The 72089-nt window shown below is 35.4% G+C and overlaps 3 protein-coding genes and 1 pseudogene across 5 annotated transcripts in view; 2 read left to right on the plus strand and 2 right to left on the minus strand.

Moving 5' to 3' along the window:
- Positions 1 to 4703, plus strand: part of LOC120080543 (lycopene epsilon cyclase, chloroplastic) — a 5482-nt gene extending 779 nt beyond the window's left edge. The window contains exons 2-11 of the mRNA XM_039035238.1: positions 477 to 648; positions 1198 to 1333; positions 1415 to 1525; positions 1636 to 1738; positions 2185 to 2328; positions 2416 to 2523; positions 3297 to 3393; positions 3480 to 3608; positions 3714 to 3846; positions 4306 to 4703. Of these exons, the coding sequence (XP_038891166.1) occupies positions 477 to 648; positions 1198 to 1333; positions 1415 to 1525; positions 1636 to 1738; positions 2185 to 2328; positions 2416 to 2523; positions 3297 to 3393; positions 3480 to 3608; positions 3714 to 3846; positions 4306 to 4474 (1302 nt within the window). The 3' untranslated portion in view covers positions 4475 to 4703. The remainder of the gene's footprint in view (positions 1 to 476; positions 649 to 1197; positions 1334 to 1414; positions 1526 to 1635; positions 1739 to 2184; positions 2329 to 2415; positions 2524 to 3296; positions 3394 to 3479; positions 3609 to 3713; positions 3847 to 4305) is intronic.
- Positions 4704 to 22767: 18064 nt separating this feature from the next.
- Positions 22768 to 29625, plus strand: LOC120079835 (diacylglycerol O-acyltransferase 1A). Of its 2 annotated transcripts, XM_039034261.1 has the most exons (17): positions 22771 to 23023; positions 23113 to 23570; positions 23938 to 24018; positions 24206 to 24279; positions 24396 to 24471; positions 24615 to 24682; positions 25346 to 25469; positions 25857 to 25955; positions 26133 to 26234; positions 26339 to 26475; positions 26559 to 26640; positions 26769 to 26789; positions 27087 to 27149; positions 28009 to 28056; positions 28588 to 28650; positions 28776 to 28829; positions 29267 to 29625. In XM_039034261.1, the coding sequence occupies exons 2-17, from the start codon at positions 23163 to 23165 to the stop codon at positions 29366 to 29368; spliced, it is 1602 nt and encodes a 533-aa protein (XP_038890189.1). In that variant the 5' UTR covers positions 22771 to 23023; positions 23113 to 23162; the 3' UTR covers positions 29369 to 29625. The 2 variants fall into 2 exon arrangements, with proteins under 2 accessions (XP_038890190.1, XP_038890189.1); XM_039034262.1 differs by lacking the exons at positions 28009 to 28056; positions 28588 to 28650; positions 28776 to 28829; positions 29267 to 29625 and adding an exon at positions 27439 to 27986 and having other exon boundaries at positions 22768 to 23023.
- A 156-nt stretch (positions 29626 to 29781) lies between these two features.
- LOC120079836 lies at positions 29782 to 34601 on the minus strand (annotated as a pseudogene).
- A 20592-nt stretch (positions 34602 to 55193) lies between these two features.
- On the minus strand, positions 55194 to 57644 carry LOC120080066 (heat stress transcription factor A-9-like). 2 transcript variants are annotated; one of them, XM_039034621.1, is made up of 3 exons: positions 57156 to 57644; positions 55670 to 56423; positions 55194 to 55343 (listed from the first exon to the last, which is right to left on the minus strand). In XM_039034621.1, exons 1-3 carry the CDS (start codon positions 57534 to 57536, stop codon positions 55321 to 55323), a joined length of 1158 nt encoding a protein of 385 aa, XP_038890549.1. In that variant the 5' UTR covers positions 57537 to 57644; the 3' UTR covers positions 55194 to 55320. The 2 variants fall into 2 exon arrangements, with proteins under 2 accessions (XP_038890549.1, XP_038890548.1); XM_039034620.1 differs by having other exon boundaries at positions 55232 to 56423; positions 57156 to 57642.
- Between the last annotated feature and the right edge of the window lie 14445 nt (positions 57645 to 72089).

Raw genomic sequence — 72089 nt, forward strand, 5'->3', positions numbered from 1 at the left:
ATCTGAGGTGGTTGGTTCAATGGAATTATTGTCTCTATGGCGCATGGTAATACGCCTTGACACTCTCCATTTTTCTGCTTCGGCCTATTACTCGTGGCTAATGTTTAAGTTTTTGTTTTTCTTTCTTCTTTATTTTCTTTAATCTCCGGTATAAATTTGAGGACTGAACTGATGATATTAATGGATTTGATTGAGGTCATTTCAACCTTCTCTAAAAAGAAGTATAGAATCAATAATTTTTTTGATCATGCAATTATTGTTTTGAAAAATAAGTTTCAGGAGTTTCTTGTCAGTTCTAAATGAATTGCTGGATTTCTGGAAGCACATCACATGTTTCCCCATTAACTACAAATAGACACTTTATTGAATTGCTGGATTTCCAGTATCTTTGTTGTGATCGTGTTTCTAGTAATCAGTATCATTCTACAGGCGTTTCAATTGTAAGTGTGTGATATCCCCTTCTATTATTGTTGCAGCTTCCGCCAATATCGATTGGAAATGACGTATTGGACTTGGTGGTTATTGGTTGTGGTCCTGCTGGTCTTGCTCTGGCTGCGGAATCCGCTGCTTTGGGATTAAAAGTTGGACTCATTGGTCCAGATCTGCCATTTACAAATAACTATGGCGTGTGGGAAGATGAATTTAAAGGTACGTTGATGCTTGCTATTCATTCCCTTAGAAACGTTCCAGACTGCCCTGGACTTAGTTCAGTCTTGAACTATGCTCATAATCGGTTAATAACTAAGGAGGAATTGCATCCAAAATCCATCCTGTTATGTTGGAATATATTTATCCTTTTCCTTCTAATATATATCATTAAATCCATTCCAAACGTTTTAAGTTGTTATCCTCTCACCTGTGTCACAAGGTCCAACACGTGAGCTACTAATATTAAAGGGGAACAAAAATGACTTTGCAATTTGAACTCAAGACCTCTTAATATAGTATTAAATCAAGCTTAAAAGCTTAAGCTGAGAAGCTCATTAGATTTATATAGTCTTATTTAAAACTAGTATTCTAAGAAGGAAATGACATAGTATACTATTGTTCCTTCAAGTATTAATTTTACGCCATCTGTTGCATCCAGTTAAGGCCAGTTTTAATGCCTGGAAGCTTTCACGTGAAGCGACAAGATACATTACCATGGTTGAACTCCAACCTCCACTTTCATCTAAACTCAAATTTTCAACTTTACAGATCTTGGGCTTGAAGGGTGTATAGAGCATGTGTGGCCGGATACAGTCATATATCTTGATGACAAGGATCCTGTTCTTATTGGCCGTGCATATGGACGTGTTAGTAGGCATTTGCTTCACGAGGAGCTGCTTAAAAAGTAAGAGTTAAGACAGTATGATTTTTGGTACGATGACTAATTTATACATTTGGAATTTATATAATGTATTAATTCCCGTAGGTGTATCAAGTCAGGTGTTTCATATCTCAACTCCAGAGTGGACAGCATTATTGAAAGTACCACTGGCCATAGCCTTGTAGCCTGTGAACATGATATTTTTGTCCCGTGCAGGTAAAATGGCATAATCTTTTTTTTTCCTGCTATTGACCTCAGTATGAATTATTTTAGTCGCTTATATTAACTTTTTGTTCTTTCTTCAACTATTAAAATTTTCATTGTAGACTGGCAACAGTTGCATCAGGAGCAGCTTCAGGTAAATTGCTGCAGTATGAGGTTGGTGGGCCAAAGGTGTCTGTCCAAACAGCTTATGGTGTGGAGGTTGAGGTAGGAAGGAGAATTCCTCTGTTTATTCTTCTTTCTTTTCCTCCTACGTACAGCTACAGACGACTTATACAATCTCTAAAAAGTTATTAAAATTAATTGTTATATTATGTGATAATCAACTGCTGAGTTTGCAAATCATTATTGGAATACTGTATGGAAGGAAACTCTTTGATAGTCTGTTACTCAGAGACACCTTATTAGTATAAACTAAAGTTTTATTTTTTTTTTTTTTTCTAACACCAATTTAAGGGTACTATATATTTCATGCAGTCTGTTATCTGGGGGGAAACGTAAAATGTAGAATTAGACTTGAGTTTTATCGAACCATTGTTTGTAATTCTTGATGTTGCTCTCTCGTGTTATTTCCTAAACAAAATAATGTTCGGTTCTTATATGGAATTTTCTTGTGTTGATAACCAACCTGTACATCTGTATGACCATTTCAGGTGGAAAACAATCCTTATGATCCAAGTCTTATGGTTTTTATGGACTACAGGGACTACGCAAAGCAAGAAAAATCATCTTTAGAAGCACAATATCCTACATTTCTTTACGCCATGCCCATGTCTCCGACAAAAGTATTCTTTGAGGTCTGCACCATTGTTATTAGTTTATCTTTGTATTTTACTTTTCTCAGAATCGTGTATGAATTACACTTGGAAATTTAAAATTTGCAGGAAACTTGTTTAGCTTCAAAAGAAGCTATGCCATTTGATCTGTTAAAGAAAAAACTCATGTCAAGATTAAAGACTATGGGGATCCGAATTGTGAAAACATATGAGGAGGTACGTTTCGTGAATGATGTTCAGTGCCTTTATAGCATGTTACTACTTACTATTTGTTCGATATCTCCTTACATCTCACATCTTTTTAAGAACAGTACGTTAGATGAGTGTTCGTGTCAGTGTATGTTTTTCCCCCTCCTTTCTTTCTTCCTTCCAATTAGTAGCGAGTCAACTAGGAGAATGAAGCATACATGAAACAAATCTCGTTCCAAATAAGATGGTGGACGCAGATGAATTGAGCTTTCATTATCAACCTTGCTACTCAGTACTTCCTCAGCTGAAAGTTTTGGATTTCACCCTTTTCATGTGGCTTTTATGTATCTTATTCTTATTGGTGCATGTTCACGTATAATTAACATGAAAAGGTGTCTAAACATAAGAAGTGTTACCATCTGTCATTATACTGTAAATGATGCTTTTGCATTACTTGAGATCTATGACTGACATCAAATCGGTGTAATATTAGTTACACTCAAATATTTGCTTTCCTGCTTTTCAGTGGACCAACTAGAACTGGGTAAACTTCCACACCTATTGGTGGATGGGGTAGAAGATCATTACTTATGACAAAATCGGTTGTTTAAAAATTTGATTTCCTCAGAATTATGCATGCCATGAAACTCTCCTCCATTAAATCCCAATACTTTGTTTACTGATCGCATATGCTATCAGTTCTCTTGCATTTCAAATTATCAAATTTTGCACCCTTGTTATTCATGACAGTTCTTATATAAACCAGTAAAAGAATGAAAAGGACATAATCTTCCATGTAGGAATGGTCTTATATTCCAGTTGGTGGATCCTTGCCAAACACAGAGCAGAAAAACCTCGCATTTGGTGCAGCTGCCAGCATGGTGCATCCAGCCACCGGTATTAAAAAAAAACGAGCTCAACATCTAACTTATAGAATTATCAATCGAGAAATCTTATATACTTCATCATTATTCCTCAAGCAGGTTATTCAGTTGTTAGATCTCTGTCTGAAGCTCCAAAATATGCTTCTGTTATTGCCAAAGTTCTGAAGCAAGGACAACTAAAAGATGGTCTTGCTAGCGGAAGAAGCTATGGGAACATCTCAATGCAGGGTTAGCCAGTTTTTGTGTTTAAATCTATTTCAAGGACACCATTTTATTCTGTACATGTATCTTTCAAGTGTTTTTCAATGTTTATTAATTTATCTTCTGTTCCAGCTTGGAACACTCTTTGGCCACAAGAAAGGAAGCGCCAGAGAGCATTTTTTCTCTTTGGGCTTGCACTGATTGTTCAACTGGACATTGAGGGCATTCGAACATTTTTCCGGACATTCTTCCAATTGCCAGATTGGTACGATCAATTTCCTCTTAAGATGATGACATCAAAATTCGCTTATGTAGTCTGATAATCTGGTGCTTTGATTTGTAATAACCTGGTACTTCAGCTTGTTGGATTCCATAAATAAATAAATCGATGTAGAGCCAAATTAAGAAAGTAGTAGTTACTCAACATTGAGGTTGCCATCTAAATTGGTATTCTATTGTAGACTTAACCTAATTCTAATTTTAATCATATCTAAAAAGGCTATTCTAAAGCTTTCATACTAATAGAGAAATTGCTTTTATATACCCAAGATCCATTGACTTGAACCCTGCCCACAACAAAAGCCTTACGATGTAATTGCTAGAGATTAGATATATCATATATGGAAGATTTTGCTGGATTCTTAATAAATGTAACAAAAAAAAACAATCTCCATCGATAAACTGAACGTTAGCTTGTATACTAATTATTGTTCTTAAGTTGCAGGATGTGGCAGGGATTTCTTGGGTCTAGTTTATCTTCAGCGGACCTTGCACTTTTTGCCTTGTACATGTTCGTCCTTGCTCCAAATGACCTGAGAATGTGCCTCGTTAAACATCTCCTTTCTGATCCTACTGGAGCAACCATGATAAGAACATATCTCACAGTAGCCTGAATTTTACCCCTTCCAAGATCTTGTTCCTGTAATGTAACAACTATGTTTAGATTACACGAGGAGCCTGAGAGGTATTTTTCCTCCATTTTCTCTGTATGTTTCTTGCTGGAGATTGTTATATGTAGTGTACATATTCACTAATCTCCTCCATCTTTTTCCTTTTTATATCTTCGCCCACCACTGTACTAAATCTTATTTTCATATAACTTGAGCTAAAACTTCGATTGTAGGATTAATGGTATATAACCAATAACACAGTAATTTAATATAATATCAGAATAAAAGATCAATGTTCAGTGAGCTTAGTTATAAGTTTAACTGGCATATAGTATGTAACAAGAAAAGGTTAATGCCAATTGAATATATTTAATTGACATGTACTATTTTGCTTTGATTATGGAAAAATACATTTTTGGTTTTTAGGTTTTGGATCTAGTTTCTATTTCGTTCATAGATTTTAAAATGTTACATTTTTAATTCTTAAATTTTGAGTTTGATTTCAATTTATTCCAAGGATTCAAAATGTTCCAATTTCATCATTGAGATTTGATCAAGTTTTGTTTTAGTTTAGTTCCTAGATTTCAAAATTGATATTTTTAACATCGATTTTTTATTAAATACTCAATCTCTGTCTTTAATGATAATGTCTATTAGTTAATTTAAAAGAATTGTAATTAATTAAAGAGAAATTTTCACATATAGAAAAAGTATCAAACTATTTACATAAATAGCATATAAAACATTGATAGACTTCTATCAGCATCTATCTCATAGTATTAATGATAGATTTCTATCCGATCATTGATGGATACTCGTAGACTTCTATCAGCATCAATCAAAGAAAATTAAATTTTATTATTTTGTGTAAATAATTTCTCTTATATGATAGAAATCTATCGTAGTATCAATGATAGATTTCTATCAGATCACTGATGGATATTCATAGACTTCTATCAGTATCAATCAAAGAAAATTAAATTTTGTTATTTTGTGTAAATAGTTTCTCCTATTTTTCTAACTTTGGAAACCCCCTTAATTAAATTTCACTTCATGGTAATTTTGAAATAATTAATTGGCATTTAAACACCAAAGATTGAAAGTGAGTAGTGCCAACAAGATCTTAGTTCAATTGGCATCTGCAATTAGTGAGGATCGTAGTTCAAATTCTCCCACCCCCAATTTGTACTAAAAAAAAGTGAGTATTTAGTAAACAAATGAAATTAGAAGTGTAAATCTTGAAATTTATGGATCAAATTAAAACAAATCTCAAGTATAATATTTTAAAACCTATGGACTAAAAGTGTAATGATAATCTATATTTTATCCAACTAGTCAAACATCTACTAGTGCAACATCTAAACCGTAATATTTTATTGGTAGCACCTCCACATCATATTAAATTATTCAATGCCTCTTATTTTATTAGTCATTTGTTGTATTCTAAATAATTTTGTAACATACATATAACTAAAAACTATAGGTGGGAAAGATATAGATATATTGCTAACATGAATATAACTCAATTGATAAATATTGTATTATCAGTCAGAAATTACATATATATAACATAAAATAATTCCTTTTTTATTAATAAATGTAGAATAAACTAAAATCATATCATTTGTAAAGTAAACACAACTCGACTGCATATGAGAATATTATTGACCACTTGATCTGTGATTTAAATCTCCTAAATCCTATTGTACAAAAAAAAAAATGGGTCTTTTTAAATATAAAAATAATATTTAAAAATATTTACTAGTAAAAAATTCTAAAAATACAATATTTTTAGAATTTTTTGCTATAAGGTGTAAATATTGTTGGATTTTCCTATTTATAAGAATTTCCTAGAAAAAAAAATTATAATTTATTTTGTATCAACGTAGCGAAGAGTGGAAATTATTGTCAAATTTAGTACATTCAATAACTAAGATATCTATACTTATTTTAAAAAGTCATTTATAACCCAATATTCTTTAGGAAAAAAAACAAACACAAAAATAAAACAAGAAATAAAGTGTGGAATTTTCTTTTCACAGTAAAACCTGCCAATCTACTGTCAAAAACAGGTCATAAGGAGAGATTTGATTTCCTCTTTTACCTTTTTTAGTTGATGGTTATTAAGATATCTTATGTAATTTTATATTTAAATTATTAAAAGAATTTATTTTATCACTAAAGAAAAATAAATTTTAAAAATTCATATTTTATCCTCTAATCTATTATTCACGATTTTTTTTTAAATCACATTTTATCTCTAATATTTAAAGAAATTAAGGTAAAAAAGAATTAAAAATACATCACATTTTATTCTCTAATCTCTTATTCATGATTTTTGAAAAAAAAATACATTTTATCATTAATAATCTCTATTTCACAATAAATAAAGGAATTTAAAAAAAAAATCAAATCAAATGATGATTTCACAACTAAATTTTCTGCTAATTTCGACCTCTCATTTTCTTATTAGTTATCTTCTCTCTCTTCTTTTTTTTTTTCTCTTTTTAATTTTGCTAATCCACTTTCTAACTTTTTTTTTTTCTTTTTTTCTTTTTTTTGTAACATCTTTTTTTCGTTCTTTAAGAAGTTAACTTTTTTTTTCATCATGTATTTTTTTTAGAAAATTACATTTTAAGTCCTTGAGTTTTTATGTGTATTTGGTTTTTGAGTTTTCAAAATATATCTTTTTAGTCTCCATAGTTTTTTAGAATAGATTCATTTGGTCCTTAAGTTTTCAAAATATATCTTTCAAGTCCCCGAATTTTTAAAAATAGGTTTAAAAAGTAATGGAATAATTTTGTTTATTATTATTTTAAAGTAAAAATTATTTTTTCAAAGAATACTTCTTCTCTCTAAAATTATTTTTAAACATATTTTTTAATTTAAAATTCCATATAATTATATAAAGTAAAAATAAAAAATAGTTCAAAGACCTTTTAAACATATTCTAAAAAACTTAGGGACTAAAAAGAAACATTTTGAAAACTCATTGACTAGATACACCTATTCTAAAAGATCAAGGACTAAAAAAGTACGTTTTCAAAACTCAGGAACAAAACACACCTATTATTCACAACTCGTGGACTAAAAAGTTACTTTACCTTTTTTTTACTATTTTTTTTTTTGTAGCAACATCTTTTCCAATATTTTTTTTCATTATTTAAGAAGTTTAATTTTTCTATTAACATATATCTTCTTTTTTTATTTTATTTTGTTCACTTTTCAACTTTGTAAAAACATATAGAGTGATTGAATATAATTTTTTTTTACGCTTCTATATTTTTTTTTCTATATTCACTTGTTGATCTTCACATATTGAAGAGGCTAGAGAAAAGACTTTGCTTTTGAAGTTCGAGAAAATTTTTCAAAGTTCAAATAATTTAGACATCAACAAAGTGATAGAGTAAAGAGTGACTATTTTAATGGTTTGGTAGTTTTTTTTTTTTTTTTCACTTTTTACTTTTTATAAATGCACACCAAGCAAGTTATTGAGTTTATAAGAATAATAACTATTTTTTTTCATGCTTCCGTTTTTTTTTTCACTTTTCATATTTGTCGCAAGTATATATCAATTCATAAAAAAATTGAAATAAAATTTATAAATCAAGAGGAAGATTCATACAAATCAAAAGAGATTAAGTTTTTAGGGTTTTTGTTTGCATAAACAAAATTATATTTTTATTGAAATTAAAATTTGAAAAGAAAATTGAAATCAGAGGATAATCAAATATATTTTTTCAACTAAGAAATGATCAGTATGAAATTCTCTAAAAAAAAGTATTTTATTTTAATTAAAGTTTGAAATAAAAAGAACAATCATATCATTCAAATTAATTAAAAAATTAATATAGGCAAGATTACAATGAAAATAATAATAATAATTTAAATTAAATTAAAATTTAAAATTAAGAGAATAAAAGAATTATCACGATATTTTTCTATGATAATTTTTCGGAAAAAAAAAGGTTTAAATCCAAGTTTGGAATTAACATAATGAACAAATCATAAAAAAAAACTAATTAAGAGATTACTATCACATAATTTAAAATTATTGTTATTATTATTATTATTTTAGATTAATTTAAAGTATAAAAGTAGGAGATTAATCAAATCATCAAATATAAAAAGATTTAAAACAATAAGAAATAACTATCACAATTTTTTTTTTAAAAAAAATCTTGAATTAAATTAAAGTTTGAAACTAGGAAGATAATCACATCTTCAAAATGATTTTTTTATAAAAAAATCACATTTGATCTCTAACTAATATCTACTTCACGTTGAATAATATTTTTTTTTATAAAAAAAATCACATTTTATCTTGGGGGATTTTCAAAGATAGAAAAATAAGTGAAACTATTTACACAAAATAACAAAATTTAATCTTCTTTGATAGAGGTGGATAAAAGTCTATTAGAAATCTATCATTGATTCTATGTGATAAACGATTGAAACTAATATAAATCTATCGTTGATATTATGTTATAGACACGGATAGAAGTCTATCGGTATTTTTTTTTTGCTATTTTTGTAAATAATTTGACATTTTTTCTATTTGTGAAGATTTTCCTTTTATCTCTAACTAATATTTTAAATAGAGTGAAAATTATTGTTTTTTAAACATTTTATCTCTAACTAATATCTACTATTTTTAAAAGGATTTTTTTTTTTTTTAAAAAAAATCACAATTTATCTCTAATTAATATATACTTCTCACTCCTTTCAAACACACACATATATATATACCCACACGTCATGTTAAATAGATTTTTTTTTATAAAAAAAAATCACAATTTATTTCTAACTAATATATATTTTGTGTTAAATAAAGAAGAAAACATTAAAAAAAAAAAAACACTTTTCTTGCTTATGGTATATTATATATATATATATATATTTTTCTTGTCATTTAACGTAAATTGTGTTTTTTAACATTTATGAGATCAAAATTTAGATTGAATAGTTTTTTTTTTTTTGGAATTTTCAAAAATAGAAAAATAAGGAAACTATTTACGCATAATAGCAAAATTTAATTGTTTTTTTCCCTTCTCATTCTTCTTTTTCTCATTTTTTTTTCTTCTTCGATCCGATCTCAATCTCTCTCTCTAACCCCATGCACTCTAACTGCACTCATGTCCAACCGTCGTTTGGGTCTCCACCGCAAATCTGGTTGTACGTCACTGTTAGTGAGCTGATTTTTTTCTCTCTACCTGATTCACTCTCTCTCTTACTCTAACTCTTAGATCCGTGCAACCCAATCCTCATCGCCGCCAGCACTCTAGTTCGCTGGATTTTTGGCTGTTAAGGGTAAAATTTTGGGTATTTTGAGTTAATTTTGTTTGGTTCTTGAACACCCATTAAGTTTTGGTTTTAAAATTGACCTACCATGAAGTTGGATGCTAAATTTGAGTTCTGTTGCTTTTAGATAATTGTGATAGATATTGTTATCAATGTCTATCACAGATAGACGTTTATAGAAGTCTATTGGTGATACAAACTAATACAAGTCTATCATTGATAGACGCTGATAGAAGTATATCATTAGTGTTTATCAATAATAGAAACCGATAGAAGTCTATCATTGATAGAGGCTGATAGAAGTTTATCGGTGTCTATCAGTGATAGAAATTGATAGAAGTCTATCATTAATATTATAGTGATAGAAAGTTATACAAGTATATCACTCATAGACATTGATAAAAATCTATTAGTGCTTTTTTTATTATTATTTCTATAAATAATTTGACATTTTTTTTTATCAGTAAAAAATTTTCTAGTTTTTTCAACTTATATATTTACATTACGTTGTTGAAAATGAAACACGTGCAACACACGTAGTTTCGACTAGTATAAAATAAATGGAATTCCTTATTTGTAATTCTCACGAAACTTAAGGGGTTGTAGTATTACATATAAGATAAAGGCTTATCAATTCAAATGGACAATTAGCAAAAAGGCCAAAATAAATAAATAAACAAATAAATAAGTAATATATCCAACCATATCAAAATAATGAGCATGTTATAAATATTTGAATATTAGATATAAATGTCCATAGATTATATAAATCCTCATATATTATTTTCAAATATCTTCCCATTATCTTTTTCATATATTTATTTTTCTATATCTTGTAAACTATATAAATAGCGGTCATTGAGACCTTTGATATATACAATTGAATAGATAATACATTCACTCTCTACTTTATATTCTTCTTACTTTGTTCTTTATTATCTTGTTTTATAATTGTTTTCTACTCGAAAATAAGTAGTCAATAATTAAATGACTCGGTTAAAAATATGAATATTCTAGAAAATATCTTGAATATGAGTACTCATAAACATCATGAAGTAAATAAAGATAATAAAGAGATCTCAATAATATATGTGTCATGACAAGAAAAGTATAGAACCATATTTAAATAAGTTGACAACATTTTTTCATACAATGTTGCTCACAATATTATATACTCAGATATATTGAAAAAATGTCGCGACATAGAAATGACTGACTTACATGGAAAGAAACAATCCAATAGAAATAAACTTATTTTTCAAATCATGGGAATTAGTAGTTCAAACATTAGAGAATGTCAAAGATGTGAGATACAAGTGACTATTTGTAAGAAAAACAAATAAAAAGAGGTCACTTTATATAACGCGAGACAAGTTCCACAACAATTCTCGCAAAGAAATGATATTGATTATAGTGAGACATATTCTCCATACATTTATATGAATATCTTAATAATTATATCTTTGAAGAATTAAAGATACTAAATTCATATAATTCAAATATTAAAGAATTATATATAAAACATCTGTCTCTTATACACATCTAGATGTGTATAAGAGACAGGAATTTTATATAGAACGACATTCATGACGAATGTGATATAATCATTTTATTAAATATTTGTTAATATGAGGGTATAAAAATAACCTCTATTTTGTTGCTTTTATAAAGACACCACAATTTGAGATTTACTACATATTATTTATATATATACTGATAATTTGAGCATAAATTCCTAGAAAGATTTCAAAGATAAATAGAGTTTCTTAAGAAATAAATTGAAATGATAAGTTTTGTATGATGGTTCATTCACTTGGTGTGAAAAATTTATATAATCAGATATCAGAAAGATAATAAAGAATCTTAGGTCCCGAAGAACCATAATATTTTTGAAAGAAGTGCGCTTATATCTTTACCAGCTTATATGCTACCTGTCATACCACAAATATAATATTCCTACAAAGAAAGAAGACATTGGAGTAGAGTTAAACATATGTTATGTTTTTATTTGAGAATTAGTTTATTTTATTCTCATAAATCTAATAGTGATCTAGATGATTGTGAAGATACCGGTTAGGTTACTTATCTAACTAAAGACGTCTAAAAAAACTCGTGGGTCGAGGCCCCGGGGGACCCGTCTCGAATGAGGTGAAAAATCCCCGAATACATGGGGAATAGGGAGAGGGGTGGGAAATTTTTTCCTCATTTATAATCTTCGTCCCTAGCCCTATCCAACCTTTTGTCTCACACACACACGCACACACACGCACGCCCACCTGTCCGCATACACGCCTGCACATGCACGCGCACACACACACACATGCATGCACGCATGCATACATATGTACACATGCACACGCACATTGATATTGGAAACTTTTGTGCTCGCACACACACACAACATTAATATTAGAAACTTCTGCACATACATAACATTAATATTGGAAACTTTTGCGCGCACACATACAATATGAATATTGGAAACTTTTTTTTTTTTTTTAAGAATAGGTGATATTATTGTACAACAACAAAAGGGATCCCATAGCCCGGGATTAAGGCATCAAAGCAACAAAGCACAAGCAAAGATAGGGCAACAAAACCAAAACAAAGCCAACAGGATAAGACCAGAACAAAACCAACACAAAAACATAAACACGCAAACCACCAGGGAGAAAGGCAAAGAAAAGAACCCAAAACCTTACAAACTAGAGGCTATAGCAAAACAGAGAACATCGTGAAGTTAAAAAAGAAAAAACATTTGTACACACACTAGATAAGACCAAGAAGGTCAACTCGTCAGGAAGTAGCAGGAGCACGAACCGTAGAGACAATAAGGTGAACCAGAGTAGACACCTACCTCGGTCGACCTCTATGCAACCGTCGATTACGCTCCTGCCAGATGTAGTATATGGAAATATACCAGAAAACACGGAACAACTTACTACGCACCCCCTCACCCGACCCCACTCGGTACAACCAACTTAATTTTACATCCTAATCAGCCACCCGATGCGTGAAACCCAATTGACGCAACACACTAGACCACACCTCTCTCCCAAACCCACACTTAAAAAATAAATGATCCCTCGATTCCACACCTCCCCCACATAAAAGACACCCCCTCCCCTCTGACACCACACCCCAACTCCTAAACCAATCTCGTGTACCCAACCTGTCCCTCATTGCTAACCACGCACAGAAGAAGTGACTTGGAATATCACCCCCCACCCACAAAATACTAGCCCAAGACACCCTAGGATGACGATGACGCATACTCTCCCAAACATTAGCGATAGAAAACTGACCACTAGTATCTGGCACCTAAACCCAATAATCCTCCCCCCTTACTCTAGGCCCCACTACCTGGATAAGACTCCAGATCTCAAGCAGCTCCCAAGACACTGTAGGCCACCTCCAACCTCCCTCACCATCCATGAACTCCGATAATCGCGCTTCCAAACTACTTCTTGCATCATGAACCACCGTAGACCCGTATGATCCAAAATCGCGTTCCCCCCCTTCCCCCCCCCCCCCCCCCCCCCCACAGCCAAGGATCCTACCAAACAAACAGACCGTCCATCGCGATCATCAACGAATCCTGATGCTTGAATCTATCTCTACTTCGCAAGATAGCCCTCAAGCACTAAGACCTCCCAACCTCATTCCGAACAGCCCACAACGACCGCCCACGCAAAACATACGCCTCCACCCATGCCACCCATAGTGACCCCGATTTAATTAAGAGAAGCCAAAGCAGCTTCATAATAACAGCCTGGTTCCAAAAGGCCACATGTTTCACACCCATCCCCCCCTCTCCCATCGGCAAGTACACCTCATCCCATGCAACTCGTGCACCACCCCGATTCACCACACTACCCTTCCATAAATAACTACGTAACAGACGATCAACCTCATGAGTTACACACGCAGGTAACACGAAGATGCTACACTACCTGATAGAACTGTAAAATAGACCTAACAAGCTGCAACCTCCTAGCAAAGGAGAAGGACCGCGCTGTCCAGCTTCTAATACGAGCTGTAATCCTCTGTATCAAAGGCGCACAATCCACAAGTCTCAATCGACCCACCAATAAAGGTAAACCCAGATACCTAACAGGCAACGAACCAAGAGATACACCTATATACGCAGCTAGTTCCTTTGCCTTCCTTGACTCCACACTCACAACAAACATGGAACTCTTCACAACATTTGCAACTAACACAGACAACCATGCAAACTCTGCCAAGACGTGCCTCACAAACTCCAAAGAATCTCTCTCAACTGCATAGAAAATCATCAGATCATCTGCAAAAACCAAATGAGTTAGGCCCAAACGTTCACACCGATCATGGAACCTAAACCACACAGGAGGTTTATTCAACAATCTATACTTACCTCATAAACTCCAAAGAATCTCTCTCAGCTGCATAGAAAATCATCAAATCATCTGCAAAAACCAAATGAGTTAGGCCCAAACGTTCACACCGATCATGGAACCTAAACCACACAGGAGGTTTATTCAACAATCTATACAAGATCTCCATCACCATCATAAACAAAGAAGGAGACAACAGATCCCCCTACCTCAACCCCTTCTTACCAGGAAAAAAAAAACCCTTCAAGGGAACCATTAATCATCATAGAGAACTTAGGTGAAGTAACACAAGCCTTCACTCAACTAACAAAATGAAGGTCCGTATCTATAGCCAACAACACACTAAACAGAAAATCCCAATTTACCAAATCGTACGCCTTCTGAAGGTCTACCTTTAACACACAACGCGGCTTCCCTCTGCCCTCCTTATAGCTCCCCACGAGCTCTTGACACAATAAAATGTTATCGAAAATCGATCTACCCGGAACAAACGCAGACTACTTAATACTAATGAAATCAGGCAACCACAATCACAATCTCTCAGCAAAGATCTTCGAGATACACTTGTACACAACATTGCAACATGAAATAGGACGAAACTCTTCCATACGTTCAGCTCCCCGTCTCTTTGGGATGAGAGTATTAGTAGTAGAATTTACTCCACCAGGCAGGTAACATGTCTAAAAAAAAAATTCAGCACAACGTTACAAAAATCATCCCCAACCATACTTCAAGCAGCTCTGTAAAAATCCACCAAAAACCCATCAGGCCCAGGAGCATTCCCAGACTTCATCGAGAATAAAGCCTTCTAAATCTCCTCCCGACTCACTGGCCGACCAAGCGCTTCCACCCCATCTTCGAACCAGTTGAACTGCACAATATCCTCAATTCGGGCAGTAAAATCTGAAGGAAATTGAAAACGAGATTCCATGAGCAGCGGAACAAGACTATTCCAAATTACAATCATGAATCAAAAAACATTTACCGTCGACTTCAAACAAACGGTTATACGATTCATACAGAAATTACAGCATGTAAAATAGAAAGGAACAGAGATTAAAACTCTATGCACATAGGCAGAAGCATCTCCACACTCCGTTGCGCGATCGCTCGAACAACAGCGACTACGAACACTCGATCTACAAGACTGCAACACCGCACGAACACTTCGCGCTCGTCCTCAACGATCTCCTCGGTCATGAACTCCTCCGCAACAGCGAACAACCTCCACAGCACCACGAACAACCTCCAATAAACCTCGACGGTGTTGATTTGAATCTGACACCACCAACAAGGCGACCTTGGTATTCTCGGTATGAGAATCCAGAGGGTGGGCTCTATTCAGACTTGGTATGAGACAGACGAATGGAGGAAATAACGATCGCGTACACGACTGGGCAAGTGAGAGATGGCAGAGACCTATCGTATAAGTCGATGCCCAATTGTTTAGATAAAGCTATGCAATCGTCTAAAAAAAGCTATGTGATCGTTTAGCTCGGTCTGTCGCCTACAGACTCTACATGATCGTTTACCTTAGGCCAGCGATCGTCTAGAAAAGCTATGTGATCGTTTAGTAATACTGCATGATCGTTTAGCTCGCACCTGCACGATCGTTTAGCTCGCCCAGCCATCGTTTAGTAAATCTATATTTACTTGATGACCCGTGAGTTTCTTTGCGCGAGAGAGAAAAAACTCAAAAACTTTTTTCAATCGTTTGTAAAACCTCATTTCAAAATAGGAAACTACTTTCCTTTTAAACTCACGGTTACCATGATCCAATAACCATCCACTACTTTGGTTATTTAAAAGAAAAAGAATTAATTATCTAATAATTAATATTATTATAAACATAAATGATAACCAACTTATCATACTATATTTATAACCTATAGTTTTAATATTTCATCTAATGAAACATATAAACCATAGTTCTTTTTCTATTCCATGGTACTTAATGTAAATCTCATTTACATCAATCCTCCACTAGATGTATCTCATACATCATACCGATTATATCATATATAATCAATACCTCTTGTCAATTTGAACATTTCAAATAAACACCAAGAACGAATCCTCAACAGAATCCAAGCTACCAAAGGGACCTCGTGGACCTGTAGCTCCGAAGCTCAAACAGTACGTGAATAATGACTAAACTCTTTAGTCACGGGATCCACCATCCGTTAACTACCCTACCAGGCACTCCACTAAAGATCGACAGCTGAACTCTCTTTACTACAGATATATTATGTGTCCATCTTAACCAATCAGCAGTGCGATAACCCTTCACAGATCGCTCGTAAGTACAACTGGACCAATAACCGTTATGCCCTTGTAGTTACATCTGTCTCCTTAAGTACCACTGATCCCTCTAATGAACATAAGTCATAGTCCTACTATGACTGAGTCTTCTCTTCCAAAGAGAAGTTGTGGCCACTATGTTCAAGCCCCGGAATCAGCCCTTAAGGGAGCAATCTCTCTACTTATCTCTGCTTCGGGAAAGGAGTGAATTCCATATTGTGGATTGAGTTCCCAGCTCCCAGATCAGACAAGTCCCCAAAAATGTAGGCATGTTGAGTTGGCAATCTGGCCACTCTCACAAATACTAATCAAAGAACGGCCCTCAAAGGCAAGAGTTCTCAAAACACTAAGGATTGAAGTCATGTCACCTATGGTCGTTTAAGTGAAATGCAAGTCTCTAGTATCAACGACGTTATATACAGAGTCTAGTTATCTTGTGGTCCAGGTCTTATACAAACTCTTTGTATAGGACACCCCCGCTCCACGTCTCCACACGAATGGTCAGGATCAACCATCTGTAGTAGTTTACAACACTTGAAAACCTCTACAAAGCGGGTGGTATCTGTAGTGTCACCAGGATCAGGTATCCCACCTTAATCCTTATACTACAGACTGATTTAGGTCATCACTTAAGGCATGATCCACTTGTATATCACATATACATGCTTAAGTTCACATAAGATAACCAATGAGCTTTGTTTATTGGATATGAGTAAATGCCAGAATTAAATAACACTTATTTTATTCATCGAACAATGTGTATCTTTACAAAACAATGAGATTCCGAGAGAATTAGGACGCCAATCCTAACAAGGTTCCTATACTCCACATTCTGAGCCCTTAAGCAACCCCGAAAGAATTCTACCACCACCCCTGCCACCCTATAATGCACCATTTGACGAGTCCCTCCAGCATCCACGACCATAAAGAAACCACTGCAGCTACGACAAGAGCGAACACAGCGATGAAAAAAAGTTTTGTTCATATCACCTAACTCCAGCCACCTTACCCTGGCCTTCTGCCAGAGCGACTCCTCCTCCAATCTCGCCACTAACCAAAACACCTCAGTGGCCTGAACTGCCTCCGCACACACCGATTTTGAAGCAGGATCCCTTTCTACGGAGCTTGAGCAGCCTCCATAACTTGCCTAGCCGCCCACACCTTATCAGCTAACACAAAGATATGCCTACCAAATGATGCACGAAAAACCCGCTTCACTGCCTTTAAATTTCGCACAAAACTAACCATAGGAGACACATCCTCAGACCTTCTCCACATTGACCTAATAGTATCAAGAAAACCCTTTGCCTCTGTCCAATTAGAAAAATAATGAAATGTAAGAGGCGGCCTACTCCTCGTCTCCCCTGTAGAAACCAGAAGAGGGCTATGATTAGAAATCCCTCATTGACCAGGCTATGATTAGAAATCCCTCATTGACCAACCCTAACCTTCGAATATAGAAAAGCTACCTTCCACGCCTCATTAGACAAACATCGATTCAATCGACACAAGATATCATTCCCCTGAAGTTTACTAGTCCAGGTAAACCAGTTACCTGTCACACCCAACTCAACCAGATCCGCCTCCAATAACACCCCATCAAACTTCTCCATCTCTCTCAAGCTAGAAAAACCACCAAAATCCTCCGAACTACTACGAATAGCATTAAAATCCCCCAAAACAACTCCAGGAAGCTGCCACGAGGCACACACATCAATCAACTGAGACCACAAGTTCCTCCTCTCGCTCACGTGATTAAAGGCATACACAACACCAATATGTAACCTAGCACTAGATACAATATCCACTAAGGTTCCAAAAATGAATTGATCCCCACTGACATTAATGGAAAAATCATAGACACTCTTCCGCCACATCACCCAGACCTCCCAACTCCCTGCACACCATAGCTACACATACAACTCCAAGCATCACCAAACCTACCCATCACCATACCAAAATTCTCATGACGAACCTTCGTCTCAAGAAAATAGTAGAAAGTAATAGAGGAGGAAGCCAAAAAGTCTGCCACCACCCTATACTTGACAGGGTCATTCAACCCCCTAACATTCTAGGAACACCACATCATGAACCTTGCAAGAAATCACACTTACCACCTCCCACTAGGCCTTTGCCCAAACTCCCGAACATCCCATCCATAACAAACAACGGATCAGGATCTTCCTGCACTAGTGCCAATGCCAACGAGTTTCCCCCCCATCACACAAAACATCAAACTGATTATAATCATCAACATGCTTTACAAATCCCGTAATTCTAGGGGACCCATAAACTACTCTGCTCTTCAAGGGCGTCGTACCCGGTGACCCACTACCACCCCTATGCCCTACACCTCCTCTATCACGCCTACGACGACTAACCATATTAAACTCTTCAACCCTCCCTGCGCTCTTAATCTCATCCATTGGGCTAACTCCCCTCGCACCCATACCCAAGTCCTACCCCTTCCTCACACTCTCAATTCCCCTATTCTCCTCCAAACACCCCTCATTGACTGCCACAATACACAACTCTTGACTCTTCTCCACACTCTGTTGCTCACACACAGCCCCAGTATGCCCAAAGGAACCACAATAAGTACACCTACGAGGTTTCCACTCATACACTATTGGAATAATAAACTCCTGACCCCATATTCTAACAGTGACTGAAGGGGGCATTCACGAATCACCATTCACCTGAACACAAACTTTCGCATACGATAACCGTCGCCATTATTTTGCTGCAACATCAAAAGAGACAGGTTTACCCACAGGACTAGCTAACATTACTAAACCCTTAACCGTCCACAACTCTAGGAGAACACACTCCAGTTTAATCCAGATAGGAACAGAATCAAACACAAAGGTTTCAGGAACAATACTTGGAGACTACTGTCGTAATAAGATGGGCTTGCCACCCAAGTGCCATGGACCATTCTCCAGCACCCAATCTCGTGACTATATCTTCTAAAATTTAAAGATAATCAAACTGTTCTCCAATAAAGTAATAGTTGGCATCTCGACACGTCCCCAAATTCTCTAAATAAGATGACAAATAACAGAATACGGGAGTTTGACATCCACAAACTAACCAACTAGAGATTTCTCTCACATATAGACACCCTCATGAATAATTTCCTCACAAGGTTCAACAATAACTTTATCATTTTCAACCAATGGGGGAATGAACTCCAAATTACCCCTCAACTTAGACCAAAAAGGGCCACCCACGAATTTCCCCCTTTCATGCCGGATCCAGAACCACCAGAACCACACCCCTCCCCCAACCGATCCAACTTTGGACCAAACCCTCTAGCTAAACCAGTTTTAGGAACCGGCTCCTCCCGCTCACGAAGAACCTGAGTGTCCACTGATTGACCCTCACTTCCATAAAGCCTAGCCCGTGAAACCTCCTCACTGTCTGACTTCTGCCCCTTCGAGCCTCCCAACTCGGGCTCAACACCACGTGACCCACCCACCAAAGCCTCCTTGCCTATCGACCATTTCCCCAACTCCCTCTGTACCAGTCCACTCCCTTCACTAGTCTCAGCCTACTCCATCGGGCCCCCCCCTTGCTCAAAAAATTCCCCCAAAAAGCTCCCTCAAAGGCCCAACTCAACACCACCTCACAACTGGTTCCATCCGGCCCAACACCTTTAAGGCTCCCAGAACCCCTTTCACTTCCGCCCTAGTTCCATTATAACTACCAAAACCCAGTCCACGCCGGTTCAACCTCACAACCCGAATTTCCTTCTTCAACCCAACACTCCCCATACCAGACCCTTCACCTTCCTTAGAACGACCGTCAGACAACCAAATCTTCACCTCCAAAAAACGAGCACCCAATCCAATCGATCTCCGGTCTAAGCAGACGAAAGGGTTGACGAGCAATTCGCCAATCCATTCTCTCTGCTTTAGTCTTAGAGCGACCGCTTACGCACCATCATCACTAGCTCTCATCCGTGTTTAAACGCACACTCAAATAAGATTGTCACCGTCTGCCAACAAATCGGTTGCTTCGAAAACAACAAGTCGACCAGAACAAGGTCGCCAACAAGTCACAAGTTAACAAAGTACAGACCGAAAATCGTACAGACCTCAGATGACCTAGATGACCGATCAGTCAACAAGTTAATAGATGACCACACAATAATTATTGGAAACTTTTTGTTAGGATAATTATGGATGTTTTAATTACAACAATCAATAAATATAAAATTTTGTTAGGATCACATACATACAAAAAAAAAAAAAAATTAATATTGAAAATTTTTGTTAGGATAATTATGGATGTTTAATTATTTAAGTTTAGAACTTTATTACTTTAATTCCTTAGATATTGTAATTAGGATGTTCTAATTGTTGAATCATAATTTTTACAAATTATGGAATTTAACAGTTTTAATTATTTTTTTTAAAAAAATTGCATGTGTATCATTATATTCATTAACAAAATTGATAATAATTTTATTTAAATAAAAACTGTATTGCAAATATTTAGGAATTGTTAATATAATATATATATATATATATATATTTTAATTAAAAAAAATTGTTAAAAAAATAAAGACGAGGAATTTTTCCTAACGCAAGGAACCTGATCCCCACGAAATTTCTACCTCATTCCTTGCAGGGAAAATTCGTGATGACAGAGAACGGAATGGGGGACGGGGACGAACCTGCCCTGCCCCTAAACATCTCTATATCTAGCCCGTAAGAACTAGATCAGGTTACTTAGTATTTGGAGAAGATTTTTCTATTATGGTAGCTTATGAAGCCAAACATAACAACTACTTTAAATCATGTTAAAATCTTGATGATGTACGAGGCTAGCCAATAGTGTTCTTATATGAATGTGATAAAGCATAAAGTATCGACATCACTATTCAACGAATTCCTTTAAAAGACGACTTGAGAGACTCATTGACGAACGTGTTACCTGCAACAACATTTAAGAAGTTGACATACTTGTATGTGACAACCAAGAGTATCAAGTGATATTTTCATGAGAATGAATAAATGTGTTGCACTCTTTTTCTCTTGACTATGGTTTTGTCTGGATTTTTCATCAAGGTTTTTAAGGAGGTAGTTATTATTTTTTCTTAACTAGGTTTTTCCCAGTAAGGTTTTAACAAGACAAATGAATATTAATATAGATGTTAGTAGATTATATATTCCTAGATATTATTTCCAAATATCTTTCCTATTATCTTTTCCATATATTTATTTTTCATATGTGTTCCTTATTTTCTTGTTTTATAACATAGAATCATATATCAAATCTAGAAAAATACCAGATTTTTTTTAAATGTAGAATTTTGTGTAATAAATAAGGGAGAGAAAATTTGTATTGAGAGGTCTGCAACTTGAAATCTAAGACTATTTAATAAGATCAATATTTATTTATTTGTTTTGAGAAGAAGTCGCTCAATTTTCTTAAAAAAATAAAATAAAATAATAATCTCAAGTCTTCACCTACTTCATTTTACATATTTCATTCATCTAGTCCATTAGAAAATAAATTACCAATTAACTATCACATTTTACATAAATTTTATTTAGTAAAATTATATTAATAAAACATTTATCTAGTCCATTAGAATATAAATTACCAATTATCATCTTTAAAATTGATAGTTTGATTTTTATCATTGCAATGGTTACCTTCAGAAAAAAAATTCAAATCATCATAATATTAAGTTGACCTTTTTTTTTATTTTATTTTAATTTCTAGTGATGAAAAAGTGAGTTATTTGTAATTGATATCGATTAAAGTAATAAGCCAAGAATAATAAATTATAAATCTATTAAAAGGTATTTAAAAATTTTGGTAACTGTATAGTTAATGGATAAGATGATATTATATTTGATGGGACAAGATTAAAAGATATGAGTTTTTTTTTTCTTTCAAGTAAATATAAAGGTATGGAATTGCGTTAATATTAAATTTTATAGAGATAATACATCAAAGTATCATAGCAATTAATAATAATAATTTTTTTTTTAAGAAGTATTGTAATTAAAATGTGAGGTATTATTATTAATGATATTAATAATAATAATTATTGATTCTCTCTTAAAAAAAAATAATAATTGTAATTCTTTGTAGATAATAATAAATATCATTAATGACATTTTAGTTATATTCGTAATACTTTATATTATTTAAGTATTATAAGATAAATATGTCAACGGTCTATTTTAAACTAGGGATGTTGGTACCCAGCCATTTTTATTCAAAATAAAGTATAATAATAATTTTAGAAAAATAAATAATAAACCTTTGGTTTGAAAATCTCTCTAGCTTTAGGGGAAGGAAATAAATAATGAATGCAAAAAGCGGTGATAGTTCTATTGGTTCGTCACCACGTTGCGCATTTGTAAGCTGTGGCATCTCTAGATTCTTGACATTTCTCTACAGTCTGTTCCTCTTCAAATTGCTATTTGCTTCTTTAATTGCTTTCTTTGGAATGTGAAATTCCTCTCTCTGTTCTTCTTATACCTCCTATTTTTGGTGTTCTTCGGGGATTCCTCTTCTCTAATCTCTCTGCCTTCATATCTTCACCGACTATGTAATCTTTCTTTCTCCCGCTCTTTCTCTCTCTTTGTATACTGTTTATGCGCGCTTCATTACTTTTCTAATTTGTGTTCCTTTTTCCAGAATTTTTCTCTTATTCCGTCTATTGTTGCTGTGTTCGCTTCTTTCATTTGATGGCGATCGCCGATACGCTTGAGAGTACAACCCCCTCGGATAGCTCTTTAAGCGACTTGGATGCCAGCCGCTTCCTTCGTAGGAGACCGACTGCTACCACCACCGCTGGAGTTCAGTCCGATACAATTTTGAGACCGAACATTCGTGGGACTGATACTTCGCCTCCAGATCATGCAGTTGATAATGGTTTATCGGCTCCCAAGAGCTTTGAGGAGGACAAGGAGCGAAGTGACCCTGCTGAAAATCCAAATCTAATGGAAATGGAGAAGGATCATGGTGAAAAGGACGAAAGTCGAGACAAAGCCAATTCTGATGTTTCTGCTGTGAGATTTGCTTACAGGCCTTCTGCTCCGGCTCATAGACTAGTAAAGGAAAGTCCTCTGAGCTCTGATGCGATATTCAGACAGGTAGGTGGAGATTCTTGTTTATTTTAGCTTCGATATAATTGAACTCACCATTACAATCGCATTTATATCCGTTCTTCCTATTAGATATCATAAGTAGGCTTAAATAGTATAGCTGGAGCCCGGAATCATTAAACAGCTATCTAAAGTTAGAGTTTCTGTTTCTAAGTGAAATCGTGCTTAGGCCGACTGCTTTTCGGAGGAATTTTTCTGTGATGAGAACAAATTATCTTGCATTGTCATTGAGTATAACATACTCTCGGGAACTATGGTTAACATGCGGTGTTATTTCTGGCCTAAGTTTTTAGATCAGATCTGATGGTTAAGGGATATATATAATGCTGATAATTTTATTAACTTTAAATGGCAGAGCCACGCAGGTCTGTTCAACCTCTGTATAGTAGTGCTTGTCGCGGTAAACAGCAGACTAATCATTGAGAATCTTATGAAGGTGGGCCTCCTCTATGCTCTGTTTATGTAAACTTGGCTCACAACAACGTAGAAGAAGTGAAATTCACTCAGTTGTCGTTTTTTACGTATTTCTTCCATTGTTTTCCCATTTAGTCAATTCTGGAAGAGTAATATCTCTTAGGTTTAATGTAGTTTCTCTTTTCCTCTCTTTTGGTATATTTCTGCAGTATGGCTTGTTAATTCAAACTGGTTTTTGGTTTAGTTCAAGATCCTTGCGAGACTGGCCACTTCTAATGTGTTGGTAAGTTCTCTATTGTTTCTTTTGCTACTAAATTGAGATGCATATGCTATTATTGATTTATTTTTGTATGCATTTCAAATTATTTTCTGACATTAGACAATGTCTTGCCCTTGCAGCCTTTCTCTCCCTGTATTCCCCCTTTCTGCCTTTCTTGTTGAGAAGCTGGCTTCACAGAAAGATATATCTGAGCCTGTACGTTTTCATGGTTAACTCTATGGGAAATTCTCTCTTTCTTTTATTTCCTTTACTTTTTCAGGATTATAATCGTTTCTTTGGATAGATTTTGGCTGTATATATGATATTTAGATGTTTAATGGCTGAAATTGTAATTGCAGGTTATTATTTTTCTTCATATCGTTATTACCACAGCTGCAGTTCTGTATCCAGTTTTTATGATTCTTAGGTCAGTTATGGTTTACTTGGCACATTTGGCAACTCACTGGGAATCATCAGCTGAATGGGAATGATGTTAAGATAATTTCTAGTTTTCTTTATATATTGTTACCTATGTTTTAACATGTTGAAATTTCTTATATAAGTAAAAAGAGGGTTGATGTTATCATATATTTTTAACGTTGACGTAAGCCTTTTAGAGAGGTGAACCGTCCTGACTTTAACAAGATAGTTCATTATGGATGTTTTATGCATATCTCTTCGCAGTTTTTTCACAATTGTGTGTAAAAACTGATCCAAATTGCTTGATGAGAAAAATAGAGACAGCCTATCATTTAGCTATGCAGTCTAGCTTTAAATGATGCATAAAGATGGAAAAACCTTCTCATTGGGTTATCATCAACGTTCTCACTATCTATTGTATAATTAGGAAGGGCATGTCGGCATTTAATTTCGTAGGAGCCTTTTATGTTGACACTGTTATTTCTTAATCTCTAGAATTGAATTTTCATAAATAGTATACCATTTAAGTCTCCTCTGCTTTCTAGATATTCTGGAGTATGTAAACTACTGTTTATCTATGGGAATGATGCTAGATTCTATGATCCTAACTGAATTTATGTGATTGAAATTTGAAGGCTACAATCTAATTTTGTGACTTTAAACTGGGCAGGTTTGACTCTGCTGTTTTGTCTGGTGTAACCTTGATGCTCTTTGCATGCATTGTCTGGTTGAAATTGGTTTCATATGCCCATACGAATCATGACATGAGAAAAATTTCCCGATCAGTTGATCAGGTAACAATCTGGTTTCCTTTCATTGGTCCTTGAACAAATTGTTTTTTTATGTAGGAAATAGTATCCAATGATTTGTTAAGATTATTACTTCTAAATTACGGTGTTTTATTCAATTATTATTGTTGTGAATATTGTTATTATTTCTTGTTCAGAAGGATATTGTTGAACATCTTTATCTAAGCATAGAACTGAGGAAATGGAGCCAAGAGCCAGATTTGATTAGATAGCTTACTTTTTACTGGTTTTTCCATGTCTATTTGAAGTTATGCTCTTAAATTTTATCCTGCTCATTCTTTGGTAAGGTTAGAAATATGTATATTATCATTATTTGTGCATGATGCTTGATGATTTGTTATCTGTCCTAATGCCATAAAGTTGTTTCTTTAGGGAGATGTCGTGCCTAGTTCTCTGGATTCAGACTACCCTCACAATATTAGCTTCAAGAGTTTGGTCTACTTTATGCTTGCACCAACATTATGCTATCAGGTATTTTGTTAATGAGAAAATGTATTGCAGACTTTGTTAAGTTCATGAATCAGCTGCCAATTAGCATGTGTATATAATTGCTTATTCACTGTGTAGCTTGCTTGTCCAGATTTTTTTTTACCCATCGTGATGGGGTTTTATTCCTGTTGACGGGAAATGTTTGCATTGTTCTTACAGCCAAGCTACCCACGAACAACACACATACGAAAGGGTTGGGTAGTTCGACAATTTATTAAGTTAATAATATTCACAGGGGTTATGGGTTTCATTATTGAACAGGTATGTTTTCTACTCTTAAATCTTAATAATTCCCCAGCTCTGTCTTATTTTCTTAAACTGCATAAATTGATGGATCTTTTGTGTTTCAAATTTTTATCTTGTAGTACATAAATCCCATCGTCAAAAATTCTCAACACCCTTTGAAGGGTAACCTTTTGTATGCTACAGAGAGGATCTTAAAGCTTTCTGTGCCAAATTTATATGTTTGGCTCTGCATGTTCTACTGCTTTTTCCACCTTTGGTATGTATTTTCAGTAGGGTAGAACAGTTTGGATGAAGTCTTGGTTGAGCTTTGAAATTACTAAGTATGATTGCACCTGATAGGTTAAATATATTGGCGGAGCTTCTTTGTTTTGGAGATCGGGAGTTTTACAAGGACTGGTGGAATGCCAAAACAGTTGAAGAGGTTATACATATATATGCTTAGTGAAAAATTATTTCTTACGCTTTCTTCACCTTTTCCCTTTTCTAGGGAAATAATCTTAACTATTTGTCTTGATCGTGTGGATCTTTCCTTTTGCACCATGGCTGCAGTATTGGAGAATGTGGAATATGGTATGTTTCTCAACCCACATTTTTTCGAAGTGATTTCCTTTCTCAACTGTGATCTATCATAATGTCCAATCATGATATACTGAAATGAGGCATGTCTTCTTAACAATTTCATTGTCTTTTCACTGTTAGTTTAATATTTTTAGTTCATAATACTATCAATACTTGCAAAGTACTTGTATAACATGCACCCACTTAATTCCCATGTACTGTCACTAATTGTGTTTGAAATTAACTGTGTATGAGAGAGAGAGAGAGAGAGATTAATGGTACGACTGATCTGACTTCTTCTGTAAACAGCCTGTCCACAAATGGATGGTTCGCCACATCTATTTTCCATGCCTAAGGAATGGGATACCGAAGGTACTAAATTTTACACTGTACTTTGCGCTATTTTTTATTCTTACCACGTATATCTTTCTCAGCTCCATGTATGGACATTCTTCAATACATATTTATCATATTGGCCTTCAAATGTTGATTTCACTGTTTACTGATATGGTAAAAAGATGCATGAAAAGGTTTAAATTGATGAATACTTCAAGCTCCTCCTTCCCCTATTCTTCGTGATAAATTTAAGTTGGTTGCATTTATTTAACAAATGGATGGAGATGGTTATGTTAATTTTATTGCAATTTGTTACTTTCGATAGAGATAGAGATAACGCATGGGATACTGAAGAAAAATGAACACAACTGGATGGTCTATTAAGGCTCAGTGATCTCAGCACCCAAAAGATGATTTCATTTCATAACTCAAAATATTCTGTTAGGTAGATGCTTTATTTTGAAATTTCATCTTCAATTAATCACCAATTCATCTACAATTATTAAATAATAGCACAAGGGTAGGCAACAAAAGTATTAGATCTGGCCAAGGAATTTTGGCATCTATACATCCAATGTGATAACATTCAACATGATTCTAAGTGGACGGACTATAAATCTTTTTGTTATATTGATTGCTGACAAGTTGAGACTTCTCTTAGCTTTGAACAATATATTGTAAGCTAATTGTAAACCTGCCACAATCAACTTAATGTAATCTTGTCATTATTTGACTTTGTTCATCTAGTCTTACAAAATGCTTTGTATTCTATCAGTTTCTAATCACTGAACTCTGAAAATTTCATGTGTGAACTGACCATTAATTTCATTAATTGTTCTATAAAAAATTATTGTATGAAATGCTGTATTTTTTTTTTCTCACCAAACACGTGCAGGGAGTAGCAGTTGTAATTGCATTTCTAGTTTCTGCAGTATTCCATGAGGTATAATACTTTTCATTTTCTTGGTGTTCTATTTCCTAGTTTTTCTACAGTTTTGTTTGCTATGCTTTATTGATGAGGGAAGTTTTGTTTGTACTTGTACCGTGATTGAATGATTTGGAACGGTCAACTCCTTTGAAATATTATTGAGCTTATGGCCTCAATTCTAATGCAAACAATTGAGTGGTAACATTTCAAGTCTTCACTTTGTTAATGAGCATGTCCTGCTAAAAGTTCAAGAAAGATATATATTAAAAAAAAAATCATTGTACTTGGTATTTGTCAATTGTAAAAAAATGTAAAATTGTGTCCTCCTATCTCAATTTAAAATTGAAATGTTGCATTTGAATCTATTTCAAGTGTTATGATCTATGGAATTGCCCATTACTTGCCTCTTCAAACTTCGCTGCTCAAAGAACGGTGTCGTGTTGACAAAAAAGTTTCATGATTATTGAGTACAATTTTGCAGATTGCTGGACGGTTAATTCGTATTTTGTGTTCTATTTGAATTTTTTATTGTTTTTATTTTTGCAGTTGTGCATTGCTGTTCCTTGCCACATGTTCAAGCTCTGGGCTTTTATTGGAATTATGTTTCAGGTCAATATTTTCACTTCATCATGTTATGAAATTTCACCTGATAGCCCCTTGTGCTGGACATGAATTCATTGGTCCCCTGTTTTCTTCTTTGCTCTTTGCTTCAACTGTTTTCTTGCTTGATGTAGGTTCCGCTGGTTTTGATAACAAATTACCTACAAAATATGTTCCAAAACTCTATGGTATGCCACTCTCTTCCTAGAAACATCAAATTATAAATATTAGGATTTTGGAGGAAAGTAACACACATGGCCTCAGTCTCTTAATAAGTTTGTAAATCCCAAATTCAACCACGGTATCACTTTCAGCTCTACAGGTCAATAGTTCTTGCTACAATGTCCTTATAGTTTGGCATTCCACTTGATCAAACCTTGGCGTTGATTGTAGTGAGAACCCATAAGAGAACTTTATTCAAGTTCGCATTACCTAAAAGTGAACTTGTGGTCTGTTAAAGTAAATGCCAGAGATACTTTATCTGAGTTCAGATCTCATGTAGAGTGCATTGATAAGAAAAGTATTCAGTTTAATGCTATAAAGCTGAATATCTATGAAAAGTAGTGGTAGATTCTGTATGTAGATCTCTGTTTCTTTTATGATATATTTGGTTTTCAATTGTCAGGTTGGGAACATGATATTCTGGTTCATATTCAGCATTCTTGGTCAACCAATGAGCGTGTTACTGTACTATCATGACTTGATGAACCGCAAAGGGATTGACTAAGCTTTACACTCGAGTGTGTGCGGTTAACATAGCAAGCCCACCCTCTTTCCTTAACCAAATCCCCAAGTGCTTTAACCACAAGTTTTTGTATTCTTTTCTTTCTTTTCACCTTCTGAGATCCAATTCAATGTTTCCTACCAGTTTTATGGTTAGAGTTTCATTAAACTTGTATATGTAAATTGATCTAGGCGTATTTTGTAATTCCACAAACGTTCAACATGCGACTCAAGCAGTTAAAAATGGCTAATTTATAGGAAGGTTCCAATTCATTGTATGTTTATTGCAGGGTAGATATTAAGTCTTCAAACACAACAACGTTTCTATCAGTAAAGAGACTTAAATTTAGAGGTAGGTTAGAAGAGACTGAAGATCGGAGCGTAAATGGAAGAAAATAACTTCTTTCAAGGCAAACCAAAAAACATAGCATGTACATGCCGCAATTTACGTTTCAATATAACAAGCAACGAAGTTCAGAGGTGAGCGGGAGTGAGGGAGAAGGCATGTGGATGGATGCAATGTATGTTTAAATAGTGGGACCAATTTGTGAAGATGGACTTTACAATAACAAATCCCAAATAAATACATTGTGGGTTTGTTGTCTGAGGAATCGTAAATGTATGTTTCCAAATCGCCACACCCCTTTTAAATGAAGGAGAAAAAATCCCTCCAAATTCTAGAGCAGCAAATGCATGAAGTCCCACACCAGAAAATCCTTGTACAAGTGAGCTTCTTAATAATGGACCCTCTCATCAGTCTCCAACTGCAGTCCTTTGATCCCCTTCAAAGCCGTGTTATAGTTCTTTACATGTCCATGTCCTGTGTGCCTTCCAGACGTTCATCTCTTTGGATCTGCCGGTCCAACTGGTGGGCTTCTCTGTGCACTCATGCTCTTGTGCAATGCCCCAGGACTAGCATCTCTTGTTCGCGACCGGTGTGGATCCTGTTCACTTCCCACATAAGGATCCTGACTGCTCGACACTGCAGCACGTCTTGATGATCCACTTGATCGCCCTACAATATTAGGACCTAAAAACTGCAATGCACAAAGGACAACTCAAGACGTCAGTTAGTTTAGCTCAGAAACAAGTTTGAAAGCCTACTATACTGTTTTACTCATTCTCAACTAGTCGTCCAGCAGTAAACCGATAAGTTAAGAGCACGACTGTAAGCATGTGGAAAATATCTATGCAAGTGCAAAACAGAACACAAACAAGTTCAAAAAGGGTCCTGGTGTTTGCACTCAAAGAACGAGCGGCTGCGCGACCATGTGATCCAGCAGGCTTCTTAAAATTGTTCTGAATTTGAAACTTCCTAATTGTTCAGCAGGCTGGTTAAATCGTTCTGAATTTGAAACTTCCTAATTGTTTGTTCTATTAGAAATTCATGATTGTTTAAAGTTTGGTTCTCAAATCTAAAATTATTAATGTCGTAACTAATTGTTAAACGTACCATAGCGTCCTTAGGAACTGCAGTATCGTTGGCAATTGGACTATAATTCTGCCCTCCGCTTAGATGAATCCATCAAAGACATCCCAGCTAGTTTTGCCTCCTCTCGAAAATTTAAAGTACAACCAAAAGAAAACCTGTCTGTCTATCAACATTTGCTATACTAGGAGGAATTTTAGAACTAGTTCCAGCAACCGGTTCCAACACCAGCACCCTATAGAAAAAAAAGTACACTCAGTGCGGTTAAAAGAAAGGGCACAGTTGCACAATAAAAGCAAGTCACATATAACCAACTAGGGCACGGGTTGGAGGAGTGACCAGCTGTGACTGCTGATACTTTAAAATGGTCCAGTCAAAGACAATCGATCTGGAAACCTGTAGCAAGAAAACCAAGAATAACAAAACAAATAGGATTTCAATAATAGACGATTGGAAACAATAAAAAAAGCTGCAAGTATGAACTATGAAAGAAAAACTCATACATTCACGAATAAAGAGATCACGAAATATTCTTTTCAGATAAGCATAATCTGGCTTATCATCAAAACAAAGTGATCGACAGTAATGAAAATATGATGCAAACTCTGGTGGATATCCACGGCATAATGCCTATAAAATAATTAAATTCTTGAAGACACAAAAGTAGTGTTAAAAATGCTCCAAAATTTACATTTGAGAACAACTTACCTCAATAGATGTAGAAACTTTTTTCTCATACTTTTGCTTCTTGGTGCCTGCTTTCAGTCCCTGCAGGGAAGACTACCAGAAACAGAAGATGTATTTCTAAATCAACTAGCATCAGAGAGCTATAATAGATAACAAAAACAAAGTGGCAAAAACTAATCACCTTCCTTTTAAGAAGTACATAAGCACATAACCAAGAGACTCCAAGTCATCCCTTCGACTTTGCTCTAAAACCCATATTGTCAGTAAAGAAGGCCAGATCAATAAAAGGTGATAATAAGCACTTACTACATTAATAAAATCAAGAGAAAAACGATAAAATAGTTCTCAGGCTTGGATATAGAAGTTAAGGAGAACCTTAATTCCAAACAAGTGACTATTTAGATGGCCTAGACAGGTATCTACAGCATCCCAAAAAAAGGAAAATGTAGGTGTCAATCATGTCAAACATAGATATTTTGTGCTTGTGCATGGATTCTGTTCATTTTAGATAATGCGGGTGGAAGATCCCCCCACAAATACATGAAGCAAAAACACTTATGAAGATCAGGGTAAAAAACACAGGGGATTATTCAAAAGAACACTAAATGTAACAGATTTTCTCAAAATGAATTTCTTTCCCTTTACATGCCATGTGCCTATTGTTGTTACTACAGTAGTCCTTTGGGAGGATGTTTCAAGGCTATGTGTTCATTGGTTTAAAATGAGACCTAAGGTATTATGGAGGGATATCGTTAAAGCAATAGTAGTTTGGAGATTTTTTTTGACGAAGAGGAATCCGTGCAATCACTGAAGGCTAACATGTTAACTGAGTGAACAGAGTAGAACTTATCACACATTATATGACTTCTTGATGTACTTTCTTGCAACACTCCTGAGGGGTTGTCTTTCTTGGGGTGCTTCCTCGTAATACTCTACATTTCTATTGTTATCTCTCAAATATCAATTAAACACTCCGTTTCTTATTTCCCAAAAAAATGAATACATCAAATCTCCACCTCATATAATTCACTATATTTGAAAGCTTCAAAATGTGGCAAATATAAAACAATTCAACAATTTTGTGCTTCTCATTACAAATATAGGTTTATCAAGTGTGCTCATGCTGAGTTTCTGTCCTAATTCTTACATTACACAATCTCTAATTCATTTTTGTCCATTCTTCTAGGTGGCCACAACTTCACAACCAGTGGATGTCACATACAATTATTAATATGTGCCAAAACAACCCAACATGCAACTTGACTATCAAATATTTCAAGGTTAAATACTTGAAGGATAGCCGCAAATCATATAACAACGGCAAGATCAGAGAATAAATATTATTAATATAAATATGGGTAAAATGATTATCTATCCCAAGATGGGTGTTCATGCTAGCATATCTTGCCGTCCCAGTCAAGTTCTTATTTTCTCTACAACCAGGAACAATTATCAAAGACTTCCACAAAAAAAAAAAAAAAAAAAAAAAGCAGAAGAAAATAAATCATGAAGAATAGGTAAACGCAACATATAGTAACTCTTATAACCTATAGGGAATGTGTTGATGGGTAGAACTATCTCTATACTTCTTAGCAAGACCAAAATCAATGATGTAAACCTGCATATTATAATCTACATCATGCTCTATCTTTGTATGCCTTGACAAACTAAAATTTATCAAGATTTAAAGAAGTTGGATGAATTTTAAATTCAAAGAACTTTAAACCAAGTACCTGATTTGCACGCCTTCCAAGCCCCATCAGAAAATTGTCCGGCTTAATATCTCGATGTAGAAAGGATTTAGAATGGACAAACTCAACACAGTTGATCTGGGCAAACAACCAAATCATGTTTACTATTTGAATTGTAGTAGACGGCAAAGTGACAAAATGCACATTAGATGTCAATTTACTTAATTAAGTCTACCATTTGATCTGCAAGCATAAAAACTGTCTTCAAAGAAAGCTTTCTGCTACGGAAGTTAAAAAGATCTTCAAGACTCGGACCAAGCAAATCCATTACAAGAACATTGTAGTCTCCTTCAACTCCAAACCATCTTACATTAGGTATCCCAATTGTGTTCAACAGATTTTTTAAATGTAAGAATAACTTCAGATCATCAACAATAAAAGTCACAATTACATGAAAATAATAATAATAATAATCATATTTTTTTGAAAGAAAAAGAGGATAAGAATATCTCATTACTTCCTCCCTGAAGAATTCTGTATAACTTAGACTCGTAAAGCAACTGAAGATGCTTCGTCTTGAAATTTTCCTGTACATGAGAAAAGTAAAGCAAATTAGAATTATGTTTTACCAAGAACATGAACTGGCTCATAAAGAAAACGAAGACTACAGTATTCAACTCAACATAATGAATAAATAATTATGCATCCAAACCCAACTAAACACACACACACACACACAAATCTATTTGCTTTATTTTATCCAAGTAACACATATATCACTGCTTCTCTAAGAAGATAGCAACCTCGGTTCAAACATTAAAATTCTTTGCATTCACTATCCCTCTAAGTAGCATAACCAGAAAGGATCAACGTTCCACTCAACTAAACCAGAAAACTCTGACTATTTGCTTTAAGTGCCACATAAATCATTCCTATTCTAAGAAGACAGAAACATCAATTTACACATCAATGTTCTTCTCATTCAAAACATCTCCAATTGGCATATCTGATACAAAACCAAAGTTCGAAGCACCTTAAGTATAATTCAATTGTTGGCTCAGTAATTAAGGGAATAGTTCGTGGTAAATACAACCATACATAGAGTTCAGAACCACAAACGTCGACCCCGAATGGGAAAAGGAAGGGAAAATAAGCGCATTTAAGCGAATGAAGAGAGAGAGAGTAGGCGGAACTAGAATCGTAGTGTTGAATTAAGATCGGAAGACTTACGAGTTTAATTGCAACCTCTTCATTCGTCTGTATATTAGTACCTGCAGATGGAATTGAAGCATTAAAATCTAGTTGTTGTAATAGAGCAGCATAATGAGAAGCTGGAATGGAGAAAAACCAGACAAACCAAGATAGATCTCCCCGAATGCTGACACGAGGTTCCGACCAAGGCAAAACTTATTGCCGACGGGAGGTTCCATCCGGGAAGGAAAAAGAAGAAAGAGAAGTGTAGAAATGGAAGATGATTAGGAGAAGTTGAACATGGAATCGAGGGAATCAAGGGAATTAAGGGTGGAGAATTCAAAATTCAGTGCCATGTCAACGCTGAGAAGAGGAATCAGAGGTTCATCAATTAAGAAAGAAATGAAAGAAAGTGAGAAATTTCAATTAGAGATCTAGAGCAGGGCAAAGTAGGAATTTTGGTTATCATTTCTTTGGTCACACCATAGGGCGGCTAGGGTTGGGTAGGTTAACAAATTAAAAAAAGGTATGTTTAGTCACTCCATCGCTTACTAAATCCTCTGCGATCGCCCACAAACTCCTACACGATCGCTTAGCTATTACTATTACACGATCGCCTTCTTAAAACCTATACGATCGCATACCTTTTACTATACGATTGTCTACCAAGTGCTACACGATCACTGAGTTTTACTACACAATCACTTAGCTATTACAATTAGACGATCGCTTCTCAAAACCTATACGATCAAATACCTTTTACTAAACAATCATATACCAAGTGCTACACGATCACTGAGCTTTACTACACGATTGCCTAGTGGAAGTACACGATGAGTGGCACGCTGTGATGGCCTCTCCATGACAGCGTCTTCTGAACTCCCACTCTCGAGAGCTCTCTTTCCTCACTACACGATCGCCCACAAACTCCTACACGATCGCTTAGCTATTACAATTAGACGATCGCCTTCTCAAAACCTATACTATCGCTTACCTTTTACTATACGATTGTCTACCAAGTGCTACATGATCACTGAGCTTTACTACACGATCTCCTAGTGGAAGTAGACGATGAGCGACACGCTGTGATGGCTTCTCCACGACAGCGTCTTCGAACTCCCACTCTCGAGAGCTCTCTTTCCTCGCTACACGATCGCCCACAAACTTTTACATGATCGCTTAGCTATTAAGATGAAATGTTTTTGGTAATCCTCTTCATGTATATGCTCACTATGCATTGAACACTTAGCCAAATTCTTAGGCCTTAACTTGACTAGGCAGCAACTTCATTACCATGCATGCATGGCTTGCGTCCGTGCCTTGCTTTAGGCGTTCAAGCCTCCTATGCGACCAAGCTTTCAGCCCACGCCTACTAGCCATCGCATGGCCCATCGTATAGCAACCTTTGCGCCCATCGTTTAGCTCATGTGCCTGTCTTGTGGCACATTAACGCATGCCCCATGTGTTCATTTGATTGTGCCCATGGACAATTGCATAGCAACCTTTGCGCCCATCGTTCAGCTCATGCACCTGTCTTATGGCACATCAACGCAGGCCTCATGCGGTTGCACCTATAAACTTCAATGCAACCTTGCGCCTAATACCTACGCCTGCCTGTAGGATCTAATGCCTACACAGCACTTGTGCTTATGGCTTCAATATGCGTTGCATGGTCTAATGCCTCTCAACGCATCCTTGCGTCAATTTAACCTCTAACGCATGCACTCAGCATCATCTTCAAACCCTTAAAGCTGCCTGCTTGTTCAACCCAAGCAGCTGCCTGCTTGTTCAAGATTCCAGATTTAAATTTCAATTTTAATAACTAACTTTTCAAGAATTTTCTCAAGAAATTTCCTTCTACAAACATTCTCTAAAATGTCTTAGCAAGCTTAACTTAAAATTTTAGCACAGAATTCCTTGTGGTTGAGCAGGAATCCCCAGATCATCAAGACTGGCCCAACTTACCCGAGAATTTTACCTTCAGTCGGATTCTTCATTCTCCAGCTCGATTCTGCTAGAATCTCCCTCTTACATTTCAACCTCAGTAACTAGACATACTTAGGGTTTTAATGGCTCTAGAATTACTTCATTTGTACGAGCGAATTTCTCAAAACCTCTGTTTGAAGTCGAGCTTCTCTTTTAAACTAGCAACTGTATGTTCTCCTTTTAACATCAAGCTGCCACCTCATCCTTAAAGGATAATATCAAACTTGAGTATGACAGCTGGCTTAGCTGATCAATCACTAAGATGATCCTTTCCTCTTGGTTATCGAAGCAAGGGTCAGCTTCCAAGTCAACGCTTGCAACCACATGGCCACATGCCTCCTCCACAATGCATCGCCCAATCTGCGTAACGCATAACTCACTTAGAGGCTATTGCGTCCCTCCTTTGGTCGCATACTTCCTAAGCAATGCATATCCTAACCCACGCGTAGCTTAGTCTTATCATATCAACCAAGCGTTAGGCCTTCCTTGTTTCATAGCATAACTTTAGCGTGCATCGATTTTCAACGCCTTGCGCACATCGCATACTCCATCGTCTAGCGCCCAACGCCTATCGTCTAGCGTTTTTCGTGCAGCTCATTGTCTAGCGCTGATGCTGATCGTGCAGTGCCAATGTCTCATCGCTTAATGCTATCGTCCAACGCATAGCGCTATCACTTAGCGCGACCCTTCGTATCGTCTAGCGCTGCACTTTACCGCACGATCGCCTACTGCATTGCTTAACTCCGTGCATTTGCTACACGATCGCTTACCTCATCGTGTAGCTCCGATCGTTTGCTAGATGATCGCATACCTCATCGTGTAGCACCGGTCATTTGTTAGACGATCGCATACCTCATCGTGTAGCGCCACTTATTTACTACACGATCGTCTAGTGCGTGCATCTCCAACTCCCAGTGCCCAAATACCTTCGCAAGCCCCTTGGCTGCCGTTAAAGAATTAGAAAGCCTCTTTTCCTGTTCGTGACCTTATCAACGCATCATGCCTTTCAACTCATGCGTTCATCCTTAGTACCAACGCATAGTTTATCCTTGCCTAACACTTTGCCTCTACAAGCCTTGGTTGCTATACACGCAACCTCATGTGTCCACACTTCTCCATCAACGCATGTCTATACTTTGCTTCCATATTTCGCCAATTTCACTTGTTATATTATCAAAAACTCACCCTTGACTAAGTATTTCTAACACTTAGAATTTTCTTCCTCCATCTTCCTACTTTCTTTACTTCCTTTCATAATTTTACTTAACACGTTTGTTACTCACTTTTGTAGGAAAAATGGAGTACGGGGTTTACAGATTGTCAGCGTACCCAAACATGGCTAACAAGAAATGTCCACATGTCCACAATCAACAGGTTATAGGGTATTGAGCTTGTGTCCACGTTGCTCATCAAGGGTTATTAGCGGAGAATACCCAGGAAAAATAGATAATCATGCCAGGATTTTCCAACTAACAGGCTGGGGAGATTACATTTTGCTATGTGATTGTTGTTGATTGTGGAATTGTTTTCCCAAAGATGAATTTCTAAAATCAAACTTATGTTTGTTTAAAGCTGCCACTCACTGAGCTTTGTGAAGCTCATTCTTTTATTTCATGTTTTCTTCCCATGTAGCGAAAGGTGAGGAGTTCCAGGGTGCTGCTAAGGTCAAGGTCTACCACAAGCCACAGTTACACTTCCAGAGGGTTTTACACTGTTGTTGTTGTAAACTTTGTAGTTAAGTCTTGGAGTTGTATAAACATTACATGGTTGTAATAAAATGGGCCTACTTAATCAGTTGTTGTTATCTCCTTGACTTAAAGTTTACTGAGGATAGTAAAGAGGTTCAATTGGGTAGTAGGTATCACAAAAGGGTGGTATCTGCGGTCTCTTATGCTTCTCCTTGGGCTCAGGAGTGCGGGCTCAATGCGGGGTGTGACAGAATGTACCTCAGGTGAGAAATCTTACCATTGAAGAGGTGTATGAAACATGAGAAGAAGTATACTTGTGTTGGAACAACAAGAAGATCATATTCAAAAGTTATTAGAAGACAATCACCATATTTTGAGCACTATATCAGAATTAAAGAAGGAACGGAAATTGACTCAACAACATTTTGATTCAATATTTAAATCTGTTTGCATGTTAAATTCGGGTACAAATGATCTAGACAAGATTCTTAACACAGGGAAGCAAGTTGCTGACAGAAAAAGAGGTTGGGTTCAGTAATCATGGGAAGTCTGGTTATAGAACAACATTGTCATCTAAGATTGTCTTTGTCACTGCTCAAAATCCTCACATGTCTGAGCTAAAACCGGATGATACCATATTTGTGACTAATGTTGAAATTAATAAGTCTCGGAAGAAATGAGTATGTCATTACTATGGGAAGGCAAGTCACATTCGTCCCTTCTATTTTTTTTTATCTTATTAGCCAAAGGGAACATAAAACATTAAGACATTCTTCCCCGAGTCTATCTACCTTGAGTCATGAGAACGTAAGAGTTACTTTTAGAAAATTTGAGTAGCGTATCAAAGATTAAAAAATATCAAGAGAGGATGTCCTGCAATGTGGCTTTTACCTCGTTACATACCTCAAATTAAGAAGATTAGTACTTCGAAAGTGGATACTTGAGACACATGACAGGTGAAAAATCCTTCTTGTCTGATCTAAATGCATGTGGCTCTAGACATGTAACCTTTGGTGATGGAGCTAAAGGAAAAGTGTTAGGCAAAGGAGATGTCGAGATCTAGTCTTCCTGCTCTTCGTGATGTCATGCTTGTTAAAGGCTTAACTGCTAACCTAATTAGCATCAGTCAACTATGTGATCAAGGATATCAAGTAAGTTTCTCTAAAGATAAGTGTTTAGTAAAAGATGACAAAAAACATGTTAGTTATAACAGGTTCTCATTCAATGGATAACTGCTATCACTGGTCTCCTGATGCTTCCATTGATGTTTATAACTCTTCCTAAATTATTAAGACTGAAGTGTGGCACAAGAGACTTGGTCATGTAAGTCTACAATCAATAAGAAAAGCAATCAACGTGGAAGCCATTCTTGGATTACCTTCTATGAGTGCAAAAATTGATTCATTCTGTGGTGAATGTCAAACTGGTAAACAAGTTAAAATCTCTCATAAGAAAGTGACACAATGTAGTACTAGAAGAGTTTTGGAGTTACTACGAATATGGTCCAAGTAATAAATGCCCAAGTTTCCTTCTTAGTCCAATCTCGAATGGAACTTTTTTTTAGGATTGTTACAACATATTTTTTACTCAATTTCGAATAGAAATAGGAAATTAATAAAAAAAAATAGAAAGAAATAGGGTAAAAGGATTGGAGTTGGTTGAATGTATTACATTGACTTGATGGGACCCATACAAGTTGAAAGTTTGGGAGGAATATAGAATGCTCTCGTTTATGTTGATGACTTTTTTCTTTTTACATAGATAAGATTTATCATAGAAAAATTTGACACTTTCAAGGTGATTCAGACATTATGTCTTTAGCTTCAACGTGAACAAGAAAAAAACATCATTCGTAATAGAAACGATCATGGAAAGGAATTTGAAAATTCTCAATTTGCTGATTTCTGTACTTCTAAAGGGATTCTACACGAGTACTCTGCTCTATAACTCCTCAACAAAATGAAGTTGTAGAAAGAAAAAACCACACGCTCTAAAAGCTGGCTCATGCCATGCTTCATGTTAAAAGGATGTGTCACACCCCGTCCCAGACTACTCTCTGAGCCTAGGAAAGGATATGACTGCAGTAGTTATCAACCCTTTTGTTGACACTTACTGCCTAATAAATCTAGTGGAAATCTCTGATGCCAACATGTAACTTATACACAACGGATGCCTCTTAGGCAAAATTTATTAAGTTTAAAAACACAACATATTTAGAGTGATGACATTACTGTTTCACAAGTCCCGATGCCCAAAACCTTAGTCCCTATATGAACAACTGTAACATGTGTACAATATTTATAGTAACCACCTAACCGACGGGTTACAATATCTTTGTCCTTTAGTGGCAGAGCAAATGTAGAGCTATCTCCTGAGGATTTGGACGCTACCTGAGGGAAAGAAAAACATTTAAAAATGGGGTGAGCTTGCTAGCCCAGTGAGTGACTTAAGAAAGAAAACGGATTCTCATGCAAAAGTCTCAATAAAGAGATTAAACTGAAATATAAATTTCTACAGTAACCTTGAACTGCAGTATAAACATTTCCAAGCAGAAAGCATATAAAGCTGTTTTTGTCAGAAAACATTAAAACTATTCCTTAGTTGAGAATAACCCTGCTGTGGTTAAATCCCAACGTCAACTGCTAGTCAAGAGAGAACCCTTTTGCTCAATCTCTGACTTTAACTACCTATGTGCATGTGCCATATTAAGTACCATCATACCTTAGGTAATTTTGTTCAGATACCTTCTCAAAACTTATCCTTCAGTATCGAGCTGCTCGGATACCTTCTCAAATGTCCTTCGGTATCGATTTTCAAGTAAAACTATTCATAAAATGACTTTCTCTTTAAATCATGTAAAGCATACCACATAGAAAATATGTCTTTAAAGATACTAACGTATGCTTGGTGTATTTAAACACACATAAATAGTTTTTCAATAAACTTTCATACATGGCATGCGTTTAAAACATAACTCATGGTTTACTTAGAAATTACTTTGTAAAACTAGCTAGCATGAGAATAATATTTCTTTAAAACATGGTTTCTTTAGAACATTGTAAATATTTAGTCACTCACCTTGGTCGTTTAGGAACCTTTCTCTTTAGAAGTTCCTTGGTTACCTCGGGCTCCCTTTTGAACCCTAAAATCTAGATTCAATTTAAAGCTCAGATTACTCATAGTTCTATGCCTTATTTTGAGATACTTCCTTCTGTAAACATGCTTTACAATGTCTCAGGAAGCTTACCTTAAAATATTAGCTCATAAATTCTCATGGTTTGGCTAGAATCATTAAATTCTCAAGAGTGGTCCAAGCTTACCCAACAGCTTGACCCTTCTATCTTTTCCTCACTCTCTAGCCCAATTCCTTGGAGTTTCTTCTTTGGAAGCCCTACCCTGAAAACTAGACTCTCAGAGCTTTCAGGTGGCTTTAGAATCACTCAAAACGCACGAGTATGTAAGAGAAGCTGAATTGTAGGAGAAGCGTGGAAAATGCAGCTGGTCGAGCTGGAAGAATGGAGGATCAACGCATATGAGAATGCGAAGATTTATAAAGAGCGCACCAAGCGTTGGCATGAAAAACACATATGCGCGAGAAACCTCCAAGTCAGGCAAAAGGTCTTACTCTTCAACTCAAGATTGCGGCTCTTCCTGGGAAAATTAAAATCACGCTGGTCCAAACCCTTCATCATTAAAGAAATATTTCCATATGGTACAGTGGAGCTGATCACTGAGGATGGTGGCTGGACATTTAAGGTTAATGGACAGCGGGTCAAGGCATATTGCGGAGGTGATTTCCAGCCAGAAACAACCTCCGCAAAGTTGAAAAACCCGGACTACCCTCCTATATGATTCTTGAACTCTTATTCCTTCGTCACTTTTACTATTATTTAGCTATCTGAATCTTACTTACTTTTACTTTTCAAAAAAAAAAAAAAAAAATTGAGAATAACAACTCCACTGTCAACGCAATGGGAAACCCATGTTGATAAGAGTTAAGTTGTGAAAGGCATTTACCCGTAGTTGGATGTCCGCATGACACACGTGGAGGCAAGCCAAAACGAAAGTAAATCACTAGGATCAACACATAAATAAATGACCGCAACTCCACTGCCAAATAGGCATGATTTAGTTTGAGAAAGAGTGCGTTGTTCGTAGTTGGATGTCCGTATGACGCCCGTGGGGGCAAGCCAAAATGAAGGCAAGGCACTTGGATCAGCGCAAGATCAGAAAAAATATCAATGAAAATTTTTTTTGTGCAAGGATAAAATCATTTGACACCCCCGTAGAAAAATTTTCTTTTCAAAATAAATCATGCGATGTTCCAAAATTTAGTAAAATCCTTTTGAAAGTTAAGCTTGCAGTCCCTAGGTCTTAGAAATATTTTAAGAAGAGACTTGAATAAGACTTAAGAAAATTCTGGTATATAGGATTTGAATGAAGTATTCTTGAGAAATCTAGGAAAAGAACATTGTGATTGACTTGTTAAAGGAATCTTTAGCTTATGCTTGAGGACAAACATTGTTTAAATTTGGGAGTGTGATAACGGGCAGAAATGCACGTTATCATAGTACTAAGTTCTTAAACAATGTTGGATTCCGTTGATGAAATATGTTAACTTGCATCCATTAAGCATCGTTTTTCATAATATTGCGGTCACATGCGTTCAGCGCATTAGAACAGTTGATTTTTGTATTTTTGTGCAGAATATGCGTTAACGCAATGCAAAGATTGCGATCATAGGAATTCATTGGTTGAGCGCAACTTCACCGTAAGGCTTTGCATTGATCATGCTCGCAAACATTCGCCCGAGAAGGATCACTGGAACTTGGTCAGCGCAACATGGTAGGCGCATCCGGATGAAAGGATAATTACAAGCGATGGGGCAGAAAGCTGATGACAGTCGAATCCAAATTAAGTTGACAATTGTAACGCGTATTTTTAGCATGATGCAAATCCATGCCATAAGCTTGATGACATATATTTTATGCGATGATATGTGATACTACTTCTAGATATGCATTATTAATGAATGTTTTTGTAGTATGTTGTGCGTTGTCATAGTTTCCTTGCGTTGAAACCAAGTATAATTTCACTGCAAGTTTCTCGGTGTGATCTGAGGTCGAACACAGGGACTGTTTGAGGTTATTGCGTTATGTTTATGATATATGCGACCAGGAGTTTTTCAATTTATAAAAGAATTTGTGTACAAGTAATTAAACATGCGATAAAGTAAAGTAAAGCGGTAAAAATGCGATAATAACATAAATTGCGTTAAAGTAAATTGCAATAAAATAAATTTAAGCTAAGATGATACAAGATACAAGTTTCGTGATACAAGATATTGAGGTCAAGGCTGGCTATGAAGATTACACAAAGATCATGTAATGCGGTGACAAGTCTTATGTGTGAAGTAGAAACAGGGGAGATAATTAATACAAACATCGCAAGTTCTTTAATTTCGTTCAAGATATAAGTACGGTTCCGTTTTTTCCTTGGCGTACACCTCTCGGTGATCGATCGCGTTCCCACATTTCTGTGGTGAAACAGGGATGAACGTAATGAACGCAAGGTTGCTTCCATCTCTGGAAGTACTACTTGCTTTAGTTAACGCATTCTTCTAAACTTCTCTCCACAGATCAGAATGACATCTTCACTTCTGCTCTCACAGGTGAAGATGCCATTTAGCATGCCTTAGCTAAACACATTTATCTCTTTAGCATAAATTAAGTTACTTGTTTAATCCATATTAATTACCAAGGTATTAAGAAAACTTCATGGAAAAATCGATTAATGGAGGAGCGAAAATAGACAGAAAAGTGGAAATGAAAGTGATCGAGACATTCAATAACACTATTTAACGTCTGATACATGATTTGTGAATGAAGAGATTAAGAGAATGAAATACAATAGATGAAATAGAGTTAGAAACAAATACAAATAAACGCCAACGTCTTAACGCCGATTTGGATGGAGATTTGTTTGCTGGCGTGGATGGATCATGTGGAAGGAAGAGCTTCCCTCTCGGGCTTGCTCAATCGGTAGCAGGGATCTAAGCACAGAGCTTCACGACAGGGATCTGGCAGAATCGCACTGAGACTCACCTCTCGATCTTGTCTCTTCTCTTCCCAGATTTCTTTCGATCAGTACTCAGCTTAGCCTCTCTCTCTCTCAATGATCTAGCAGCAATTAGCCCTCGTATCAAGTATATCTTCTCTGAATTCTATGGGGGTATTTATAGGTGAAAAGCTTTAATTCTCGGCTTGTGGACCCCACTCCTTGTTATGAAAATTCCGAAGATGGAGGAATAAATATTCCTTCTGTTATGCAATCAGACCGTCAAATCTGTACAACGGTTAGTTGTACACGTGTCACAATCCTCTGCATTTGCATGATCATCTTTCGATCGATTGCTCGCATGCGGTGTTGTTTTTATTACCGCATGCGGTTGAAATTCAGCTCGGGATCGACTGTCGCATTACGTTGTCATTGCGTTAATCATCTCTTCATTGTTGATTGACAGGTGCAAGGTGACAGAGATACGTTATTCAGTTTCTCATTGAGCCTTGATCACAAGTGGTGATTTGGTTTCCTGCAAAACAGTAGTAGAAATATCCTCTTCTACCATCTTAATGATGTTAGTGGGCGTAATTGTGATAATTTGTATTTATTGTATTTCTAAGCTAATTTTCATACAATCGATGCATATTCCTTCCCTTTTGGTCGCAATATCTGAATAAGGCAATATAAATAACTTGTATTTCTACAAGTTATCAACAACCGATAACGGTTAAAAAGTATACTTAGCTTTATCGGTGACAAATATTCGGCACATCAGTCAGGAATTAAAACTGTCCCATCTGTACAACCAGGAGAGAAAAGCCGCCTTTCACCATGGATGCTCTATAAATACCAAGGGCATTCTTCAGAAAAGGGGTTGATCAGTTCACAAGTTTAGCAATTAGAGATTTCATACTTCAGTTTGCACGCTTTTGTTCTTATTTTTCTTTCATTTTAAGGCGGACGCGAAGGAGGAAGTTGTGCCGGTAGATCTTTTCGGTAAGCTTGGGAGAGCTCCGAAAACTTCAAGGACAGAGAGAGGGCCGACGCTTGCGGAAGCGAGAACATCTTTAGAATAGAATAGAGTTCTCAGTGTAAAAAGACTCGGTCAGTAAGGAATTGTTACTAGGCTCTCTACCTTTAACTTTCATTGTCATTTTGTACTCAACTCATTTATAAAAATGAAATTTCCTTCTCTATACTTGTTCACTCTCTGTTATTCACGCATGAGTAGCTAAATCAGTTGAATGGGTTGAGAAGCATTTAGCTAGCACAACTAGGGAATCTTCATTCTTTACGATTATCTTGTTTATATATGCTTCATTCGTCCATTAGAGATACTCGGGAGGGTAGTCTAAGGACAGGATCTAGACTTTGGAAGGTCAAGTTAGAATCTAGACTCGGAAGAGCCAGTTTAGAACGCATAAACAAGAGATAGATGCTTAGGAATGAGCTCTATTTGTTATCAACACATCGCATGCATCCTAGAGATAAGATATGATTGTATACGGTCACCTTGCTTTCGTGCATTTTGCATCATCGCATAGGACAAGAGTAGAGACTTAGGGATAAGCTCTATGGACACTTTTGCATTCAACACATGTGTCCTAGACTTAGGAGCATCGCATTTACATTGGGAAATGACTGGCGCCACTGTTTTTCTTCGTTTTCCTTACTTCTTCGGCTAATTTCTTCAAATAAAGCCTCCCAATAGCTTCTTCTTTACTTTCTCTTTAATTTTATTTCATTTTTCCCAATTTTCCTTCACAAAAATGGCCCTAATTTGGAAACAACTTTTTTCTTCTTCTTTGATCGGCCAAACTCAGAAATATCGTAATATCCTTTCTTTCTTTGTTTTCCAGCTTCAATTTCCGGTTTAACATGTGCCCAGATGATTAATCCTTAACCTCAAAGACATCCAATGAGAAATTTAAATGAAAAGCACCTCAATTTTTCCAAAATCTCTCAAATTCTTTTTTTTTCCTCTTCCTCTCGGTTCACATAATTTTCCCCCAATTTCCTTTAATTTCCAGTACGTTTATGCCCAATAAGTTAAACAAGCCCAATTTATCTTTAAAACTAAAAAATTACAAAAATTTCACCACTTTTCAAATTGTTGACTTTTTTTACTTTAACTTTGACTATTTGATCGTTGACTTTTACAATTGACTTTGACCTATCCCGAGCATGCCAAGTTCATCATTGAATTTACTTTACATGCTTAACTAGGTTCGTTACCCTCAAATTATTCCTTAAATCCTTATTTCCTCTTCCTAAGTGAAACAAACGTCAATCTAAATATTTTTATTTTTAATTATAAATCTTAACAAGAGATCTACATCAAACTTTATCTCGAGTCCCCGAGTTCAATCTCGACTATATGCTTCCTAATATTCTAAGAAAGAGTAGAAGAAGAGTGGTCTTACAAGTTACTACCCCCTTTTTGAAAATTTCGTCCTCGAAATTCAGGTAAGGTCATCAGATGAATAGTTGTGAGTAACAAAACTTCCATCAACTATGGCCATTCTCTTTTACGATGACCAGGTTGTCCGCATTTATAACAAGTATAAGTTTCATTCTAACACTGTTCCCAATGATACCTGGTTCATACTAAACACAAAGGTCTCCTTCTAATACTAGCAAAGGATTCTTTAAGTTGCTCACTAGAAACAATTCCCTTTGTTCCCCGATTTTCTTTACTCGAATTCAAATCGGAACCTGATGTACCTCCATGCTTGGATTTTAAAGTTCCTTTATTAGGCACTCCAAGTGCAAATCTTTTATTCCCTTCACTTCTTGTTCATTCAACATATGGACTTGGAGAATTTAAATCCATTATCACTATATAATATTCCTCCTGCCTAGTTTTCTTCCATCACACTATTTTCCATTCACATAGAAACTTCCACCAGTTAGAAAATTCTTTCTACTCAACACTGGTTGTTACAAGGGTATGTATTTCTTTCCTCAATCCTTCCTCAAACCGCCTGTATAACTCTTTGTCAATCTTGAGTTGCCTTTAGTCTCTCTCTAATAATTTTAAGATTCCCAAAGTAACATGTACTGGCTTAAGGCCAATTAATTTCCTTTCCTAAACCCAATCTGTATTGATGCATCACACAGAATACAGCAGTTAGTTCTAGTTAGAAGTAACTCTTATCCACTGTTTCCTGTAGTTGGATCCTCAACTCTCTTTCGAACTCTTCCAAAACCAACCTGTACGTTGCTAAAAAGGTCATTACTGTCCTAGGTACCATGCCAGACCACTTAGGCCAAATGTCTAGGAATTTTCACACCACTAATCAATCTTGTTAACTAACATTTTTAGTACATAACTCTAAATTTATGCTATCCTTCCATAATAACTTGTCTTCTTTCTTTAGCGAGTACATACTAGCTTAAAGGACTCTCTTGCCATTCCTTTAAGTTATTTCAGGTGTTACATCCACTTCTGGCTACCTCAAGATATTAAACTACACCATTATGTCATTAATGCTACCAAACCCACATAGTGAAGAAAACAACACAACACATAAAAAGGGAAAAGGGCGTAAAGACCTTATGAGCTGTGAAAAGGGCGTAAAGGCAGTTTACGTCACTTTAGGATTTTGGGATGCCCGACAAACGTGTTGGTGTAAAATCCTAAAAAATTGGAACGACGTTCAAAACTATGCCTATTTGTAGGTTATCCAAAAGAAACGAAAGGTGGCCTATTTTACGATCCTCAAGAGAATAAGGTATTTGTATCGACAAATGCCACATTCTTAGAGGAAGACCACATAAGAAGTCATCAATCTCGCAGTAGACTAGTATTGAATGAAATTTCCAAAGACGCTACAGATAGAACTAGTTCATCTACTAAAGTAGTAGATAAAACTAGTACATCTGGCCAGTCACATCCTTCTCAAGAGTTGAGAATGCCTCGACGTAGTGGGAGGGTTGTTCAACAGCCTGACCATTACTTGGGTTTAACAGAAACACAACTCGTCATACCTGATGACGGCATAGAGGATCCATCGACCTACAAACGGGCGATGAAAGATGTGAACCGTGATCAATAGGTCAAAGCCATGGACCTCGACTTGTGGGCAGTCTATGTACTTCAAATGATGTAAAACCAATTGGTTGTAAGTGGATCTACAAGAGAAAACGAGACCAAGCCGGTAAAGTACAAACTTTTAAGGCTCGACTTATGGCAAAAGGTTATACCCAGAGAGAGAGAGTTAAATATGAAGAAATATTCTCTCCCGTTGCCATACTTAAGTCGATTAGAATACTCTTATCCATTGGCATCTTTTATGACTATGAAATTTGGTAGATGGATGTCAAGACAACATTTCTAAACGGCGATCTTGACGAGAGTATCTATATGGCTCAACCAGAGGGGTTTATTGCACAGGGTCAAGAACAAAAGGTTTGTAAGCTTCAAAATTCCATTTATAGGTTGAAACAAGCTTTTAGATCCTTGAATATAAGATTTGATACTGCGATCAAATCTTATGGCTTTGTACAGAATGTTGACGAGCCTTGTGTTTAAAGAAGATCGTCAATTCTACTATAATGTTCTTAGTTTTATATGTTGACGATATTCTACTCATTGGGAATGAAGTAGGTTACCTAACTGACATCAAGAAATGGCTAGCAACGCAGTTCCAAATGGAAGATTTGGGAAATGCGCAGTATGTTCTAGGGATTCAGATTATTCGGAACGGTAAGAACAGAACACTAGCCATGTCTCAAGCAACTCATATATACAAAATGTTGTCTAGTTATAAGATGCAGAATTCCAAAAGAGGTCTGTTACCTTACAGATATAGAATTCTTTTGTCAAAGGATCAATGTCCTAAGACACCTCAAGAGGTTGAGGATATGAGACGCATTCCCTATGCTTCCGCAGTAGGGAGCCTGATGTATGCAATGTTATGTACTAGACCTGACATATGTTACGCAGTAGGAATAGTCAATAGGTACTCGTCCAATCCTAGATATGATCATTGGACTACTGTTAAGAATATCCTCAAGTATCTAGGAGAACGAGGAACTACATGCTCGTGTATGGTACTAAGGATTTGATCCCTACTGGATATATTGGCTCTGATTTTCAAATCGATAAAGATGCAAGAAAATCTACATCGGGATCAGTGTTCATTCTGAATGAAGGAGCAGTAGTGTGGAGAAGTGTGAAGCAAAACTGTATTGCGAACTTCACAATGGAAGCTGAATACGTAGCTACATGTGAAGCAGCAAAGAAAGCAGTATGGTTGAGGAAATTCTTGACAGATTTGGAAGTCGTTCCAAATATGCATCTGTCTATCACCCTATATTGTGATAATAGTGGTGTAGTTGCAAATTCAAGAGAATCAAGAAGCCACAAGTGTGTCAAGCATATTGAGCGCAAATACCATCTGATCTAGGAGATTGTACATTGTGGAGATGTTGAAGTAACCCAGATATCTTTTGAGCAAAACATTGTTGATCCTTTTACAAAGGCCCTCGTGGCTAAAATGTTTGAAGGTCACCTACAGAGTCTAGGTCTACTAAGTTTGTAAACTAGGACAAGTGGGAGAACTTTTAGGTATATGCCCTAGTTTATTGTATTCTTATGTTTATTTTACTCATATGTTTCTCACTTAAATTCAATATTGTGATACTTCATTAGGAGTTTTAGTCCAAGTGGGAGTTTTTTGGATTTTATGTCCTAAAACTCGTAGTTTGTAAATTGATAATCATATTCTGTTTTGTTTTTCGATAAAATTGTTATTGAAATTGTAATCTTGAATCCAATAAACTAAGGTCCTGAGGTTATTTAATGTAGTTTGAATTTTATGTAGTGACATAAATGTGGATCAAGTTCAAATATATAGCCAAAATGGTCTATAATATATGAATAAGATTGGGCGCCTTATTCTGGGGATACTATGGATGCGGCCCATTTTGTAGTTAGTACAAACGATGTGATCCTAAATCGTTCATGTGGAGACATGAAAGTGGGGGCATCCTATGTAAAGATTTTACATAATATTGAACCATGAAATAGTCACTTTTTACGTTCTAAACACTGTTTTATGTATAAAACTAACTATTTGGTTAATTGATGACCTAGGTAACTTAATCTTAATCCTGAACTAACTATGAACTCCTGTTCACTCGAAATTATCCTTAAATCTGCATAGGTGAGGGCAGCTCATTATCGTTGGCTCAATAAGCCTCCCATTTCAGGGGTAAGATCAGGTGGATAGTTGGGAACATAGGGTGCAAGACGAAATTCACTTCTAGCCGTTATAGGGATAGTAGATAGGTTGTTCCCTTTAGTACTGAATCCAGGTCTTGAACAAGGGGCCCCATCCTCTCCTTAGCCCGAGAGGGGTTCGGTTTATAGGTTGGACCTTAAACCAATTATTCATTAGAGGATCAGTGGAACTTAAGGAACAAGATGTAGTCTTGGGGGTAAAACGGTTTTTATGACCCAGCTGAGATTACGAACAATCTGTGAATGATTAGCTTAATAATCATGGTTATATCAAATGGACACAAATATATCTATAGTGGGGGGAGTGCAACTACAGGACTATAGTGGAATGACCCGTTAGTTAACGAATGTTGATTAACTCCGTCTGAAAAATTTTTAGCCAGTTAATCACGGATCGTTGGAGCCCATGATCTATAGGTCCATTAGGTTCCCCTATTAGCTCATATGGAATAAACTTAGGATAGTATGATAGAATGATTCGAATTGTTCGAATTAGGTGAAGAGAGAGAAATCGACAAGTATATGTGATATAGCAGTCGGTTTTCAGTTTAGAGATACAGCTTTAATATTTGAATGTAATTTAAATATCAAGAATATAAATACGTTCATATTCGAAAGCTCGGAAATAATGGAAATGGTCAAAGATGTAAAAAGTCAAAGAGTTGACTTTTGACTTTGAAAAGTCAAACTTTGACCGACCTTATATTCAAATGTGATTTGAATTTCGAGAAAATAAATACGGATTCATGCTCGAGAAGTCAAAATTAGTCAACACGAAAAAAATCATAAAAAGTCAAAATATTGACTTTTTGGTCAAAGTTTGACTTTGACAAAATGACTATTTTGCCCTTTGACTAAAGTTAGTGGAAAAATCCAAACTTTTGTTGGATAATTCCACTAACAAAATAGTGGGCTAGGTGTTGGCTTATAGTGGAGACATTAAGCCCACTTAGATAATGGATTGTAGGTGTTGGGTATCTATGATTTTGTTTCATGCAATTGTTGCATGGTTTTTTTCTATAAATTGGGCTTTCAATTTGGATGAAAAAACTTTTGCCATTTTGCCAAAATTATTTTCTAAATTTGGGCTGAAAAAATCATTATTTTGGAGAAATTTTTTCAACCTAAATCCAACCCAAAATTCCATTTCTTTTTTCATCTCTTTCTCTCTTTCAGGTTCTTCATCCATCGGGTCCCACAATCCGGTTCTAAGTCCAGAGGATAGTAGGTCAGCTCTAGTGGTGGTCCGGAAGAGTTTGGGTCGAGATTTAGCGAGAAAAAGCGTTTTTCCGGGAGCTACAAAGGTTGTATTCTATCCCTATTAATTTACTGTTTTTTCCTTCATTTGCATGCTAATTTCCTTTTAATTAAAAGTAATTAGAGTGTAATTAGATCCTTATTCCGCTGCCTATGTCTCGTGTTCCATCATCAGCCTCCTCCAACCTCCCTAATGCATGCACAGGTTACTACTAATGAGAATGTTGGTCAGAATACGACTGCCTTGAATTCTATCATTGATGATTCGCCTGCCGCTGAAGCAATTGTACCTCAAAATCCTAATACCAATGCTGGTAAACCTGTGATTGACAAAGAAATTTCATCAGACTCTTCTTATGACCATGTCGTGCTTGTGGAACTAGGCAAGCATAGAATGAAAAAACGGTCTCAATGTCTTAGATTGCTGGTTTTTCTTCCAAAATGCGCTCACGTTTAGCACCATCCTTTGAGAATCCTTCTAATTCGGTTTCCAGTGTTCATTCTCATTCATCATCTGATGCAGTTGATGCTACTGTGGTCCCAAAAAGAGTAAACACCAGAACTGATAGAAGGAAAGGTTCCTCGGAATGTTCTATTCGTACCCATTGATGGTATTTCTTTTCACTGTGAAGAAAATGTTTGAAAATGGAAATATGTCATTCGTAGAAGAATTGTAGATGAACAAAATGTTTTAGATAGGAGACAATTCTGTTTGACAATCATGGAGCTTTTAAATCAGGTTGGATTGCTGAAGACAGTTTCTCAGCTTGTACCTTTTTATCCTCAACTTATTCGAGTTCTTTTTCAATCTTTCTAATTTGTTTGATGATCCAAGTAGTGGTGAATATAGAAAATTTCATGTAAGAGGTATCTGCTTTACTATTTCTCTAGAAGTTATTAATGAGTTTCTTGACCATGATGATACCTTAGCTCTTTGTGCACCACATCCTTTTACAAAAACTTTGGTGATTGAGCTAACTAGGGGCACTTATTCTTCTTGGCCTTCATCTGGTCAATTGTCTACTACCACTTTGAGCGTCAAATATGCAATACTTCATAATATTGATATTGCTAGCTGGTGTCTCTCTACATACGGTTCTGAAGTGTCTCCATCGCTTGCCATTCTGTTATACCAAATTGGCACTGGTTTTCGATTCAATTTTGGCGTTTTTGTTTATAATCAAGTTTTGCATTGTGTTGAATCCTTTGTTATCAAACTACCTATTTGCTTCCTTCGTCTTCAGTGTGGTATCATGCTCTCTCAGTAGCCAACCATTCTTACTCCCGTGGATGCTCCAAGTCTTGTTGCCAAGTGTATCAATCTAAGCTACAAACTTTTTTAGGGGTCCCATGTGCCAGACATTATGCACAACATTCGGCCTTCTAGAGCTGATGACATACCTGTGCCTGATGATCTTCGTGCTCTTAAAGGTGGCCTATTAATTCCTTATAATCTTAGAACACGTATCTTACAGGTGCTCTCTTTTGAGTTCGAAACTTTGAGCGGTATAATTCGTTCTCTTACAGATCAATAGAGGACTGTAGATACTCTGGTTCAATTGTTGAGTTTATCGTTACCTTTTGATGATGCCTCGTCTACTTCACAACGTCCTTCCTCTCAACATGCTTAATTTGCTTCCTCTGGGAATCAAGGGGGAATGTGGGTTTTTTTTTTTTTTTTTTTTTTTTGTGCAGTGAAGTTGGTTTGTTGTTGGTGGTTGTCTTGGTGGTTGGTTGTTGTTGTTTTGGGGAATGGTTACTAGTTTTCTTGTTTAGTCTTGGTTTTTGTTACCTTAATGCAGTTTTTATTTATGTTATCTCATGATTGCCCATACAAGAAAATAGTTATGCCAAAGGGGGAGATTGTTATTGTTTTTATTTTGCATGTAAATTTTGTTTTATTGAAATATTTGATCTTTTCCGATTGACTTCGTGATGGATTGTCTAGTTGTTTATTTTGGAATGTTCAGGTCTTGTTGGTTTTCTTATCTGTAACTTTCTTGTTGATACTGTTTATAAAAGGAAGTAAGAGAATGTTCTCAACTAGGTTTTTTGGAACTGAATGTTCATTGTCATTTTTGTGCGGCCATTGCTGAAAGCGAATAAACAGAAGGGTTTGCAGGGTTCTTTATCGTGCGTGGGTAAATACTTGAAGAGAAGCGTTGAGTTTAGGGCAAGCTTAAATGTACAAGATCAATAAAGCCTGATCTGAGAAAAAATCTTGAGATAGATGAAGTCAAGTTTAGGGGGAGTCTAAACAAATTGCCTATCTAAGATTTACTGCACTATATGACAGTTGTTCTATCCATTAAGTAGTTTCTCTTGTAAACCTTCTTAATAATACTAGGCTTCTTTTTATCTTGGGCACTGTGCTCCCCAGATGTAGGCAAAGTTATAGCGAATTGGGTTAACATATTGTGTGTTATTTTTCTTCTCTGTTTGTTTCTTTTGTACTAATACTTCTGTCAACATCATTGTGTCCATCATCATATATTCAGTTGACTGTTTGTACGTTTTTCATATTTTATTTTTATATATATTTTAAAAGTTAAAATTCACTTTTATCTCTAAACCTTGTGCTTTAGTTTTAAATAATTTAACCTCTATACTTTTATATTTATAAGCAGTAATGGAACGTTGAATTGAGTTATGAAGTCTAGAATAATGTGCTTGTGGAGTTAGAAATCTATGTTCAAGAGTAGAAGGTTAGTAGATTAAATCTGTGTTTGGAGTTCATAGTTGAGTTACTAAGTCACCGTATGCGATACAGATGTTTGCAACCCAAAAATGTCTTGATTTTCTATTATTTATTTTTTGTTAATATATTTTTGAGGTGAACAATTTAACTCCTAAACTTTAATAAGTATCAATTGACTTATTGTATTTAACAATTTATAATAATTTAACCTCTATTATACAAATACTATTAAAATTTAATATTATTTCTTAAACGATTTAGTTTGATGAGATATTTCTGGATAGAAACTAAATTATTAGAAATATAAAATTGAAAATTGAATTGCAACATGTTAATATTAGAGGAGTAAATTATTATAAATTTAGAAGTACAATAGTCTCGAGTAAATAATAAAGTAAATTTGTGTTTAAAAAAAGTTATTGTCGTTTTAAAAAGTACAAAAATAGATTTTACTTCTACCAAAAGTAATATTTATATATTTTGATCAAGAATTCGATTTCCATTTCCATTTTCCCTTGAAGTTTCAAGCGTTAACTGTTTTTGTGAGTAAATTTGTTGACATGTCTTTTAATAAGTTGAAAAGTTATCATAATTTTCTAGAAAGAAATTGTTTGATGTCTAGCTATTAAGAAGACACAAATCCTGGTTCCATAGAGACATTTTCTTAAAATCATTTGTAGATTAAACAAATAAATATTTAAATCTTAATTTTCAAAATATAGCTTACATATTTATTTCAAAACAAACATATTTGCACATTCTCCATTTCTCTGCTTTTATCCTCCAACCTAATTTTGATACATATTGTAAATAAGTTATAAGCCTAGTCACCAACAGAAAATCAAAAGAGAAAGGGAACAGCTCACAAACCAACACAATTTACAAACTAATTCCAAATTCTATAAATTAAACCTCCAACTCCAAACCCTGTAATGTAACAAACTCTATTTAGTATTTTTAACCACAAACTTCTCCCATGGAATTACAAATATGCCACTACAGCAGTATAGCCAACACATTTACTGCAGAATTCTCTCCATATCTGCAAAGGTATCACAGTTACATAACATCAAATTTAAATTAAGCTGCAAAATAGAGCTTTCAAGACAAGTAGAAATCTTTTAGAGTTTCGAACCATAATTAAGGCTTGGAACGATACGTTTCAAGTCCAAATTTCATCCGAAATTCTGAAAATTTTCTACTTAGTTTTGAAACAGCAGCGACGTTTAGAGGTATTTTTCATAATTTAGCCGATTTATATACAATGATATGGAATGACAGGGGCAAAAGTTTCCTACTTTTTCCAATAAGAAAGTACTCATGGAATGGATGAAACAAACTTATTGAAAGCTTGTTTCTGTACATAACCTGAGGGGCAATCTTGAGGCTTCTTGATCAGATCCTCCAGTTCCAGGAAAAGATTGAAATGGTTACTACTCAATTCTTCATCAACAACCATATCCTTTGGTGGCATACAATTCGCTGCACCATCTTCCAATGCTTGGAACGGCGTTTTGATCTGTCCAGATTTGATAACATCAGGAAAAATATCGGTGAGCTCAGAGTGCATGCTCATAAGCTCTTCTTGGACTTCAGTTTCAAGATTGACATCCCGAGATGCGTCGATAGTCTCAACGCCAAGATTTTGATGTCCTTGAATTGCAAGGAATTTCCTTTTCTTTCCAAACTCATCTCTATTATTCAGCTTCTTCTTTTTCAGCATTCTCCTCTGGACCAACTGTCGACAAAATGCGGGGTTTCTCGACATTTTGGCAAGGAAATAGAACATCTGTTGATGCTTGGATTCAACGCATTGAACACGTTCTTCGACCATGGTGAGTTGGTTCTGTGAGTCCTGCTGCTGGTCTCTCAATTTGGACATCTCTAATCTCAAAATGTTGTTATCAGTTTTAAGAGTTTGTAGTTCTGTTTCCACTACTACTGGCTTTGTCAAATCTTCTAAATTAGTAGTACTCATGGCCAAGCCTAAATGCTGCTTCTTGTAATTATTATTATTATTACACCTATTTCTTCTCTTAATATTCTTCAGCAAATGTTTCTTCCCTCCTTGAAAACCTTCATTTGCAAACTCCCATTTATCAGAATCAATCTTCCTAAAACCCTGCAATACACACCCAAAAACTTATTAATTCTACCCTCCCTTATTTTTTAAAAACCAACCCACAATTTCTCAGCATTATCTACTTTCTAAGAATGTTTTTGAAACCCGAACTCGTTTTGAAAAACTTAAAAACATATTGCCAGAAGGTCCTAAAGACCTCGTATATATATCATACATACACTACCAAAACTAAAACATATCACACGTTTATATACGACAACTGAAAACCGTCGAACATAATTTTCAAAATAGTTATCAAAAACGAAGAAAAACAAAATCAGAAACATAATTTTGAAATCCTAACTTGTGATGTGGCGGGAAAATGATATTAAGTCAAATCCATGATAAAAAAAAATATATATATATCATCTCTAAAGTGGAGAGAGCACTCCTCCAGAACACAGTTTTTATTTCAAATAATGATATTAAAAAAGCTTCCTATTATATAAACTTACCCTTAAATAAGAAAATTAACTAATTAAATAGTAATTAATCTAAATTTAAAAAAATAAACTACAATTAACTTAAATTATACAAATACTAGGGCTACCGAAAAACTTGTCTAGAAGTTGGTTGATCACTTCTTTATTGCATGTCTAAACATAGAAACTGGTTTCAAAACTAAGCTTTCTGAAAGAAATTAAACGAGAAGAACAATATATTGATTTTTGTGGATTGAGAATCTAAAAAGAATGAAAAAATAAAAAGCATAAATTAATTAAAAAGACTGACATAAGTATTGAGCTGGCGGATGAAGCTGGAGAAATTGGAGTGCTTAAAGTACTTAGGGAGAAGAAATTTGGAGAATTGATGAGAATCCCAAACAATAAAGCTATTACGAGATTCGCTCCAAGATACAACCGGATCGGTTTCCGGATCCTCCACCATCTCATACGTCTTCTTCAAGAACGGCGCCGGCCCCACCTCATGCAACCCTTCCATTGGTTTCACCCAAACCCCATCTCCACCGCCGCCGCCCCTATTCCTCGCCGCCGTGCTTACTTCATTTATTTCCTCTTCCTCCTTTACATGACTCATCTTTTCATCTACGACCTCACCGATTGCAGTTCCAGCGCCGTCGCGGGAACCACCGTCAGCGTCAGGGAGGACCATTAATTAAAAAAATACAGAGGAATTGTTTCCGATAAGATAGATTTATTTAAGTGTGAAACTAACTAATTGAATTGGTACCGAAAATGGAAAGGGTGTACAAGATTTTCCCTTACTTAAGATGGAATATTTTGGATTTATTTGTTATCCATTCAGTTCAATGAATCCATTTTTATTTTCTTTTTCCTCCCTAAAAAATAAAAATAAAAATCAGACTATATCCACGTGTCATATTCTCAACCCCATTTACTTTCTAATTTTTCTTGTTAAAATTACACATCCAATGAGTTTAAATTAAAACTCTTGAATTAAGTTGGTTTTAATTGTAAATTTACACATTCAATTTTGAAAAACCAACAGTTAAACACATAATTGAAAATCAACATTTAGTTACTCCAGAATGATTAACAATAAATAAAAGTCAAATGCTAAGAACAAACTTGACCACTACTATTTTTTTTAAAGTTCTAAAACTTGACAATTCGTTTTTTAAAACATTGATAGAGGGTGAATAAAAAAAAATAATAAACATATAATTTTTTTTTTTATAGGAATGAAAGTGTTACAAGATTAATTTTAAAATAAAACATCAAAATAATTTGTAATAGAGCCTAAATTTTGTAGTTTTGTGTTTTTTTCCCGTGATCTTTCAAGAATATCAGTAAGTTTCTAAATATTTATATTTTATAAGTGTTGTTTTTAAAACGGTGAAATGTTCTTAAATTTTTTATTTTGTGTCAAATAGATTAATAATTAATTTTTTTAAAATTAATTAATTAATTTAATAGATATAAATTTGAAATCTTGATCCCAGCAAACTTTAAACTTTGTAGTTTTAAAATTATCAAATTATGATTAAGTAAAAATTTACTATTAAATATTGAGGGACTAAATTTATCATTTTCACTTAAAATTTTAATGACATGTGAAACATAAACTAAAAAACCTGTGATCATCAAAACTAATCACATTATTCCTTTCATTTCTTAAAAAATAAAGAGTAGTAATAGAAATTAGAATAATAACAATAAAATAAAATTCGGGTGATGCGGTCGCTCGGACCGATCAATGTGCATGACTACCACGTGGTATTTAGCCCATTATCCAAGTAATAGTCACATTTGTCGTTTCCTTTAAAAGTTTAAAACATAGGAATTTATACTCTAGGACCACATCTATACTTTAATTACTGTTATGCCAAATATTGTAATACCTCTAATTCTATTTATAACATTTTTATAATTTCACATAATTATGTTTCTCTCTTTTATTCTTAATGAGTAAGTTATTATTTTTCGCTTTCATTACTTTACATCCATTTTACTAGACAAGTATATTACAATTTCATCAAATAAATACCATAATAATTCGTTGTGTAAGAGACAATTACTTCGAATTAAAACTTTCACAAATTTGCCATATATTCAAACCACACTGTATTTGGGAGTGTTATTGGGGTAATGATTTTTCATTTGTTTTATTGTTAAATTATTATATGCATAATTGTTATGTGAGGTAAGATAAATACACATAATAAAAACAAAAGAAAATTTAAAATATATATCTCATCCATCTAGAAATATTTGTATCATCATAAAATACTTAAACTAGATATTATCTATTAAAATACAAACCGTATAATAAAAGCATTCATGAAATATAAGTAGTCTTGCAATTTTCTCCTGCTCCTCTTCTATCTCCCTTCCATGACAAAAAATTTCACTTTCTTCAACAACCTTTAACTTGTTTTGGTCATCACTTGAGGAGAGAAAATCTTCATCATCGTCAAAAAGCTGAACTCAAAGTCAATTGTAGAATGAGTTCTTATAGAATTATGAAGTGTCATTGATACGACAACAATCTTCACTTATTTATTAAAAGGAAAACTATGCATATGGCGTAACATTCACCATGTGTTTTTTCAAACACCAAATGTCCTCTCGATTCTACACCTTAAAGATGAATGTCTATGGTTAAATATTTCTTTCTTACCTCTTAGTTGACTCCCATGACGAAAATCAAGAAGATGACATTTTAGCCGTTATAAGGACCTAGATATCCTTTCATTTGTGGATATCTAGCATCAATAAGATAATATTTACCTGTAAAATGCATAGTAATTTAAAAATATATATATATACTGTGAATAGTTTTATTTTAAAATTTTCAAAGCAAACCTTTAGATGGATGAGAAAAATTTAAATGAGGTCTTCGTAAATCTTCCATGATGAAGATATGTGAGTCATGAGCAGCACCTTCCCAACCAGCCCAAGTAAAAGTGAAGCACGTAATAAAATCACATACGGCCATAACATTTTGGGTAGTAATACCTTTTCTACCAATAAATGGTAATTGTTTATCTTTAGGAGGAACAATTGATATCTGGGTGCCATCAATTACTCCTATGCAATTTTTAAAGTATGGCCAATATCGATCATCACTTCTAATTTTACTTGGAGTTGCTCTAAATTGCGGATCACTTGGTTTATTGATGTCCACTGCTAAACGACAAACAAGTCTAATACCAAACTAAACCATCTAGAAACAGTTTGGCTCAAGTGTTAAAACCTTTCTTGAATCATTCTATTGGTTAATCCATGCCCTAATGTGATAAGGAACATGGCTAAAGCTTCTTCTGTTGGTACATCTGAAATACTTTTGATGCCATAATTTTGATTAAGTGTCATCAATAATTGAGTAAACACATGTTTTTCCATCCTAAATTATTGATGATACCTAACATCATGTCCACTTAAAATCTCTCGAACAAACTTGAAACCTATGTGAAATGAAGTCCTACATAGTTCTTTGTCAACATATTTTTCAAAATGACTCACAACTATTGTACATCCAATTTTAACTAAATGGTCAAATTCTTCATCGTCACCATCATCTAAAAAACTATTAGTATCATCAATATCAATCATATCAGACGACATTTCTGTTAACAAAAAAAACACACAATTAACCATAAATGTCTTTCAATCACATCAGACGACATTTCTAAACCAAAGCAATTTCAATAGTTCAAGAAAAAGAAACAACATGAAAATTAAAGTATTGATCTAATGAAGATTAGAAATTCACACCTAAAAGACTCAAACACAAAAAAGTATCAATGTTAAACTTTTTTTTTTTTAAGCCATTCAATTTTTTACTCAAGCTTCTTTATAACAACAAACATTTCTCTATTTTATCTTTTAGTAAAAACTTCAGTAGCCTTCATATACACCTCGTCACCTTCTATAATCCCAGACAAGCTCATTAAAGTATCCATTACTTCAAGAATATTATTTATTGGTTTTGTAATTGGTGTTTTCTTTCAATGAGGACATTCAAAATAATTCAACAAGGACAAAGGACTCCCTTCTGAATTTGATCACTGTTTTAGAGAAGTAGCTTCTAACCTTTGAATCTTAGCAAAGAAATACAAGATAAAGTTAAGCAAACCAGAGATCAAACTCGTTGAATCTTAGCTTTGACTATGTTTCTGTTATTGCTTCAGCCAAATTGTTTTTATTTCTCATTGAATCTTAGCTTTGGTTAATTTTTTATAGATCCAAAACAAGTGGTCTTTGAGAATATGCTAAAAAGTGGCCTATCATTATCTACTTCAATGAAACCAAAATTTTCTGCACAAATGCCACCTTCGCACATGCAAATCACCTCAAAAAGTGTCCCACCTCGTAGAAACAAAAAAATTGAAAGGCAAAAAACATAGTATGCACAAACAATCATCAAAATTCCAAAACATAGTTCAATTTCAATCCCCCCAATCCAGACAAATTTTAAACAACCCTTCCAACCGAAACCACCCAGAAAAAAAAATTTCAAAATATCCCCTTTTTTTCTCAAACGACAATCAAGCTCCAACTCCAATAGCCAAACTTCAACAAATTATCAAGGAGGTTGAAAATAAGTATTTTAGTGCTAGGGGTATTTTTGTAATTTAACCTATCTCTAGGGTTTTCTGCTTGTTTATTTATTTGAGCAGTGTCCTTGTATTCTGTGTATCAGAAAATAATGAAAAGAAGTCAAGTATCATGGTTTTTTCTCCCTATACTAGGGTTTTCCACGTAAAACTCTGTGTTCTTTTCTTTTATTTTTTCATCATGGTATTAGAGCACAACGATGAAACCCTAGCCATCATTAACGAGAATCAATCACAGTCTCCATTGGCAACCTTACAGGAATAAGTGGAGCCACCAGCGCCGACGTTACTGCAGCAATACAGGTCGTTGTTGAACGATACTTTCAGACCGCGTTACCCCACCTTCTTCAGCCGGCTTCATTCACGGTTGCAACAGGGCTTCATTCACGGTTGCAACAGCGCCGACGTTACTGCAGCAATAAGCGTCCAGTCGATTGGCTTCAGCCGCTGAGCAAAGATCCACCAAACGCGCGCTCAGATTGGCTCCAACTGCTCTGCAGAAACCCACCAGATGTGGTTGAATTAGTCGCAGTTGGATCACCACGCAGCCGCTAGCTTCGATCCAACCATCATCGGCTATCCGCGATCGCATCAACTCTAGTTCGTCCGTCAGGAATAGTCTGCAGATGAAGCCGATCAACATGACCAACCGCTAACTTCCTTCGACCTGCGCGATTGAAGTCCTACAACAAAGCTGGATTCACCCTTTCGATCACCCCGGTTTTCGTTCTTCCTTATGATCAGCAAGGCTCCTTCAATTTAAACAGCTTCACAGCTGAGCCAAGCAGCAGCTTCATAGTTGCACCAAGCAGCAGCAGTGCATTTTGCAGTCTGATTTTAATGGCTCGTGGCGAAGCCAGCACAAATCAGTCAATGGGCTTTTAGCATAGAGAGTCTTCTTCCTAGTTTCTCGAACAACAACCGGCTCCAAGGAATCATGATAATATAGGTCCTGTAAGTTTTCCTCCAAATGAGATCCAACGTCGGGTTGCCCATCTTTAACAATAGGTTGCAGCTTTTCGGAGTAGTTTTTGGTACAAACCCGCAACTAGCTCACCAAGATCTCTCTACCAATCTACCCGATGTATTCTGAGAATCCGATAAATTCTTTCCATGCTTTATCCACAACAAATATTTTGTCTGGATCGATGGGAAACTTTGTAGGGTTTATCATTGGAGAGAAGTTGGATGACTAGAACTACTTTTCATGGTCATAATCAATTAAGATGGCTCTCGAGAGATGTCATAAATTCATATACTTAATAGGAGAGATACCAAAATCAAGGCCTAGTGACCCTCAAGAACACATTTGGAAAGGAGAGGATTCTCTGTTGTGATCAGTCCTAGTTAATAGCATGAATCTCAAATTGGCAAGCCGTTACTTTATACTGCAACCGCTCGAAATATTTGGGATGTTATGCAAAATTATATTCAAAGAGACAAAATGGCTCTCAGTTGTACACGTTACGCAAACAGGTCCATGAATGTAAATAGGGATCGATGGATGTGACGTCCTACTTTAATAAACTATCCCTACTGTGGCAGGAGATGGACTTGTGTATGAGATGGTCCGGGATTGTCCGTGTGGGGGAGTACAACATTTCAAGATTGAGGAAAAAAATCAGGTGTATGACTTTCTAGCTTGGTTGAATTCAAAGTTCAATGCGATACGTAGTCGAATATTAGGACAGTGTCCCACATCCTCCTTCATGGGTATGGGACATCATATGCAACATATGAACCATAGTTCTTTTCTCCTCCACTAGATATAAATCATATTTATATCCCTTTCCTCCATTTAATGTATCTTATACATCATGTCAACTATATGATATATAATTGACCAGTTTAATCATATCATATATAATAAAACTTCCTCTTGTCAATTTGAACACTTCAAACTGACCCAAAAACTGATTCTCAACTTGAATTCATTGAGCTACCAAGGAGACCTTATGAACCTGTGGCTTGAAGTTCCAACCGTACGTGAATAGCTAACTAAACTCTTTAGCCACGAGATCCACCATCCATTAACTGTCAGGCACTTCACTAAAGACCGACAGCTACACTTTTCTCACCACAGATATATTTCTGTGTCCATCAGATATAAACAATCAATGGTATGATAACCGTTCACAGTTTACTATTTTGTCCCTATAGTTACATCTAACTTCTTAAGTACCAATGATCCCTCTAATGAACAAGACAACATAGTCCTACTATGTGTGGACACCTCTCGGGCCATGAGAAGGTGTGTGGCGCCACATCGTTCAAGCCTCAGAATCAGCCCTTAAGGAAGCAATCTATCTACTTACCCTACTTCGGGGAAGGAGTGGATTCGATCTTGTGTAGTTGAGTTCCCAACTTCCAAATCAGACAAATCCCTAAAGTGGTAGGTTTGAGTCAGCAATCGAGCCACTCGCACCCATGCAAATCAAAAGACCTCCCTCAAAGCTAGAAGTTCCCAACTCACTCAGGATTAAGGTTATGTTACCTATGGTCATCCTAGTGAAGCGAAGTCTCTGTCACGAACGATGTTATATAACGAGACCGATGAAAAAAATGGGATGGTCTTATACCAATTCCTTTGTATAAGATGCTCTCACTTGCATGTTTCTACATGAATGATCAGGATCATACCATCTGTAGTAAGTCACAACACTTGTAACTGTTCTACAAAGCGAGCCACATTTGTAGTGACACCAAGATAAATTTTTCCTCCCATATTCATATACTACAAATTATTTTGGTTATCACTTAGGCATGATCCACATGTATGTCTCCACATACATGCTTAAGTTACAATGACAACCAGGGATCTTAGTTTATTGGTTTGTGGTAAAGCAAATAAAACATCTCATGTTTCATAGACAATAATGAAGAAAATATCATATATTATTACATTACAAGCATTTGTTCAATATAATGTTTATAAACTACATGACCCAACGAGAGTTTAGGGCATTAACCCCAACAGTTCGGAGGATCATCTGGAAGAAGACAAATCAAGTGCCATGAATAACCCCTTAATCTCCTCAATAGATGTTGTTGCATTTACTACGAAGTCTTATAGGTTTGACAGTGATAAGCAGAATAGTAGAACCCCCCCGTGTGTGAACACTGCAAAAAGCCATGATATACGAAGGATCAGTGTTGGAAGTTGCATGAGAGACCTCCGAATAGCAGACGGCGTCAGTCACATGGCAAGTCAAACCCTGGACGCGCTCTTGTTAGTGTAAGTGCCATTGCACAATCAGGTATGATTCAGTCTTTTGGTCGTATTAGTGTCAATGGCAAAAAAACTATGGATTATTGATTTGGGAGCTACGAACCACCTAACTGGCTCATCTGATCAGTTTATTTCATACTGTTCGAGTGTTGGTAATGAAAGGATTAGAATTGCAGATGGGTCGTTTGCTCTGGTTGCAGGAAAGGGCCACCTTTCACCGTTTGAGGGTTTAATGTTACGTGATGTGCTACATGTTCCAAGGATTACTTATAACTTATTGTATGTCAGTAAAATTTCAAGAGATTTGGGTTGTCAAGCTATTTTCTCATAGGATCCTATTTTATTTCAGGATTTGAGCTCGGGAATGACAATTGGCACTGCCCGGCATGATAGGGGGCTCTATTTCCTGACTGATGATACTTCCTCTAGGGATTGATATAGGACTAGTTTCGTTTCTTCGTGTTATTCTATTTTTGAAATGATTTTATGTTATGGAATTTTCGCCTTGGGAACTTTAGTTTTCAATACATAAAATATTTTTTTCCTTCATCCGTTTCGTAATGTTAATGTTTTTTATACATGAAATATTTATTCCTTCATTTTTTTAACACCATGTCTCGTTTTACTCTCAACCTTACAAGCCATCCAGACCTTTCACCCTTATCCACAGTGATATTTGAGGTCCCTCTCCCATCACCATTGCCACTGTAAACGTTGGTTCGTGATCTTCATTGATGACCACACTCGGCTTACTTGGGTTTCCATTCTTACAGATAAGTCTGAGGTGTCGTCTGTGTTCCAATAGTTTTATGCCACTGTGGAAACCCAGTTTAACACGAAAATCGCAATTTTGCGAGGTGATAACGGGCGTGAGTTTTTTAACAATTCTTTCCAGGATTTCCTAGCATCTAAGTGAGTTGTCCACCAAAGTTCCTGTGCCTACACTCCTCAGTAGAATAGAGTGGCTAAACGAAAGAATTGTCATTTGGTGGAAGTTGCTCGTTCCTTCATGTTGTCCACCTCCCTTCCTTTCTATTATGGGGGGATGCTATCCTTACTACCGCCCATCTGATTAATCGCATGCCTTCTCATATCCTAAACTTCTATAACCCCCTTGATTGTTTCAAAGAGTTGTACCCAACCACCCGCCTTATCCTCGATGTGCCCTTCCAGGTGTTTAAGTGTGTTATCTTTGTTCATGCCCATGGTCCTAATCGCACAAAGTTTACTTCTCGTGCTCAGAAATGTGTATTATTGGGTATCCTCTCCATCAACGTGGGTATAAATGTTATCACCCACCTTCTTGGAAATATTTCGTTTCTATGGATGTTACCTTTCTTGAGGACTAACTTTTTTTTCCCTATTAGTCATCTTCAGGGGGAGAGTTCTAGTAAAGAGACTAATTGGTCCACATCTCCAATACCATTAAAGTTGTCGTCTGATCTTGAGCCTATCTTAAGTAGTAACAACATGGTTCTCCCCACCAATCAAGTCTCGTGGATAACATACTTTAGGAAGAATATTAGGAAGGAAAAAGTTCCTCCTGTTACTACGCCGACTCCGGTCCATAAGTCTGACTCAACGTCAGTTCCAGGTACTTGTATTCTTGTCTCTAATGATATTGGTACTTGTGCTAAGAATGATACTTGCAGTGTGGGTAAAGATGAAGAAATTGTCAACAGTTGTGCCAAGGAGCCATGTGTAATGCAGATGCAGTTGAGAATAACAATGTTGAGGAAACGACTCCAAAAAGTGAGAATGTTATAAGGGAGGATGAATGTGTGAAAGATCCCTCGGAAGAAAAAGCTTTGGAGTAGACTACCAAATGTGGTGAAAGGTCAGACGAGATGAAAAGTCATGACGCTTCTCTCGATATTCCCATTGCTCTGAGGAAGGACACTAGATCCTATACGAAGTATCTTATGCACAGTTACATATCTTACAATAACTTGTCTCCCGAGTTCAAATCTCTCACCACAAGCCTAGATACAGTAATGATACCAAGTAGTATTGTTGTAGCAATGGAGATTCCTTAGTGAAAAGCTACTGTTATGGAAGAAATTAGGGCTCTTGAGAAGAACGGGACTTGGGATCAAGTCTCTCTCCTTGAAGGACATAAGACAATTGGATGCAAATGGGTTTTCACCATAAAATACAAGTATGATGGAACGATTGACAGATACAAGGTTAGACTGGTTGTTGAAGGCTTCACTCAGACATTTGGAATAGACTACCAAATGTGGAGTAGACTACCGAATGTGGTGAAAGGTCATACGAGATGAAAAGTCATGACGCTTCTCTCGATCTTCCCATTGCCCTAAGGAAGGACACTAAATCCTATACGAAGTATCTTATGCACAATTACATATCTTACAATAACTTGTATTGGTTTTTTTGGAGTAATTGTACTCTGATCTTCACTTTTTGTTGATCTTATCTTAATCCCAGGAAGACTTAGAGCTTATTTGGCAGAGAATCTAAAAACAGAAATTTGAAAACAAGGGATTAAATGAAAATAGAGTTATATTTCATATTTTCAGATATGTGTTTGGTAGCAAAATTCAGAAATTGAATTCTAATTTAAATAATTGCAAACTAGTTATAGTTACCAACTAAATATTAACTAATAAATAAACTATTATTAATTTATTTATGAACATATTTTATATTTAAAAAAAATTGTAAAATTAATATTATGTAATAATATATAATATATATGATAAATTGAAATTTTTGTCCCTATAGTTTGGAAGAGTTAAAATTTAGGTCTTATGATTAATTTGAATTTATACACTATGATTTGATAAAAGCTTCATAAATAATAGGATTTAACAAACCATAGAGACTATATGTGAAGTTCTATCAAACCATAGGAACTAAAATCTAAATTTTAAAACCATATGGACTAACTTTTAACTTTATCCTAACCATAGGAACCGAATTTGCAATTTAACCCAATTTATAATATATTACATAATAAATATTTTAATATTTTAAAAATTGAATTGTGTTTATAACATGACATATACTACATTTCTAAATGTTTTTAACATTATTTAATATAATTATGCATTTTAAATTTTAAAATTCAAATTATGGATACAATGAAAACATAAAAATGTTGTTTTCAGAATTTATACTATTTGGATCATAAAAATGGAGAACAGTTTTCAAAAATAAAATTCGGATTTTTTGCCAAACACATATTCACTGAATTCAATAAATCTGAAAACATAAAACAGAATATGGATTGCGAACCAAACATGCCCTTATATACTTAGTTTTCTCTTCTTTACTTTTATCTATCTCAGTATCAACTGTTATTCTGTGTTTATCTAGAATTTCCTCATTGAAGATCAAGTTTTTGCTTCTAAGTATTTTCCTATTTTGGACATCCCAAAACTTATATCCCATATCAGCATTGCCTTATCCAATAAAATAACACTTTTTGGATTGGTCATCTAATTTACTTCTGTCTGTAGCATCAATGTAAGGGTAAAACACACAACCAAAAACCTTTAGATAAGAAAAGGTATACTTGTTTACCGCTCTAGAATTTTTCAGGCAACTTCAAACCTAGAGATATGGTTGGACTCCTATTGATCAGATAGGTCGTCATGCTGATTACCTCTACCCAAAACGTCTTGGGAAATCCCACATGAAATCTCATACTCCTAGCACGTTCATTCAATGTTCTATTCATTCTTTCAACCCCACCATTCTGTTATGGTGTCTCTGAAATTGTCTTTACCATCACAATTCTAACATCTGCATAGTATCTTTTGAATTCCCCATCAACATACATCGTCATTGTTTGACCTCAAGTTTTTAACTTTTAGACTTATCTCATTCTCAATCATAGCCTTCTAAGTTTTAAAAACAAAAACAAAAAAAAATGATTTATGTTTGAGAAAATAAGTCCATACCTTTCTTCTTGAATCATTGATGAAGATCACATAATATCTGAAACCGGTAAGAGAAGATACTATATAAGGCCCCCATAGATCTTTATGAATTATCTCCAACTTTGTTGTTGTCCGCATTGTTCCTGTCTTGGAGAAACTAACACACACTTTGGCTTCCTAAATACACATCTCTCATATAGCTTTTGTTCGACTGCCTTTAATCCCTATAACTTTCCTTCAGAGTGAAAAATTTTCATACATTTTTTACTCATATGCCCCAATTTGTTGTGCCATAAATCAGTCTAACTTGAATTATCAACGACCACCATATCCTTGTCACTATTGTTGATATAAAGAATCTGTAACTTACTTCCTCGAGCAATTACTATAGCACCTTTAGTTACCTTCTAATTCCCTTTGCCAAAGAACATGTCGCATTAGCGGTGTGCAAAAATCGGACAAAGCTAACGAACCAAATCAGGTCAAACTGAATTAGCTAGTTTCGACCAGTTTCTTCACAACTATTGAAACTGGTGGTTCAAGACTTCAAAGAACTGTCCAATTTGGTTCAGTTTATGGTTTAATACTTCAAAAAATGGGCCAAAATCGAACTGATCCGAACATTATAAATATACTTAAAAAATAGTATTTTTATAGCCCATTAACCAATTACAATCAACCCTAGGCCTAGCCCCTTTGTTAAAAACGAACCCAATTATCATTTTGCATAACAAAACCCTAGTTTCTTAATTCCTTAGTTTTCTATCTTTCTTCCTCCTCTCTTTCTCTCATGATTCTCTCAATCTTTCTCACTCATATCTCTCACATCTTTTTCCTCACGATTTCTCTCCATCTTACTCCCTCATAGTCACACCATGTCGTCGGTTAGTAGCCACCGTTGAAGACTCTCATGTAAACCTCTAAGCTTGTTTTACTAAATAGTTATATTTAAGTTCTCTTAACTAAGTGTTTAATGCCTTTACAAGTAAGTGTTTATGATAGCATCATGTGTAATGTTGTGAAAATATGATGAGCATGTAGGTGTTGTTAAAGAAGAAGAAAAATTCTAAGTGTTAAAGGTAAGGCTCTCGGGTTCTTTAGAAGGTAAGAAAATATTCTAAGTATGGAAGGTTAAGTTCTTGGGTGAGTGAAGAAGAATTAACACTTAGAAGGAAAACAAAGATGTACATGCGATGAAATCATGTCAATATATGCGACAAGTCATGCCAGTTCATGCGACCAACTCTTCCAAATGACATGCTGCTAAGTGTTTAAGGAAAAAGGAATTATGTCTAAGTGTGGTCGTGGGGTTTTGGGAAGGTCGTGAAGGAAGTTAAGTTAAGGGTCAAGTATGACGTTAGCTGAAGCTAGAGAGTGGTATGCGATCAGCTCCTAATTACCATGCGACCAAAATAATAACCAAGTACCCAGTAGGTTATGGAAATGGATGAGGATCAGTTATTTACACAAGGCTTGCCAAGAATGTTTCAGGACAGACAGTGCGACGATGGTCAGTTATGCAATAAACAACGAAGGGACCCAAGTGATCACAAGCCCTATATGATGAAAATAAGTTGAGGATTTCAGTTTTAATAATTTGTTAGTGGGCTAAATGGTAGCCTTAGGAAAGGTTAACTAAGGATTAATGGGCCAAGTGGCATTTAATTAAGTAAACTTCTCATACAAGCCTAAGTTTAAATAGGCATAGCAAAGAACGAGACTGTTTTGCTAAATTTTCCAATGCCTAAAAGGAGTGTGAATGCTTGTTGAGGCTCTGAAGGTGCTGAAAGATTTCTAAGCAAGTTTGAGGAGATCTGAGAAGTTTCCAGTTGAATAAAAAGGATTTGATGCTCAAATTCTAAGGTAAGTGAGCTATGAAGTTTTAAGCAAATTTATCAAAAGGAAATTTAGTTAATTAATAGCTGGAAATAGAATTATGAAGTTTAAAAGGTTGAATATGAACTAGAGAGTTATGGATAAGTAAGCAGGCAATTGCATACGAAGAGTAAGCAAGCAGTTGGTTTGTCAAGGAGTGCAACAACACACAAAGGCGTGAAGTAAGGCACGTGAGGGTTGGTTGACACATAGGCACATAAGGGTGTCCTTGCGACCATAGAGCACCTAATAGAGAGGGAATTCGATCTCTAGACAGGAAAAAGGTAAAGTGGCTAAGTATAAGGGATGCGATGAACTCAATTATGATGCGATGATGATATGCGATAATGTTAAGTATTGTGTTAAGTTCAAAAAGGGAACTGCTAACACTAATCAAGGGACCTCTTCTTATTATAGGGACGATGTAAGTAGGAGAGGCTTACAGACCCCTTGGATAAGTAGCTTAGTGAGTGACAAGTTTTAATTAATGTTTTTCCAAAAATAGTTTTTATGAATGGTTTTATTGCATAGGCAATTTATACAAAGTTTTCATATCATGTTTTAGTGGACACATGCTTTTAATGAATGTTGATCGCATGATCCATGTTTCAAATGATGAAGTTATTTATGAATTTAGCATGCATTTTTCAGTAAGTTTATGCCATGTTTTACAGCATGATAAAGTTTTATCAAGGAATTTTATAAGCATGCTTATTGTTTTACAAGACACCATGCGATGATAATGAAACTATGAGAAATGTTTTAAATGAATGTATATTCTGCCATGAGCATAAATATTTTGAGCCTTGTATGAACCCTACTCCAATGTTGGTACCGAAGATATAGTAAGGTACACGGATTTCAGTCATGCTAGGGATCTCTGACACTGAAGGTATGGTAAGGTGGTCAAGACCCAATTCAGCTCTACGTGCACATATGATTATGTTATTGACGATGATGAGATCGAACAAAATGGCTCTTTCTCAAATAAGGTTATTAGAGATTGAGAAAAAGGGCTATCTCATATGTTCAGACAGTGGAATAGTAGTATTTTTTAGAAAGATGCTAATGAATTTTATTTCAGATTTTTATGTGATGTATTTTTACGATTCCAATTTCATTTTTATAACCCTAATTATGATTTTATAAATGTTTCAATGATAAGCATGTTCACGTTATTTATTATTTAAAGCATATTTTATTTAAGTTAGTCACTCAATGAGCATTTTAACCTCACTCTTTTGAATATTTTCTTCCTCAGGTAGTGGTCGAGGTCTTGAAGCCAAGTAGATCTTTTAGTAAGTCGCTATCCAAAATTTTCTCCAGAGAATAGTGTTTAGGTGGTTCACCATATCTATTTAACTAGGGTTTTGTCTGTGTGTATCATGGGAATCTAGGTAGAAGTACTAAGATGAGGATTGTAATTATAATAATGTATGTTACTAGTTTAACTGTAATGTGAATGAATGTGGATTTTTAGATTAATAGCACATGTGTTAACATGTTGTTATGGAATAATTCTTGGAGCAGTTATAGTACTGAAATGTTTATCAGATTGTCAGGTGTTAAGGATATAGGTTACAGAGTTTAGTAGGATAGTAGTTGTCACAAAAGAG

Source organism: Benincasa hispida, chromosome 6 (assembly GCF_009727055.1).
Source record: "Benincasa hispida cultivar B227 chromosome 6, ASM972705v1, whole genome shotgun sequence".
Taxonomy (NCBI): Eukaryota; Viridiplantae; Streptophyta; class Magnoliopsida; order Cucurbitales; family Cucurbitaceae; genus Benincasa; species Benincasa hispida.

What these genes read in the sequence shown, in the direction of transcription:
- LOC120079835 (XM_039034261.1), top strand. Translation starts at nt 23,163, where the DNA reads ATGGCGATCGCCGATACGCTTGAGAGTACAACCCCCTCGGATAGCTCT. An exon ending in TCATTGAGAATCTTATGAAG is followed by an intron (nt 24,019 to 24,205) that starts GTGGGCCTCCTC and finishes ATATTTCTGCAG; the next exon opens with TATGGCTTGTTAATTCAAAC. An exon ending in TACTGCTTTTTCCACCTTTG is followed by an intron (nt 26,476 to 26,558) that starts GTATGTATTTTC and finishes TGCACCTGATAG; the next exon opens with GTTAAATATATTGGCGGAGC.
- LOC120080066 (XM_039034620.1), bottom strand. Translation starts at nt 57,536, where the DNA reads ATGGTCCTCCCTGACGCTGACGGTGGTTCCCGCGACGGCGCTGGAACT. An exon ending in TCCGCCAGCTCAATACTTAT is followed by an intron (nt 56,424 to 57,155) that starts GTCAGTCTTTTT and finishes TGTGTATTGCAG; the next exon opens with GGTTTTAGGAAGATTGATTC.